This window comes from Triticum aestivum, chromosome 4B (assembly GCF_018294505.1).
Source record: "Triticum aestivum cultivar Chinese Spring chromosome 4B, IWGSC CS RefSeq v2.1, whole genome shotgun sequence".
NCBI classification, from domain to species: Eukaryota; Viridiplantae; Streptophyta; class Magnoliopsida; order Poales; family Poaceae; genus Triticum; species Triticum aestivum.
The window spans coordinates 479,766,378-479,838,466 of record NC_057804.1 but is presented as its reverse complement, the minus strand read 5'-3'; the positions used below and the strand labels follow the sequence as shown (position 1 = coordinate 479,838,466).

At 44.6% G+C, this 72,089-nt stretch overlaps 2 protein-coding genes across 3 annotated transcripts; one reads left to right on the top strand and one right to left on the bottom strand.

Moving 5' to 3' along the window:
* Window positions 1-26,834: 26,834 nt before the first annotated feature.
* LOC123092825 (RNA demethylase ALKBH10B) lies at window positions 26,835-32,811 on the top strand. 2 transcript variants are annotated; one of them, XM_044514672.1, is made up of 8 exons: window positions 26,835-27,570; window positions 29,451-29,546; window positions 30,339-30,439; window positions 30,586-30,703; window positions 31,053-31,163; window positions 31,244-31,359; window positions 31,434-31,585; window positions 31,783-32,811. In XM_044514672.1, the coding sequence occupies exons 1-8, from the start codon at window positions 27,087-27,089 to the stop codon at window positions 32,531-32,533; spliced, it is 1,929 nt and encodes a 642-aa protein (XP_044370607.1). In that variant the 5' UTR covers window positions 26,835-27,086; the 3' UTR covers window positions 32,534-32,811. The 2 variants fall into 2 exon arrangements, with proteins under 2 accessions (XP_044370607.1, XP_044370606.1); XM_044514671.1 differs by having other exon boundaries at window positions 26,836-27,570; window positions 30,336-30,439.
* A 73-nt stretch (window positions 32,812-32,884) lies between these two features.
* LOC123092826 (probable xyloglucan endotransglucosylase/hydrolase protein 27) lies at window positions 32,885-36,295 on the bottom strand. Its single transcript, XM_044514673.1, has 4 exons — window positions 35,841-36,295; window positions 35,613-35,713; window positions 35,303-35,511; window positions 32,885-33,846 (listed from the first exon to the last, which is right to left on the bottom strand). Exons 1-4 carry the CDS (start codon window positions 36,043-36,045, stop codon window positions 33,390-33,392), a joined length of 972 nt encoding a protein of 323 aa, XP_044370608.1. The 5' UTR covers window positions 36,046-36,295; the 3' UTR covers window positions 32,885-33,389.
* Window positions 36,296-72,089: the final 35,794 nt, after the last annotated feature.

The window sequence follows — 72,089 nt, the reverse complement described above, 5'->3', positions numbered from 1 at the left end:
TATTGAAATGCTTTTGCAAGGTGGATATCATTACATCAACATTACATAATAGATGGAGATACATACATAAGGCATACAATGCCACACGAATACAACATCATCTTACATCAGAGCACCATCCGACTACGGATGAAACACAAACAGAAACTCAAACGACATCCACCCTGCTAGCCCAAGCTGCCGACCTGGAACCTATCCCCTGATTGAAGAAGCAGAAGAAGAACTCCAAAACAAGCAAACTTCGCTCTCGCGTCATGATCATCGCAAAACCTGTACCTGCAACTGTTGTTGTAGTAATCTGTGAGCCACGAGGACTCAGCAATCCCATTACCATGGGTATCAAGACTAGCAAAGCTTAATGGGAAAGGAAGGGGTAAAGTGGTGAGGCTGCAGCAGCGACTAAGCATATATGGTGGCTAACATACGCAAATAAGAGCGAGAAGAGAGCAAGCGGAACGGTCGTGAAGCTAGCAATGATCAAGAAGTGATCCTGAACTCCTACTTACGTCAAACATAACTAATGTAGGGCAGAACCCTAGGTGGTCGATCTTTCACGTTTGGAGGGATCCTACGGGGAATCACGAAGAACACGCGGAAGAACTAGAGGGAAAACACGGGGAGAACAAGAGAAACACTCAACCGACAAGTAATCAATCACACGAGTGCTAGATCACTGACAACATAGAGTAACATATGATCCACAATCAACAAAGGTAAGGATACAAAGGAACCGTTCTTCTCCGTACGGAGGCCTTGATGGTCTTCCCTAGAAAGGGGTCTTGAATCCGCTTGGGGGATCTTCTCCGAAGAGGTCCTGAGCTCCGAGGAGAAGTATCCAAGTGGATGAGCAAGGCTCTCACACAAAATATGAGCTAAACCTATGCTAACCCTAATACGAAGCTAGGAGACGAGTATATATAGTGATAAGCCACGAAGAGGTAAGTGCACTGCGCACAGGCAGGCCGGTAGTACTGGTCAGGGGGCCGGTAGTACCGCTGAGAGCTCATGAGGGGCGGTAGTTCCGGTCGAGGAAGGCGGTACTACCGCTGGGAGGTCGGGCACTAGCTTCTGGAGGTGGGCAGCGAAGGAGCCAGCGGTTGTACCGGGGGTCGGGGCGGTTGTTCCGGTCTTCGGGCAGAAACCGGTAGAACCGGTGCTGTACCGGCCTTGCACCGCTTGCTCACAGAATAGCGGCCGATTGTTGGGCGGTGGCTGGCCGGTTGTTCCGCCCGGGCGGTGGTTGGGCGGTTATACCGGTCCTCCCAGGCTGGGTGGAATGCCTCCTTGATCTTGATGTCCATCTTGCACCACTCCTTCTCCTTGGATGCTTTCATGGTACCTGAGCACACAAAGTGTCTCCGTTTGAGGTAGTAGCCATGTCTCAAATGGGTTAAAGGGAAATTCCACAAGGAGAGAGTTAACCTCGGATTGGATGGCACGTGCTCGGGCTCTTGTCATGGGTCCTCTTGGAGCAAGTGTGGTCGAAGTAGAGTCCATGGGGATGATGGAAGGATGCTCCGCATCATCTCCCCTCCCTTGGGAAAGATCCGACCTCGGATCAAAATCTGCATCACCATGGAAAGACGAGAGGTCGTTGACGTTGAAGATGTCGCTCACGGTGTACTTGTCTCGTGGGAGTTCAATCTTGTAGGCGTTGTCGTTGTAGCGTGCTAGCACCTTGAAGGGTCTGTCGGCTCAAGGGAGAAGCTTAGACTTGCGTTCGTTGGGGAAGCGGTCCTTGCGAAGGTGTAGCCACACGAGATCACCAATGTTGAATACCATGGGTTGCTTGTTGATGTTGAGCTTGGTCGCTAGTCGTTGTACTTGGCGCTCGATGGTGTGTCTTGTATCCTCATGCATCTTCTTGATGTAGCTCGCCCGTGCACTCGCATCCATGTTGGTGCGCTCTTGTAGAAGAAGAGGTAGAATTTCCAATGGTGACAACGGGTTGAAGCCGTAGATGACCTCGAAAGGGGACTTGCCGGTAGTCGAATGTCTTGCACGGTTGTAGGCGTACTCGGCGATGGGTAGACACGCCTCCCACTCCTTGATGTTCTTCTTGATCAACACGCGAAGTAGAGTGGATAGTGTCCGGTTCGTCACCTCCGTTTGGCCGTCGGTTTGAGGATGGTATGCGGATGAGAACAAGAGCTTGATTCCGAGCTTGGCGCATAGCGTCTTCCAAAAGTAACTCAAGAACTTGACGTCACGGTCGGAGACGATCGTCTTTGGCAATCCATGAAGTCGCAAGATGTCCCTACAAAAGAGATTTGCCATATGTGAAGCATCGTCTATCTTGTTGCAAGGAATGAAATGTGCCATCTTAGAAAATCTGTCCACAACAACAAAGACGGAATCCTTACCATTTTGAGTTCTAGGCAAACCAAGTATAAAATCCATGCTAATGTCTTCCCAAGGTTGGTAAGGAATGGGAAGGGGCATGTAAAGACCATGGGATTGAGCTTTTGACTTAGCTTTGCGACATGTAGAGCAACGGTTGGTGAAGCGTGAGACATCACGAAACATCTTGGGCCAAAAGTAGTTCTTGGAGAGCGTGGCGAAAGTCTTGTCGCGTCCAAAGTGTCCCATAAGTCCGCCTCCATGAGCCTCTTGCAAAAGGAGCAAACGAAGGGAAGACTCGGGAATGCAAAGTTTGTTAGCTCTCATAAGATAATCATCCTTTATGTAGTATCGTTCCCAAGACGTGTGTGTCAAACACTTAGCGTAAGGAGTAGCAAAAGAAGGATCATGCTCATACAAGTCTTTTATATGCTCGAAACCAATAACATTCAACTCAAGTTGAGTGACAAGCATGCATATGCGTTAAAGTGCATCCACAACAACATTTTCTTTACCCTTAATGTACTTGATCACATAAGGAAAAGATTCAATGAATTCACTCCATTTGGCATGACGCTTGTTCAATTTAGTTTGACCTTTTAAGTACTTAAGTGTTTCATGATCGGTATGGATGACAAATTCATTAGGTCTAAGATAATGTTCCCAAACATGTAGCACACGCACTAAAGCATACAATTCTTTGTCATAGATGGGATAATTAAGTTGAGCACCGGAGAGTTTTTCACTAAAATAAGCAATGGCTCGTTTTTCTTGCATCAAAACTCCGCCAATTCCGGTACCACTTGCATCACAATGAACCTCAAAAGTTTTGTCAAAATTGGGCAAAGCAAGAATCGGAGCATGAGTAAGCAAAGACTTGAGTTCATCAAAAGCGGTGGATTGCAAAGATCCCCAAACAAAAGGAGCATTCTTCTTACTCAAAGCATGTAAAGGAGCGGCAATTGTGCTAAAGTTTTTCACAAAGCGACGATAAAATCCTGCGAGACCAAGAAAACTTCTCACTTATTGCAAATTGGTGGGTTGGGGCCAAGTTTTAATTGCTTCAATTTTAGTTTCATCAACATGGACACCCTTGGAAGAGACAACAAAACCCAGGAAAACCACTTTGTCAACGCCAAAAGTGCATTTTTTCAAGTTTGCATAAAGGCATTCCTTGCGAAGAGTTTGCAACACAGATTTAACATGATTAATATGCTCTTTCATGGTTTTGCTAAACACAAGAATATCATCGAAGTAAACCACAACAAAGACTCCAATGTAAGGTCGAAGTACATGATGCATGAGACGCACGAAAGTACCGGGAGCCTCCGATAAACCCATAGGCATGACTAACCACTCATATAAGCCAAATTTTGTTTTGAAAGCAGTTTTCCATTCATCACCTTCTTGAATGCGAATTTGATAATAGCCACTTTTAAGATCTATTTTTGAGAAAAAGTTGGCTCCACTAAGTTCATCAAGCATATCATCTAAGCGAGGAATGGGGTGCCTATAATGAACGGTGATGGCGTTTATGGGTCTACAATCGGAACACAAGCGAAAACTGCCATCGGGTTTAGGTACAAGGATAACGGGAACGGCACATGGGCTTAAGCTTTCACGTACCTGACCGTTGTCGATGAGTTGTTGTACTTGTCGTTGAATCTCCTTGGTTTCTTCGGGATTGACACGGTATGGGGCTTTGTTTGGAAGTGGCGCTCCGGGGATGAGGTCGATTCGATGTTCAATGCCTCGTAAGGGAGGTAGACCCGGAGGTAGCTCATCGGGGAAGACATCTTGAAATTCCTGCAAAAGAGATTGAAACACCAAGTAGCTCGTGAATGGTGTTAGTTTTTGGTTCTCCATCCTTGCACACAAGGACAAAGTGCATCACACTCGATGGGTTCTCACACACTTCTCTCATCTCACTTTTGGTGGCAAATAGGATGAGGTTTCTCTCTCTAGGCGAAGAGGCGCTCAAGTTTGGCTTGTGGCTCTCACTCACTTTTGGGTGGGGCGCTTTCTCACTCTTCTCTCCATGGTGGGTGGCTTGCTTGTCGGCTATCACTTGACTAGGAGACATAGGTTGTAGCACATACTCCTTCCCTTTCATCTTGAAGCTATAGTGATTGGTTCGCCCATTGTGGATGACACCACGGTCGAATTGCCATGGTCGACCAAGAAGGAGGTGGCAAATGGTCATTGGGACCACATCACATTCCAAAGTGTCTTCATAAGCACCTATTTTGAAAGAGACTTGGACCGTATGCTCGACTCATATAGTGCCGGAGTCACTTAGCCATTGAACCTTGTAGGGGTGCGGGTGCTTCTTCTTGACCAATTGAAGTTTTGAACATAGTTCTTCACTTGCCAAGTTGTGGCAACTACCTCCGTCGATGATGACCTTGACTAACCTTCCATTGATGCCGGCCTTAGTGTGGAAGATGTGGCATCGTTGGTCTTCTTCTTGTTGATGTTGAAGCGTCAAGACTTTGGAGACAATGAGAGCGGGGCTCGAATCCTCATCACAAAAGACTTGACCATCTTCATCCTCGTTCACGCGCCGGTGCATGGCCACTTGCTCAAGGGCTTCCATCTCCTCTTCACTCATTGAGTCATATGTGCCGTCGTCGTTGAGGATCATGGTGCGCTTGTTCGTGCATTCATAGGACTTGTGGCCTCGGCCGCCGCAAGTGAAACACTTGAAGGAGCTTGTTTTGACGGTCTCATCGGTCAGAGTAGATGATGAAGCACGCGGCTTGAAGTTGCTTGTAGTAGGAGGAAGACGACTTGAACTTGTCGGATTTTTCTTGTAACTTGACTTGTCGTTGTTGCGTGGAGAAGGTTTGGTTGACGTAGATGTTCGAGGAGTCGTTGAAACTTGGATGTTGGAGAAGCCGTAGGTCTTGGATGAGTACTTGGCGTACTTGAAGTCATCTTGCACTTGACGTTCCGCCTTGGTTGCTTGATGCACGAGCTCAATGAGGTTGGAATATGGTTGGAAGTCGGCAATCTTCTTGATGGGATGATTGAGTCCATTCAAGAAACGTGCCATTGTTTGCTCATCATCTTCCTTGACATTGGCTCGAATCATGGCTATCTCTATTTCCTTGTAGTATTCTTCAACACTCTTTGTTCCTTGCTTGAGGAGTTGTAGCTTCTTGAAGAGATCGTGGTTGTAGTAGGTTGGTACAAAGCGTGCCCGCATGACATCCTTCATTTGAGCCCAAGTGGTGATTGGAGGTTCACCTCTTGCTTCACGGCGTTCAAGGACTTGTTCCCACCATATGAGCACATAGTCTTGGAACTCAAGTGATGCCATAGCGATCTTCTTCTCTTCCTCATAGTCGTGCAAACGAAAGATTTTGTCGCCCTTCAATGCCCATGAGAGGTACTCTTCCGGATCATTGCTTCCTTTGAACTTGGGCATTGTGAACTTGAGCTTGCCATAGCGTTGCTCTTCATTGTGTTGTTGGCGATGGTGATGATGACGTCCTTGACGTGGTGGATAGTCATCCTCATGTTGCTCTTGGCACGGAGGAAGTCCATGATTAACTTGCTCTTGTTGAACTTGAGGTTGAAGTGGAGCTTGATGATGTTGTGGAGGAACTTGTGGCGCTTGACGTTGCACTTGTGGTAGGTAGTTTCTCTCTTGGATTTCTTCTCGAAGAGCTTCCTCTTGATTGCGCCGTTTGCGATTGCGGTTGGCGATGGCTCGACTTGATTCTTGAAGGGCACGTTGCGCCTCAAGCGCTTGCGCTTCTCGTCGTTGTTGTTGAAGACGTTGAGCCTCGGCGTCTTGTTCTTCTTGGTGTAGACGTGCTCGTTCTTCTTCTTGGCGCCGAAGTCGTTGCCGTTCTTGAGCTTGAGCAAAAGTCACTTGGTTTGATTGAGGATGAGGGACTTGCTCATCGTCTTGCTCTTGTGAATGCTTGTCATGTAGCGGGTTGCGAGGTGCATGACGGTCTTGATGCGCGGCTCGTCGAAGAATGGTCGAAGACGGTGTACTTGAGCCGGAGAAGGTGTCATCGGGGTGTCGACTCGAGCGGCTCCGTCTTGAGGAGGAAGAAGTGGAATGATGCCGGTTCCTCATCAAGGCGCGGATCTCGTCCATTCTTGCATCATTTTATTGCTTGTGAGAGTCGAACTTGTCGTCGAAGTAGTCTCTTGTATGTTGCTCGGAGAGTCGCGAGTTGGTGGCGAGGTTGTCGATGCGGTCGCTCATAGCTTGTTGCTCTTGGTGTAATGCCCTTTGAGCACCAAAGAGGTGGCTCTTTGTGACGAATGATGACATGTCATCGCCGTTCTCGATGAGAGGTGGATCTGTAGAAGAACTTGGCCTATCCATCATACCAAGCAAAATGTAAGTGGTAGAAGGAAAAGAACGTGTACCAAATGTACCTTGACCGATGTTGAAGATGAATCAAATTCACTCAAATGCGGACAATGAAATAGCACTGTTGGTACCAATTCTTGTCGGTTCTCACACCTACACAAGTAAAAGCTTATGGTGGAGCTTGGTTAGGATGGTGGCACAAAATTGATTGCAATCGTTAGTTTGACTCAAAGATGTTGAAAAAGATTCGCAAATTTGCAAATGTAACAAGTAGACCAAGTAAGTAATGGTACACGGAAACACACACGCAAAATAGATAAGTGGGATTGTGCAAACCAAAAGTGAGCCAAAATGTGGAAACCACGAAATGCTCTTGTTGCACAATACTAGAGAGACGCTAGCACGATTGCACAATAGGCGGATACGCAAACTTGTGCACAACCTACCAGACAAAAATGCTACGATCTCTATCCCAACTATGCTATATGTATGATATTTCGGTGCTATGATCCAAGATGATCGGATATGACAATCTTAATGTTGTATGATGCTATGGTTCTCGCTTATAAGCTCTTTGCTTATCTTTCTCTTTTGCTTAAAAGCTTGGGTGGCTCTTCTCTTTTGAGCTCTTTTCTCATGCAAAACTTTACGAACCAAGATAGCAATTGCGTATGCTATGACAACTTTGTGACACACAAGTTGATCTCAAGATATGCACCACTATGGTATGATATGTATGCTATGTTGTATGATCACTAATGTGCACAAGTCACGTTGCCGGCAATACTCAATGGCTAGTCTCGATGGGTAAGCAACGCAAAAGTAAGGCTATGTGGTTATCAATGCAATTGCGAGAGATGACAAAGATGTCGTCGAGGTTACCGTCCTTGACGATGATGAGTCCTTGGCGAAGATGAGCGGTGGTGATGTTGACGTCGAACCGTACCTATATAGCCGAAACACAATAGGACACGGGAACCACAACTCAAATTCTCAAAGACCAAAACAACAACGGTGGAAGCGAAAGGTCGAGGTGGATGGAAATGGTGAAACTCAGAGTGCTGAAATTTGCCTGGGCGGTAGTACCGCTCGGATGGCCAGTTGTACCGCTTGTGGTACTCAGTGGTGGTACCACTCGGAGGGGCGGTTGTACCGCTCGTGTCGGGATTCGACACAGCACGAAACTGGACGCGATTTTGTGGCGAAAATGGATGATTTCGGGGCCAAAATTGGATGGATTTCGTGGATGAGAAGAGGGGAAACTTGGGGGAATGCTAGATCCACTTGAAACCAAGCAAATGCATGGATCAAAATCAACAAAACATCATCAAACCAACAAATCACAAAAAAGTAACTCCCAAGGGTTTGATAATAAAACAGGTAATGGGTACTACCTCATCTATTTTCCAGAACCCACATTTTAATCAGATCCTAATCATACAATTGTTTGAGGATTGATCTAATGCAATAAAACTGGGTAGTAAAAGGGTATGATCAAAGTGTTACTTGCCTTGCTGATGATCCACGAAACCTAGAGATTCGAAGTAGCAAGCGGCGCACTCCGAGTACTCTATCGCAAACAAACAAGCATACAATAAGTACTCATCTAATGCACACGTAAACTCAAATAAGAGATCTAACCAGAAAGTTCAACTTAAGAACTCCGGTTTGCAAAAAGAATCAAATCAAACGAAGCAACGAAAATCAAACAGTGAAAGAAACAAGCCTTGTTTACTAATCTGGACCTAAGTCAAATTTTACAGTAGCAAAAACTTGTTTGAGTTGGTTAAATGGAAAGAGGGTTTCGAGACGAAACTCTAGGCGCTTGAGTCGCCTGATTCTGATAAACGAGCGAAAAGTTATACTAGAACTAAAATCGGATCAAAAATCGCGATCAGAAATAATCGCGGAAAATCTGATAAAAAGAAAAACGGACGAATAGACTAACGAACGAACGTTCGCTGTCTGCGAAAAAACGAAAATCATTCGTTAAAACAAACGAACGAACGGGTGTTCGCTAAACAACTAAACCGGAATAAAAAATAAAACCGATCTAATAAAAAAACGGTTTTATAAAAAAAATGGGCGGTTAACCAGCGGCGGCGGTGCTACCTCGGGCGACGGGGCGGTGGGGTCGGCGGCGGGGCTGGCGGCGGCGGCGGCGAGGGCGTACGGCGGCGGGGCGTCGGGCGGCGGCGGAATCCGGCGGCGGGGAGGCGAGGGCGGCGCGACAGCGGCGGGATCCGGGGGCGGGGCGTCGGGCGGCGCGGCGCGGGCGGCGGCGGCGGAACGCGGCGGCGGCAGCGGGAGGCGGGCGACGCTAGGGTTCGGGGGCGGGGGCGCTGGCGGCTCGGGCCTCCGGCTCTTAAAGGGCCGGCCGGGTCGGAGTCCCGGACGGACACGGCCCGGTTAGGTCGGTTCGTTTTTTTAAAAAAACATTATGCATGGAAAAACAATTAAAAGAAATACTAAACAGACTCCAAAAATCCCGAAATAAATTTTCCCCGGCTTCTAAAATCAAGCCGGTTTAGATGAACATTTATTTGGGGCCTAAATGCAATTTTGAAAAACGCGCATTTTTCCTAAATTCAAATAAAATAGCAATAAAATCCAAAATAAAATCTTATTTGATTTTATTATTAAATTCTCAATATTTCTTTATTTTGGGAAAGTCATTTTATTCCCTCTCTCATATTTTTATAATTGAAATAATTGAAGATAAAATAAATAAAATCAAATGATCCTATTTTTCAAAATTTGAGAAAACTCAAATATGAAAATAACGAAATCCCCAACTCTCTCCGTGGGTCCTTGAGTTGCGTAGAATTTCTAGGATCGAGCCAAAAATGCAGTAAATATGATATGCAATAATGATCTATTCGTATAACATTCCAAATTGAAAATTTGGGATGTTACAAACCTACCCCCCTTAAGATGAATCTCGCCCTCGAGATTCGGGTTGGCTAGAAAATAGGTGAGGGTGGTCCTTTAGTAGATCTTCCTCTCGCTCTCAGGTGGATTCATCCTCTGTGTGGTGGCTCCACTGAACTTTGCAAAACTTGATAACCTTGCTGCGGGTGACTCGGCTGGCATACTCAAGAATCTTAACGGGTTTCTCCTCATAGGTCAAATCACTGTCCAACTGAATCGCTTCCAGTGGCACTGTATCTCTTAGTGGTATATCAACCATCTCTGCGTGGCACTTCTTCAACTGGGAGACGTGGAACACGTCGTGAACTCCTGACAATCCCTCAGGCAATTCCAACTTGTAAGCAACTTCTCCCATACGCTTTGTATGGTCCCACAAAATGTGGTGCTAACTTTCCCTTAACTCCAAAGTGCTTAACTCCTCGAAGTGGAGATACACGAAGATAGACTCTATCTCCGACTTCGTAAACAGTCTCCTTGCGTCTCGAATCTGCATAGCTTTTCTGCCTGGACTGGGCTACCTTGAGCCTATCACGAATCAACTTCACTTTCTGTTCAGACTCCTTAATCAAATCCGGTCCAAACAACTGGCGGTCTCCAACTTCATCCCACGATAAACGGGGTCCTGCACCTCCTTCCGTATAAGGCTTCGAAAGGGGCCATCTTCAAACTGGATTGATAACTGTTGTTGTAAGAGAACTCTGCATATGGCAAATTGTCGTCCCAACTAGATCCGTAATCTAGCGCACAAGCTCTCAGCATATCCTCCAAAATCTGATTGACTCTCTTGGTCTGTACATCTGTCTGCGGATGAAAGGCCGTACTGAACTCTAGCCTGGTACCCAAAGTTTCATGCAACTGATTCCAGAACTTTGAGGTAAACTGGGTTCCTCTATCCGATACAATACTCCTCGGAACTCCATGCAGACATACAATCCTGGTCATGTATATCTTTGCCAACTTAGCACTGGTGTAAGTGGTCTTCACTAGGATGAAATGAGCTACCTTCGTCAAACGATCAACTACAACCCAAATCGAGTCGTAGACCGAACGAGTCCTGGGCAATCCCGTGATAAAATCCATGCCTAACTTATCCCACTTCCATTCGGGTATTGGAATGGCTGTAACAATCCTGCTGGCTTTTGATGCTCTGCCTTTACTCTCTGACAGACATCACATACTGCTACATACTCCGCAATATCCTTCTTCATTCCGGTCCACCAGAAAGTATCCTTCAAATCCAAATACATCTTGGTATTTCCTGGGTGAATCGAATATGGTGAATCATGGGCCTCCTGCGGAATCAACTTCCTGATCTCTGGGTCATTAGGCACATAAACCCGGTCTTCAAACCATAGGGTATCGTGTTCATCCTCACGAAATCCTTTAGCTTTTCCTTTGCTCATCTTCTCCTTTATAGATGAAATCTGCTTGTCAGTCTTCTGAGCTTCTCTGATTTTATCCATCAAAGTAGACTGAATCTCCAATGCTGCTACATAGCCTCTCAGAACTATTTTCAAACATAGCTCACGAAGGTCCTCGGCTAACTCTTTCGGTAAACATCGGTCATTAGTGTGTTTACTTGGCTCTTACGGCTCAACGCATCGACTACTACATTAGCCTTTCCGGGGTGATAATGCAATCTCATATCATAATCCTTGATGAGCTCCAACCATCTCCTTTGCCTGAGATTCAACTCCTTCTGCGTGAAGATGTACTTCAAACTCTTGTGATCCGTGTACACCTCACAATGGTTTCCGATGAAAAAATGTCTCCAAGTCTTCAACGCATGCACTACGACTGCTAACTCCAAATCATGGGTGGCATGATTCAACTCATGAGGTTTCAGTTGTCGTGAAGCATACGAAACAACTCTTCCCTACTGCATAAGCACTGCTCCAAGTCCTCGACGTGAAGCGTCACAAAACACCTCATAGTCCTTGCTCTGATCTGGCAGAATCAACACAGGCGAGGTAACCAGACGTTTCTTCAACTCCTGGAAACTGGACTCACATTCCTCAGTCCATTTGAACTTGGTATCCTTCTTCAACAACTCCGTCATGGGCTTCGCAATCTTCGAGAAATTCTCAATGAATCTCCGGTAGTATCCTGCCGGTCCAAGAAAACTCCGGATCTCTCCAACTGTAGTTGGTGCTACCCAATTGGTCACAGTGACAACTTTGGTGGGATCTACTGCTATTCCTTCTCTGGATATAACATGTCCGAGGAATCCAACTTCCTTCAACCAAAATTCACATTTGCTGAACTTGGCATATAACTGATGTTCTCTGAGCTTCTCAAGTACCAAACGCAAATGCTCCTTATGCTCCTCTTGGTTCTTCGAGTAGACCAAAATATCATCAATGAACACCACGACGAACTTATCCAGAAACTCCATAAACACCTTGTTCATCATGTTCATGAAATAGGCAGGTGCGTTAGTCAGACCAAATGACATAACGGTATACTCGTATAACCCATACCTGGTGGTAAAAGCCGTCTTTGGTATATCCTGCTCTCGAATCTTCAACTGATGGTATCCTGATCGCAAATCAATCTTGGAAAATACCTTTGCTCCTTGCAATCGGTCAAACAAATCATTGATCATCGGCAGTGGGTACTTGTTCTTGATTGTTACTGCATTCAATCATCGATAATCAACAACCATCCTCAATGATCCGTCCTTCTTCTCCACTAGAAGTACTGGCGATCCCCAAGGCGAAGAACTTGGGCGAATATAACCTTTATCCAGTAACTCCTTAATCTGCTTCTTAATCTCCTCCAAATCTTTTGTAGGCATCCTGTATGGTCTCTTAGATATCGGCCCTGTGCCTGGCAAAATCTCAATCAAAACCTCAATGTCTCTATCCGGTGGCATGCCTGGCAACTCTTCTGGAAATACTTCAGGAAAATCCATCACCACTGGTACTTCCTCTTGCGGTTTTCAATCTGTTGTTGCTTCCCTTCAATCATGAGAGCTCTATCTACCAACTCCTAGTAGTTCTTGAAAGTTGCTACCATCAACTGCATGCTCAGCTCATCATTCAGCCCTTCCAGAAACTTCTCCTGCTTAGTTGCATCCGTAGCAACGGCATCTGGGGCATAACGTGCTAGCTTACTAAAGTCATCCACATATTGGCCAACTGTACGTCCTCCCTGGCATAAGTTGCGAAACTCACGCTTCTTCATGGCCATTGCTCCTGCTGAAACATGGGCAGTACGGAAAGCCTGCTGAAACTGATCTCATGTGACAGTGTCGATGGGGTAAGTGGCTGTGAAATTCTCCCACCATGATGTTGCGGGTCCTTCAAGCTGATGTGCGGCAAAATGCACCCTTTTCGCATCTGTGCATCCTGCAGTTGTCAACTCCCTTGCTGTCTTGCGGAGCCAATCATCTGCAACAATCGGCTCGGTGCTACTGGAGAACACCAGCGGATTCAGCCTAAGAAAACGGGTTAAGTGATCGACAGGTGGTGGCGGTGGTGGGTTGTTGTTGTTGTTGTTCCCCTGATTCTGGTTCTGGACTAGTATATGCATCAATGCATTCTGCTGCTGGATCAACTGAGTGAGCTCCGGTGGGAAAGGAAATCCATTGTCACGTCTCGGAGGCATCTGAGGGTTTAGAAAAGATGAGAATATTGAATAGAATGAGGTCTAGAGAGAAAACACTACCTATATGCACATGAGACAAAAGCAAACAATATCACTTCAATCAATTCAAACAAGGGCATACAATGGTCTAACTGTCGTTACAAAAGTGCTCGGACTATACTAGATACATGGGCGAATACTACTACTGTCATGGTGGTCGACTAGAAAAACTGCTCTGATGAAGACTCCATGATATCTGCTCCAGCTTCATCAACATAGTCATCATCACTATCATCTGGGTCCGAGTCGGTGTCGTCGATGATGATGTAGTTCTCTGGACAAGTGCAATCATCTTCTCCTCTAGTTGCTGGAAATCCCATAAACACTTTTAGCTTCTTCTTCAGATCATCGTTCTTCTCCACTAATGTAGCTATTTCCTCCTCATATTCATCGCGTGTAGACTTGAGTTCTTCCTCCAGTTTCGTGATTTTGGTCATGGCCTTCTTCAGATCCATCATGCCTGCGCACATCTGGTTCTCCTGGCGTCGAATGTGCTGGTTTAACTCCTGGATGAAAGCTGCAATTGATCTATCCTTCTTGGTGCTGATCATCTCCCATTGCTCATCTCGGTGCCCACAAATCTGGTAGATAGTATCCTTGAGATCCTTGTGGTAAACTTCTCCAATGCATCCCATTGTGATGTGGGCTGCCATGCTCTTTCCTAGGCTCCAGGTTGGTGCATCAAAGGAAAACTCTATGGGCTTAGTGACGGGCATGAAAGTCCTTCCAGGTACTTGAACTTGAATCATCAAGCGCTCCTCTTCAGGTAAAGTGGCATTGTAGGTCCCGGTGAAACTTGGTACCCCGATATTCAGGTATCTAGTGACTTCCTTCAAATGACGTCCAAATGATGTCTCTTCATCCGGTTGCGTGAACTTGTTCCTTGCATCCGCCATCCTAAAAGAGTAGAAAAGATGAGGAGTCAGAAATGAGAAGAGAAAGTAGTGATCTAGGGCTTTAGCTTAGTGGTCGTGTCCTACAGTCAACGTGTGCTCTGATACCATCTTGTAGCGATCAGACCTCAAACAGTATGATCTCTGTGCATCAGTGTCATCCCTGAATTAGTAATGTTGGCACACACAGTACTTGAAGGATTTATAACAGAGTAGCAATCACACACTTATTACATCGAATGTCTCCAAAGAGAACTTATTACAATAAATATGGCTTAAGGCCATCTAATAACGATAACAACGGAAGGCTTGGAAGATAAAGTGAGTCCATCAACTCCAACGGCATCACTGAGTATAGAACCACGACCTAAGGCACCTTACTCGTCGTCTGAAAAGTCTGCAACATGAACGTTGCAGCCCGAAACGGATCAGCACATGGAATATGCTGGCAATGTAACACATAGAGAGTAATGAAAGAGTAAAGCTATATTACATGCATGTATGGCTTGGTGGAAAAAGTTCTATGGTTACAGTTTTGCGTAAAGCCAATTTTTCCCTACTTCAAAGGAATAAATTTTATTTAACTATCATGGTGGTTGTTAAACATTGAGAGCGTAGACACCCTCTCAATCCCAATTAAGCATCAACATTTAAAAACCCAACAATATTAATTAAAGTAACATGATGAGATTTCACATGATAATCCAAGTACTAGATACTCAAGATGTCCATAACCGGGGACACGGCTAACCATGATTAGTTTATACACTCTGCAGAGGTTTGCGCACTTTTCCCCACAAGACTCGATCTCCTCCGTTAGATTTCTCGCACTACATGGTGTTTGAGAAACGGATGACCGAGACATAGTCTTTCAGAAGTGCTAGCACCTTACGATCGGGTAGACAGTACCAACCTACATCCCCTACATCTGCTAGTCTGCCACTGTAAGAGTTCGCACAACTTAGTCAACTATGCTAGAGCCCATAGTAGCTTGTGGCTGCACACGGAAGTTTCTAGCATGAATAATCTCATGATCCCTTTGAGCCTGGGTGACGGTCCATATAGAAAAACAGCAGGCAATCGCTGGAATACCCAGGTGCCTCAATCCACCCAGATGTGTATTAAAGTTGCCACCTTAAATAAACCATTAAATTAACAATCTCACATCTGCCATGGATACACTCACTCAATCCACGTCTACTGGCATAGCATGGCAATAAGCAAACGTAGAAGTAACTCCCAAGGGTTTGATAATAAAACAGGTAATGGGTACTACCTCATCTACTTCCCAAAACCCACATATTAATCAGATCCTAATCATGCAATTGTTTGAGGATTGATCTAATGCAATAAAACTGGGTAGTAAAAGGGTATGATCAAAGTGTTACTTGCCTTGCTGATGATCCGTGAAACCTAGAGATTCGAAGTAGCAAGCGGCGCACTCCGGATACTCTACCACAAACAAACAAGCATACAATAAGTACTTATCTAATGCATAGGTAAAACTCAAATAAGAGATCTAACCAGAAAGTTCAACTTAAGAACTCCGGTTTACAAAAAGAATCAAATCAAACGAAGCAACGAAAATCAAACGGCGAAAGAAACAAGCCCCGTTTACTAATCTGGACCTAAGTCAAATTTTACAGTAGAAAAGACTTGTTTGAGTTGGTTAAACGGAAAGAGGGTTTTGAGACGAAACTCTAGGCACTTGAATCGCCCGATTCCGATAAACGAGCGAAAAGTTATACTAGAACGAAAATCGGATCAGAAATCGCGATCAGAAATAATCGCGAAAAATCCGATAAAAAGAAAAATGGACGAATAGACTAATGAACGAACGTTCGCTGTCTGCGAAAAAAAAGAAAATCGTTCGTTAAAACGAACGAACGAACGGGCGTTCGCTAAACAACTAAACCAGAATAAAAAATAAAACTTGTCTAATAAAAAAACCGCGGTTTTATAAAAAAAGCGGGCGGTTAACCGACAAAAACTGGCGGCGGCGGCTACCTCGGGCGACGGGGCGGCGGGGAGCTCCGGCGGCGGGGCTGGCGGCGGCGGCGAGGGCGGACGGCGGCGGAGCGTCGGGCGGCGGCAGATCCGGCGGCGGGGGCGGCGAGGGCGGCGCGGCGGCAGAACGCGGCAGCGGCGGCGGGAGGCGGGCGGCGCTAGGGTTCGGGGGCGGGGGCGCTGGCCGCTCGGGCCTCCAGCTGTTAAAGGGCCGGCCGGGTCGGAGTCCCGGATGGACACGACCCGGTTAGGTCTGTTCGTTTTAAAGAAAAACATTACACGCAGAAAAACAATTAAAAGAAATACTAAACGAACTCCAAAAATCCCGAAATAAATTTTTCCGGGCTTCTAAAATCAAGCCGGTTTAGATGAACATTTATTTGGGGCCTAAATGCAATTTTGAAAAATGCGCATTTTTCCTAAATTCAAATAAAATAGCAATAAAATCCAAAATAAAATCTTATTTGATTTTATTATTAAATCCTCAATATCTCTTTATTTTGGGAAAGTCATTTTATTCCCTCTCTCATATTTTTATAATTGAAATAATTGAAGATAAAATAAATAAAATCAAATGATCCTATTTTTTAAAATTTGAGAAAACTCAAATATGAAAATAACGAAATCCCTAACTCTCTCCGTGGGTCCTTGAGTTGCGTAGAATTTCTAGGATCGAGCCAAAAATGCAGTAAATATGATATGCAATAATGATCTATTTGTATAACATTCCAAATTGAAAATTTGGGATGTTGCATGAAATGAATAAAGCACTAGAATAAAAACTAATTGGACCAATGGAGGAGTCATGTACCAAGCAACAATCTTCCAAAGCAGTTTTGTAAATGGAGCTTTGAGCAAGGAGATCGAAAATGGCAGCAAAATGAGCTAGAACTCGTGCTTGAGCTGGATGGAGATTTTTTTGGGTAGAAGATGAAGTGTGTGGGTGCCGGCATAAGTGGAGGGGGGCCACCAGGGGCCCACGAGACAAGGGGCGCGCCCTCCACTCTGGTGGCCTGGTGCTTGCCCCTCCTGCAGTGTTTTCAGTGCCTAAAATCCTCAAATATTTCAGAAAAAATCATACTAAATTTGCAGGGCATTTGAAGCACTTTTATTTTTGCACTATTTTTTATTGCACGGATAATTCAGAAAACAGACAGATAATACTATTTTTTGCTTTATTTAATCTAAATAACATAAAGTAAAAAGTGGGTACACAAGGTTGTGCCTTCTAGTTTAATCCATCTCGTGATCATAAAAATGAATCCACTAACAAGGTTGATCAAGTCTTGTTAACAAACTCATTCTGAATAACACGAAACCGGAGAAATTTCGAATAACACTAAGTTACCACAACGGGGATATGAAAATCCCCAACGATAAGAATATCATACTTTTTCTTGACAGTAGGGAGAGGAAATTCAAAACCTCCAAAAATGATAGTTGGAATTTTTTCAATAGAATTGATGCTATGAACTTGAGATTGTTTCCTCGGAAAGTGTACCGTATGCTCATTATCATTAACATGAAAAGTGACATTGCCTTTGTTGCAATCAATAACAGCCCCTGCAGTATTAAGAAAAGGTCTACCAAGGATAATAGACATACTATCATCCTCGGGAATATCAAGAATAACAAAGTCCGTTAGGATAGTGACATTTGCAACCACAACAGGCACATCCTCACAAATACCGACAGGTATAGCAGTTGATTTATCAGCCATTTGCAAAGATATTTCGGTAGGTGTCAACTTATTCAATTAAATTCTACGATATAAAGAGAGAGGCATAACACTAACACCGGCTCCAAGATCACATAAAGCAGTTCTAACATAATTTCTTTTAATGGAGCATGGTATAGTTGGAACACCCGGATCTCCAAGTTTTTTCGGTATTCCACCCTTAAAAGTGTAATTAGCAAGCATGGTGGAAATTTCAGCTTCCGGTATCTTTCTTTTATTTGTAATGATATCCTTCATATACTTAGCATAAGGATTTACTTTTAGCATATCAGTTAAGCGCATACGTAAGAAAATAGGTCTAATCATTTCAGCAAAGTGCTCAAAATCCTCGTCATCCTTTGACTTGGATGGTTTAGGAGGAAAGGGCATGGGTTTCTGAACCCATGGTTCTCTCTTATCATAACGTTGATTCTTTGATTGTGGGTTATCAAGATCAACAGCAGGTTCAATCTCTACATCATTGTTTTTGCTAGGTTGAGCATCAACATGAACATTATCATTAACATTATCACTAGGTTCATGTTCATCACCTGATTGTGTTTCAGTATCAGAAATAGAAATATCATTGGGATTTTCAGGTGTGTCTACAGTAGGTTCACTAGAAGCATGCAAAGTTCTATCGTTTCTCTTTTTTTCTTTTTAGAAGAACTAGGTGCCTCTAAATTGTTTCTTTGAGAATCTTGCTCGATTCTCTTAGGGTAGCCATCAGGATACAAAGGTTCTTGAGTCATTCTACCAGTTCTAGTAGCCACTCTAACAACAAAGTCATTTTTATTATTTAATTCATCAAGCAAATCATTTTGAGCTTTAAGTACTTGCTCAGCTTGGGTAGCAACCATATAAGCATATTTGCTAACAAGTTTGAGTTCATCTTTAACTCTAGCTATATTATCGCCTACGCGTCCTATCTCGAAAGCATTATTCTTTAACTCTCTACCAACATAAGCATTAAAACTTTCTTGTCTAGCCATAAAGTCATCAAATTCATCTAAGCATGGGCTATGAAATTTAGTAGAGGGGACTTCAACTTTATCATATCTATAGAGAGAATTTGCCTTTACTACCTGTGTCGGGTTATCAAGACAATATGGTTCTTCAACAGGCGGTATATTAAGACCATGTATTTCTTCAATAGGAGGTAAATTCTTAACATCTTTTGCTTTAATACCTTTTTCTTTCATTGATTTCTTTGCCTCTTGCATATCTTCGGGACTAAGAAATAAAACACCTCTCTTCTTCGGAGTGGGTTTAGGAATAGGCTCAGGAGTTGGCTCAATTGGTTCAGGAATTACTTCAGGAATTGGCTCAGGAAGAGTCCAATTATTTTCATTAGTCAACATATTATTCAATAGCATTTCAGCTTCGTCGACTGTTCTTTCCCTGACACAACCAACACAACTATCCAAGTAGTCCTTGGATGCATCGGTTAGTCCATTATAAAAGATATCAAGTATTTCATTTTTCTTAAGAGGATGATCAGGCAAAGCATTAAGTAACCGGAGAAGCCTCCCCCAATCTTGTGGGAGTCTCTCTTCTTTGATTTGCACAAAATTATATATTTCCCCGCAAGGCAGCTTGTTTCTTATGAGCAGGGAAATATTTAGCAGAGAAGTAATAAATCATATTCTAGGGACTACGCACACAACCAGGAGCAAGAGAATTATACCAAGTCTTAGCATCACCCTTTAATGAGAACGGAAATATCTTAAGGATATAAAAATAGCGAGACTTCTCATCATGAGTAAACAGGGTAGCTATATCATTCAACTTGGTAAGATGTGCCACAACAATTTCAGATTCAAGGCCATAAAAAGGATCAGATTCAACTAAAGTAATAATCTCAGGATCAACAGAAAATTCATAATCCTTATCAGTAACACAGATAGGTGAAGTAGCAAAAGCAGGATCGGGTTTCATTCTAGCATTAAGAGACTGTTGCTTCCATTTAGCTAATAATTTCTTAAGATCATATCTATCATTGCAAGCAAAGATAGCTCTAGCAGCTTCTTCATTCATAACATAACCCTTAGGAACAACAGGTAATACATAATCATTGGGGGAACCTTCATGATCACTATCATCAATAATAGCATCTTCAATATTTTCATTCCCCCTAACTCTAGCAAGTTGTTCATCAAGAAATTCACCTAATGGCAAAGTAGTATCAAGCACAGAAGTAGTTTCATCATTCATAGCAGAAGTGGAATCATCAATAACATGCGACATATCAGAATTCATAGCAGTAACAGGTTTAGGTGTCGCAAGTCTACTAATAACAGAAGGAGAATCTAGTGCAAGGCTAGATGGCAGTTCCTTACCTCCCCTCGTAGTTGAGGGTAAAATAGTAGTTCGATCGTCTTTCAAGTTCTTCATAGTGATCAACAGATATAAATCTCAAGTGACTCAGAGAATAGAGCTATGCTCCCCGGCAACGGCGCCAGAAATTAGTCTTGATAACCCACAAGTGTAGGGGATTGCAACAGCTTTCGAGGGTAAAGTATTCAACCCAAATTTATTGATTCGACACAAGGGGAGCCAAAGAATATTCTTAAGTATTAGAAGTTGAGTTGTCAATTCAACCACACCTGGATAACTTAGTATCTGCAGCAAAGTATTTAGTAGCAAAAGTGGTATGATAATAAAGGTAACGGTAGCAAAAGTAAAGATAAATGTTTTTGGGTTTTTGTAGTAGTTGTAACAGTAGCAACAGAAAAGTAAATAAGCGAAGAAAAATATGTGAAAAGCTCGTAGGCAATGGATCAGTGATGGATAATTATGCCGGATGCGATTCCTCGTGTAATAGCTATAACATAGGGTGACACAGAACTAGCTCCAATTCATCAATGTAATGTAGGCATGTATTCCGTAAATAGTCATACGTGCTTATGGAAAAGAACTTGCATGACATCTTTTGTCCTACCCTCCCGTGGCAGCGGGGTCCTAGCGAAAACTAAGGGATATTAAGGCCTCCTTTTAATAGAGAACTGGAACAAAGCATTAACACATAGTGAATACATGAACTCCTCAAACTACGGTCATCACCGAGAAGTATCCCGATTATTGTCACTTTGGGGTTGTCGGATCATAACACATAATAGGTGACTATAGACTTGCAAGATAGGATCAAGAACACACATATATTCATGAAAACATAATAGGTTCAGATCCGAAATCATGGCACTCGGGCCCTAGTGACAAGCATTACGCATTGCAAAGTCATAGCAACATCAGTCTCAAAACATAGTGGATACTAGGGATCAAACCCTAACAAAACTAACTTGATTACATGGTAAATGTCATCCAACCCATCACCGTCCAGCAAGCCTACGATGGAATTACTCACGCACGGCGGTGAGCATCATGAAATTGGTGATGGAGGATGGTTGATGATGACGACAACGACGAATCCCCCTCTCCGGAGCCCCGAACGGACTCCAGATCAGCCCTCCCGAGAGAGATTAGGGCTTGGTGGCGGCTCCGTGTCGTAAAACGCGATGAAACTTTCTCTCTAATTTTTTTTCTCTCCGAACATGAATATATGGAGTTGGAGTTGAGGTCGGTGGAGGTCCAGGGGGCCCACGAGATAGGAGGGCGCGCCCTAGGGGGGCGCCCCCCTGTCTCGTGGACAACCTGTGGGCCCCCTGGTATTGATTATTTTGCCAAAAATTCTTATTAATTTGAAAAAGTGCCTCCGTGGATTTCCAGGACATTCCGAGAACTTTTCTTTTCTACACATAAAACAACATCATGGCAGTTCTGCTGAAAACAGCGTCAGTCTGGGTTAGTTTCATTCAAATCATGCAAGTTAGAGTCCAAAACAAGGGCAAAAGTGTTTGGAAAAGTAGATACATTGGAGACGTATCATGCCTAGGCCATATTTCCATCAGATACGTCTCCAACTTATCTATAATCTATGAAGTATTCATGCTATTATATTACCATTCTTGGATGTTTTAGAATCACTTTATAGGAACTTTATATCATTTTTTGGGCCTAACCTATTGACATAGTGCCCAGTGCGAGTTGATGTTTTTGCTTGTTTTTTACTTCGCTGGAAATCTGTTGGGAATCGTTGCATGGAAAACAAAAATTTTCCACGCATACGCAATGATCTATCCATGGAGATGCATAGCAACATGGGGAGAGTTTGTCTACGTACCACCATAGACCGTAAGCAGAAGAGTTTCACAACACGGTTGATGTAGTCGAACTTCTTCACGCTTCAACCGATCAAGTACCGAACGCACGACACCTCCGCATTCTGCACATGTTCGGCTCGGTGACGTCCCTCGCCTTCTTAATCCAGCAAGACGTCGAGGTAGTAGATAAGTTCCGTCAGCACGACAGCATGGTGACATTGATGGTGAAGTGATCTCCGCAGGGCTTCGCCTAAGCACTACGAAAATATGACCGGGGGTGTAAACGGTGGAGGGAGGCGCCGCACACGGCTAGGCAATTGTCTGGGGTGTGCTAGGGTGTCCCCCCACATATATATAGGTGGGAGGGAGAGGGGAGGCTGCCAGGAGGCTCCCCAAGTAGGCCGAATCCTACTTAGGGTCCTCCCCTTGACCGCGCCCCCTGCCATGTTTGTCGGAGGGGGGAGAGGGAAGGAAGGGGGAATCCTATTCCACTCTTTCCTTTCCCTTCCCCTCTTTCCTTCTCCTCCAAGGCCAACCCATATGGGGGGTGCACCAGCCCCTTGTGGCTGGTGCGTTTCTCCTCTTGACCCATAAGGCCCATATCTTTTGTCGGGGGTGCCCTGAACCCCTTCCGGTGACCCGATAAGTACCCGGTACCCCCCGAAACACTTCCTGTGTCAGAATACCATCGTCCTATATATCAATCTTTACCTCTCGACCATTTCGAGACTCCTCGTCATGTCCATGATCTCATCCGGTACTCCGAACAACATTCGGTCACCAAATCACATAACTCATATAATACTATATCATCATCGAACGTTAAGCGTGCGGACCCTACGGGTTCGAGAACTATGTAGACATGACCGAGACACCTCTCCGGTCAATAACCAATAGCGGAACCTAGATGCCCATATTGGCTCCTATATATTCTATGAAGATCTTTATCGGTTGAACCGTTATGACAACATACGTAATTCCCTTTGTCCATCGGTATGTTACTTGCCCGAGATTCGATCATCGGTATCTTCATACCTAGTTCAATCTTGTTACCGGCAAGTCTCTTTACTCGTTCCATAATACATCACCTCGTGAGTCACTCCTTAGTCGTTTTCTTGCAAGCTTATGATGTGTATTACCGAGAGGGCCCAGAGATACCTCTCTGATACTCGAAGTGACAAATCCTAATCTCGATCTATACCAACTCAACAAACACCTTCGAAGACACCTGTAGAGAATCTTTATAATCACCAGTTATGTTGTGAAGTTTGATAGCACACAAGGTATTCCTCCAGTATCCGGGAGTTGCATAATCTCATAGTCAAAGGAATAAGTATTTGACATGAAGAAAGCAATAGAAATAAACTGAACGATCATTATGCAAAGTTAACGGGTGGGTCTTGTCCATCACATCATTCTTCTAATGATGTGATCCCGTTATCAAATGACAACACATGTCCATGGGTAGGAAACCTTAACCATCTTTGATCAACGAGCTAGTCTAGTAGAGGCTTACTAGGGACACGGTATTTGTTTATGTATTCACACATGTATTTAAGTTTCCGATCAATACAATTCTAGCATGAATAATAAACCTTTATCATGAATAATGAAATATAAAATAACAACTTTATTATTGCCTCTAGGGCATATTTCCTTCAAAATCAATATCAAACGGAGTCCAAATGCAACGAAACTTTTTGGAGATTTTTTTGGACTAGAAGACATCCAGTGGGCTAAAGAAGTACCAGAGGGGGGGGGCTCCGAGGGGAGTACAACCAACTAGGGCGCGCCCGGGTGGGTTATGCCCACCTCGGTGGCCTCCCGCACCGCCTCTTCGCCCTATAAATTCCCAAATATTCCAAAAACCCTAGGGGAGTCGATAGATAAGAAGTTCTGCCGCCGCAAGCCTCTGTAGTCACGAAAAACCGATCTAGACCCCGTTCCGACACTCCGCCGGAGGGGGAGATCATCACCAGTGGCCATCTTAATCATCCTGACGGCCACCATGATGAGGAGGGAGTAGTCCACCCTCGGGGCTGAGGGTTTGTACCAGTAGCTATGTGTTTAATCTCTCTCTCTCTCTCTCGTGTTCTTGAGATGTCACAATCTTGATGTATCGCGGGCTTTGTTAATATAGTTGGATCGTATGGTGTTTTCCCCTCTCTATCTTGTTGTGATGAATTGAGTTTTTCCTTTGAGATTTTGTTTTATCGGATTGAATACTTTTATGGATTTGAGAACACTTGATGTATGTCTTGCATATGAATACCATGGTGACAATGGGGTATTATATTGATTCACTTGAGATATGTTTTGGCACTCAACTCGCGGATTCCCGAGGTGACATTGGGGTAATATATGCATAGGGGTTGATGCACGTTCTCGTCTTTTGTTTCTTCGGTAGAAATTTTGGGGCACTCTTTGAGATTCTTTGTGTTGGATTGAGTATTATGAATCTGAATTTGCTTTGGTGTTATTTTAATACAAACTCTTGGTAGATCGATCGGAAAGAATAACTTGGTGTTATTTTAGTACGAACTCTTGATAGATCGATCGGAAAGAATAACTTGGTGTTATCTTAGTACGAACTCTTAGATAGATCGATCGGAAAGGATAACTTGGTGTTATCTTAGTACGAACTCTTAGATAGATCGATCGGAAAGAATAGCTATAAACAATTTCTTCTTATGTTCTCCGCTAGATAAGAACTTTGGAGTGATTCTTCATCGCACGTTGAGGGATGCTTATATGATCCAATTAGATTAGCATTGTTGAGAGATTTCACTAGCGAACCCTAGGCCTCATTTTCAAGCATTGCGATACCGTTTGTGCTCCGTTTTATCAACTGCTACCTTGCTGTTTTTTATTGTTCCTATTACAAAAATCAATATCTACTATCATTACTACAATTTTATCACCATCTCTTCGCCGAACTAGTGCACCTATACAAATTACCACTGTATTTGGTGTGTTGGGGGTCAAAAGAGACTTTTTATTATTTGGTTGCAGGGTTGTTTGAGAGAGACCATCTTCATTCCACGCCTCCCACAGATTGATAAACCTTAGGTCATCCACTTGAGGGAAATTTGCTACTGTCCTACAAAACTCTACGCTTGGAGGCCTAACACAAGTCTACAAGAACAAGTTGTGTAGTATACATTAGTAACCAGCTACATGATTAATGATGGGCGGTAGACGGACGGACAAGTGGCGTCGGCTCGCCATTTCTTGGCAACCGCACGCATGTTTAATGTAGGCAGACGGACAATCATGCCGGCGTTGAATGCGGGGCAGCCGCATGCACCGTGAAACGGCAAGGGCGACGCTCTCGGCCGGCGTGCCGTCTTCAATGCCAGAGCATTGTGAGAGGTTGTGTCGAGCCGACATGAATGCTGCACTGGTGCTCTGGAGCGGCGTTGACCTTTTCGGGTGGGAACACATGCAGACGCGGGAGGAGTTTTTGGGTGGGCAGGTTAGTCAGATACGGGTGTGGCAGCAGGTCTCTAATTTATAGGAAAAAGTGTGGTCGGACCGCCGCCCGAATGAAGACGTGTGTTGAATGACAAAACACATGTGAACCATTCTGTCCGGACGGGTGTGGACGGTTTAAGGGTCGGCGTTGAAGATGCTCTTGTAACAAAGACCACTCACCACTGTGAACAAGCACCTGGTACGCTGCCCATTTTTCACACGGCAGCACGCACCTCACACTCACACACTTGACTTGCACCACCACTGAGCTCAGCTCCCGTTCGACACGGACTGAAGACCATTCCTTGCATCTTCCTCAACAAACAGGGTGCTAGTAAGATTGTCATACAAGGAACCTCACGCTCTCCGCAGCAAATAACGTAATCAAGTGGCGAACATGTCTCGGTGCGGCCACCTTCGCACCCTCGCCGCCGATCCCTCGTGCTCGTCTTCTCTCCACAACACACTCACGCGGACGAGAAAATCAAACCATTTTTACGAAAAGCACACGGCGCCATACCCTGCCGGCCTAGGATCGCCCGCTCACCAAACCCAACGGCCCGCGCCCCGGCGCGCAATCAGCGTTAACTAATCTCCTTCCCTCGCGCCGCGCCGTGCCGTGCCGTGCCGGTCACGGTCACGGTGGGGGTGGACAGGAGTACAAGTACAGTACAGTACGGCGTTGGCGTGGGAGCCAACGTAGGGGTAGTATACTACAATTACGAACTCCCCGCAAAAAATAAAAATACTACGATTACGAACACTCAGTCAACACGGGATTTTCTCCAGCTGAACCGAGCGACCGAACGAACTCACTCTTTGAACGAGCCGTGCCGGAGAAACGAAGCCAGCCAAAGGTGGCTGACGCAGGGCCCGACGTGAGCGAGCCGGGGGCGGTTTGTCCTCCATGACGGGTGGGCCGCCGACGCCGTGGTAGCGTAAAGCGTCTCCACGAGAGGTACGCCGTCCCGTCCCGTGCCAACGGCCCCATCCGTCAACAACCCGCATTAAAGCGTGGGCCCGCGAAGCTGACACCCACTTACCGGTGGGCCGTGAAGGAAAAAAAATTAGCACCGTTGTTACTACAATGGCCGGCCAAACGGTCTTCTTTCCCCGTAACCGCACGAGTGTTTCCGTTCCACATTTCACTGCCACGAGTCAATCCCGAATCTCAAAGCCCGCAAAACCCCGCACGGGCGCCCCCACGTCCAAGGCCCACACGCCGACGTGCGGGTCCCGGGCGGACGCGTCGGCCCATCGGGGCCGTACGATGGTTAGGTTTTGCGACCCGTCGAGCCGTCCAACGCTCCGCCTTGCCTTTCGGGAATCTCCGCTCCCCCAGATCCGCCTCCGCTTCACATATCGCGGCCTCCTCCTCCCCGCCTCCACACTAGCAGACACTGCCGCTAGCCTCCTCCTCCTCCCTCCGTCCCCCGTCTCTCCTCCTCGTCGCAGCGCTGCCACCAGGCCAGGCCACAGGGGGAGGGGCGAAAAATACCAGGGGGAAAAACTCGCCAAAACCCTAGATCTCCCGCGCGCATTGCCCTTCTATGACCCTCGGCCCCCACTGAGGCACGGCCATGGCCTCCGCGGCCGTCATCCCCTCCCCCGCCGGCGTGCACAGGGCCGCCGAGCCTGCCGGCTGGCTCATGGACGAGCGCGACGGCTTCATCTCCTGGCTGCGGGGCGAGTTCGCCGCCGCCAACGCCATCATCGACCTCCTCGTCGTCCACCTCCGCGCCGTCGGCGACCCGGGCGAGTACGACCACGTCTTCGCCGCCGTGCAGCAGCGCCGCCACCACTGGGCGCCCGTCATCCACATGCAGCAGTTCTTCCCCGTCGCCGACGTCGCCTACGCGCTGCAGCAGTCCGGCTGGCGCCGCCGCCAGCCGCCCCCGCACCAGCACGGCCCCGTCGTCTCGCCGGCCCCGCCGCCACCGCCGCCACGCCGCCCGTCCTTCGCGCCCTCCCACAACCACTCCCACCACCGCCACGCCGCCCACCATCGCTACGATCCGCCGCGTGGTGCCGGCAACGTCCCGCCTGCTGGATCCGATAAAGATGGTGAGACGCCTTCTCTTCGTTTCTCTCTTTGTTTGGTGCACCTGCTAGTGTCGTCTGTTGTTACAAAGGACGGCGCCTTTTCTCGCTTTTTGTTTTTTTGGGTCCTAAAATGGTTCGATCCATGAAATGGGTTTCTGGTGTCGAGACACCTGCTTGCTAATTGAATGAATAGAGGTGTGATCTCGGGTATGCATAGAGTTATCTTCCTCTTTCCTCCAGGTGAGGCTGTCTGCCGTCAAAATTCCTGTCCCGATTGGTAAAGTGCGGTTACTCCTCTTTTTTTTATATATATTTTTCTTGTTTAATAAAATAATAAGTATTCATCAGGTCCTAAAAGGGTAAGCCTCTTTTTTTAATATTATTTTTTCTTGTTTAATAAAATAATAAGTATTCATCAGGTCCTAAAAGGGTAAGCCTTTTGCGTTCTGTCTTGTGTAGCAGTATACAAAATTCTAATTGGGGAGGTCCTAACCTACTGGATAAAGTTGTCTAAATATAGCTTTTCTGTGCAAAGATATCTATGTGTAGGGTAGGTACGTGTAAGATCAATTTGAGTTGCTTCACGCCGAAACATTTTCCTTTTTAGCATTCCGCGTTTCTGTTTGTTCAATAGCTGAATGAATCAATGCGATGGCTATTACTTACGGCAGAAGATATGCCGCAAACTTTCGGCGGAATGTCCTAGGGCATGATTCCCGCACAAGCAGTCTGATTATGCCATGCAGTTACTCCTGTCTGTATTTCTTTTTTGCTTTCTTGTTTAATACTTATTAAATGACGAGAGGACCTGAATACTTATTTAGAGTACTAATAAGTATTCAGGTCCTAAAAGGGTAAGCTTTTGCGTTCTGTCTTGTGTAGCTCTATACAAATACTCCTAGTTGCACAGGTCCTAAGCTACTGATAAAGTTATCCTTCTGACCATACAACGGTTCTGTTTGTTCAGTAGCTGAATGGATCAATGAGATGGTTATTTCATACGGCAAAAGGTATGGCGCAAACTTTCGGTGCAACGTCCTAGGGCATGACTCCACCCAAATCATCCGATTATGCCATGCATCAGTTCTGCTTCAGCTCTGAGTTCTGGCTACCGTTGGAGGCGTTGCTGGTGTCGTGCTAACTCGTCATGCCGTAGTCTATCATTTGTTTTGGGCTATTTATTATACAATAAAAAGCTGGTTACCTGTGCTTTACCAATGATTCCTGCCCAAGCGTCGGTGCAACGTCCTAGAGCATGATTCCCGCCCAAGTCGTCCGATTATGCCACATAGCAGCGCGCTCTCGCTCCGTGTTGGGATTCTGGCTGACATGGGAGGCGTTGTCGGTGTCGTGCTAACTCGTCACGCCATACATCATTAGTTTTGAGATATTTATTATATAATAAAAGCCGATGACCTGTGCTTTACCAATGCCACGACAAATATAGCAGTATGCTATTATTAGATTTGCGGTCTAGAAACGCTACATTAATTATATTAATTATAAAAGAATAATGCCATATTTCTTTTTGTTATTAAGTGAGGTAAAAGGAGAAGAATCTACGTTCTGCACCACTTACTTTTTTGGGGCTAGAATCTGAGGGCATAGAGATATAATATGACAGATATTACACCTGTTTCGTTTGTATAACATACTAGAACTCAATTTTCAATTATATCATAACAAAACGACTACTTTTTGTACATAATATATACGGGCTTTGGTAATCATGCTATCCTTCTATGTCTTCTGCTCAACGATTTCTGTAGGTGCAATAAGTTCATATTTTCTGTTCTCGCTGATATTGTGATTATGGCATGATTAAAAACTGTACTTCAAGTTTGCAGCTATTATTAAAAATCATGTCCAATTAGTTTCTCATGTACTCTTGATGTTTCTAGGACGTGAATTTCATAACAAAGAAGGGAAGGGACTGAAGGAAGGGGAGAACGTCGCTGATGCTAAAGGTCCACAGTTGAATTCTCCTGTTACTGATGGTACCCCATGCCCCTCTCACACAAACATTGTGCAACTTCATTTCTTTATTGCTATTTGACACATAAGATAGTATTTGAACCAAAGAAGTTTGTGTTAGGGTTCTGTAAGTAGTGTGCTGCCATCATGCTCCATATTAAGCCTTGTTTCTTCACTTCAATTGTAACTCTGCTGAGCTACATTTTCTGTTTTTCAGTTGTCAATTAATATTCTGCTATTTTTTATTTAGTTGTCAATTTATAGAACTATAGTCAATCCTGAACTTTTGGATCCTCCATGTTTATTTGTAATTGGGTGTCCATAGGATGGACAACTGAACTTTCTGATACACAGTATGTTTACTTGCATATGCTATTAAATCTTGCTACAGCCATTGTTGTGCATCTGTTGCTAACTATGTACTCCCTCAGTTTTTATTTACTCGGCATATTAGAGTTGACTGAAGTCAAACTTCGTAAAGTTTGACCAAGTTTATAGAAAGCAATATAGACATTTATCATAATAAATCTATATGGTGTGAAAGTACATTTAATAATAAATCTAATGTTGTTGATTTCTTATTGTATATCTTAATATTTTTGTTTATAAACTTCGTCAAAGTTTGTAAAACTTGACTTTGACCAAAGCTAATATGCGAACTAAATAAAAACGCAGGGAGTAACTCTTTATTTTGTTTTTATGTTTATGAAATCTGATTGTTTTGTCAAACTGAAGGGATGCAATTTAATGTTTTTAGTAAGGATTGCGAATTACCCTCTCTTAGCCATGTCCTTGTTTTGTAAATTGTGTAGCAGGCGAGAAAAATTCTAGCCTGCAAATTACTGCTGAAGGAAGCAGCAAAGTGGTTCCAACTCCTGTAGAATATACAACCAGTGAAATCATTGATGGCAAGCCGGTATGTTAGCCCTGCAATTCAGAATTTCAAAATCTGCACTTCAGTTTTCTCTTTCATGCAGTTTCCTTGGAATCTCAAACTTCAGTCGAACTGCATTATCCTATTACAAAACACGCCAGGATGAAATGTGCTCTATGTTTCTTTAGGTTAATACTGTTGAAGGGCTCAAGGTTTATGAAGGTTTGGTAAATGTGACTGAGATAAACAAGATTGTTTCTTTAGTTAATGAAACAAAAGCTTCTTCTCGCCGAGGAGGGTTCGAAGGTAATTATGTAGCCTCTAAAGTTATTTGTTTCTGTGCCTATGTGCATCACCTGTGTGATCGTGTGTGTGTAGTGTGTTAGCGTAACTGTGTGCACTTTCGCCACATTGAATTCTGAATTTATATCTAAATTGCATAGTGTCAGAGTATTGCCTAGTTGAACATCTAGGGAAATGTCACAACTTAGCAAAGTCTGTTACCCTGGTCTAGTTGTGACCATTTTCCTCTAGTTTATGTTCTTCATTTGTGTATAAACAGATAATGTCCTAGTCTATCTTTATCTATTTTTTGGGGTACTGTGATTCAACTATTTTATTGGACTTCACCGTTAATTTTGCTTGGTGCAAAAAGTGGGCCAGACTGTTATTGTTGGTAAAAGACCACTGAAGGGTCATGGAAGCGTAATTATTCAGCTGGGAGTTCCTATCATTGAAGGCCCTCTTGAAGATGAAAATCAAAGAGGTATGCCAAGCTTTTACCACAGAATCTCATGTTATTATTCTCGTATTCTGATGACTTCCTTCTTTTATTTGTGAGTTCAGAGACAACAAGGGTGGAGCCTGTTCCTGGGTTGCTGCATGACCTGTTTGATCGCTTCTTTCGGCAGGGAATTGTACCTTTTAAGCCAGACTATTGTGTTGTCGACTTCTACTATGAGGTAACTTGTTCACGCCGTAAGACGTTCTTCTCTGAAAATGCATTGTAATAATGACCAAATGTTTTTTTTTCCAGGAGGAATATTCCCATCCTCAGCAACCTCCCTCTTGGTATGGTAGGCCACTTTGTACCCTCTGCCTGACAGAGTGTGATATGGTGTTTGGCCGAGTTATTTTTGGAGAACGAGGCGATAACAGAGGCCCTTTGAAGCTCTCTCTCTCTACAGGGTAAGCCTTTCCCCAGTAATTTTCATGTCACATTGATGGTACTTTTAAGAGGCTTGAACTGTTTGGCTTGGCTTACTTTCATGTTTCATTTGGCTCCATATATAATTCGTAAATGTTGGCCATGTAGTAAATTTAATAGGTAAACCCTGTTTGACTACACTTTCTAAACATCTTTCTCCTCTTTCTCTCAATTTCAGGTCTCTTGTAGTTTTGCAAGGGAGAAGTGCTGATGTAGCCAAGCGAGCTATTCCTGCTACACGTAAGCAGCGAATCCTTCTAACTTTTGGGAAGTCTGTGGCAAGAAAAGTTGCACCATCGGAAAGTGCTTCACGGCCTACCGCCCCGTTAACACCTCCTTCTATGCCCTGGGGTCCACCATCAAGGCCAGCTAATGTGAGGCCACATTCTCCAAGTCCGCAGCACTTCGGGTACACCCCGACCAGCAGCGTATTTCCAGCACCAACAACTGGAACTCATCACATCCCTCCGTCTGATGGAATGCAGCCACTCTTTGTAGCACCTGCTCCTGTTGCTGCTGCAGCCATACCTTTCCCAGCAGCTGTTCCCTTGCCAAATGCAACGGCAGCTTGGATGCCAGAAGCTGCCCCAAGGCCTGCCCCACCTAGATTCCCTGTTCCAGGCACAGGCGTCTTCCTTCCTCCTGGATCAGCTCACCAGCTGCCCCATCAGATGATACAAACTTCCCATGCTCATGCGGAACCTAACTCTCCAAGAGGTTCAGCAGCCTATGTGCATAACAAGGGTACTGGCATGGAGGTGGCGAATGGTAGTGCTTCTCCAAAGAGCTCAGGAACAACAAAAAGGGCCGATACAATCGAGGCAAAACCAGAGTGCAATGGGAGCTCTAGTTCTGTGGGTGAAGAGCAGCAGAATGGTGGTATGAAGAATGCTGGGCTCAGCAAGGTTGAGCCAAGTGCCGCTAAATAGAAGGGAGATATAGTACATAGAGGACAGAAACATGAGACGAGGAAACCTCAATTTTCCAGGTCATGGTTGCGGGCAACTCTCCTATCCTTGACAAGTGCAAGTACCTTGATGCCCTGGAGTTGTCTTGAAAATGAATGAAAGCCACCTTAAATTTTGTAGCCGATCGATCTGTAGCAAAACTGGATATATCATGCTGCTTTAACTTATCACCTGCTTGCTACAACTATGGGAGTATGGGCTAAGATGTTCAACATGTTATCCAGTGCTTGTTCTGTTCTTATCGTGCTGGTGTTACTTGTTCGTCGCATGTGCATATTTCGTTGATTATTATCGAGTTGCAAGCCTGTGACAAGCTGAAAATATCGTTTCGAAAAAAAAAAGACAAGCTGAAAATATAGCCCCGCTGATTGTTGTTCATTGGTCCCGACTAGACTAGTCTGTGAATCTCAACTTGTCTACTCATGCCGCCGTCTTGTTTGTCCGTCTGATGTTTGATGATATGCTCCCAGTTGCTGATCTCGTTCAATCGTTCTGGTCGCCTTCGTTTGGTCATATTCAGTGGCCGCCCGTGCCAACCAACTGGTTGACCAAGTGTTCAATTCTTCAGTCCGAGGATGCCAGCCAGGTCCCCTCTCCTAGATAACATCGCCTCCAAATTCTCGTCCTAGGTGTGGGCGTGGCGTTGTGTGGCGCCGGCACCGCGAAGGATGGATACGAAATGCTGAACTGGTCAACCCGACTGCTACTTGCTAGCTCAGTTACGCAACAATGAAGCTACAAATCACATTACACATGACACGGCATAACCCGATTACACGAGCACGCTGCCCACAGTCAGCAACGATCCTCAGACAGATCAGAGGGAGGAGTCCGCGGCGCCGGCACGACGGTGGCGCTTGCCGTGCCTGCGCCGGTCCGACGACCTGGCCTCGCCCGACGGGAGGTACATGGCCGCCTCCGCGCCCACCCTGCACTCCGGCAGCGGCGCCGGGTACCGCGCGCGGTCGTAGCAGTACCCGTACGTCATGTGCCGCGCCCGGACCCTCTCCATCGCCGCCCGCTGCCTGGACGGCATCGCGCTGCCGCCCTCCGGCTCGCACGCCGCCGGCTGGTCGCAGCCGCGGAGCTCGAGGTCGGTGAACTCGGCGACGTAGGGCGCGTACTTGTAGTCCACCTTGTAGCGGCCGCCGGAGGTGGCCCAGCTGGAGCCGTCCCAGATGGTGGCGTAGAGCGACATGGGCTTGGACGGGAACTGCGCCCCCATCGCCTCGCTCCTCACCACCTCCCTGATCGGCGTCCCGTCCACGTAGAACCTGCCCACACAAAAACGTCACATCAGCGCAACGCAACACACATTCCATCCACACCGTCAATCCAAGTATCCAACACAGCACATTCACGTGAACATATTTGCAGTGAAAATTAGACTTTGGGCATGTGAACGGTGAACCTGAACAGACCGGGTTAGCTCATGTGAAAACGCACGGTGAAAAGTGGAGGTGGTAGTGGTAGCTTTCTTCCCCATCAATTCAAAAGTTGGCGAGTTGCGAGTGATCACACAGGTCTTGCAGGGTGGCGGGGAAAGCAGGTACATGAGGAAAAGGCAGCGGCACGGGTATCCTGGTGGAAGGATCAGGCGCAGCCATGGCCCTAGCCATGCACATGCTGTGATGAATGAATGCCCAGGTTCAGTGGATGGATGGAAACTGTAAAAGCGGACGCCCCCATTTCTCATGCCAACTTTATTCATCCACACGATCATGCAGTGTGACTGCGAGTAGGAGTGTGTGACTCTGAGTATTTTGCACCCCCGAACCCCAAGTTATGAATGTTCGGGCCATGCTAATGGATCTGTGATCTGAACCAGATCAGGTGGAAGAAGGAATAAATGGTTGATATTGAGATCGATGTTTCTTCTTCCAAGCCAGCAGTGTTGAGGCATACTGGCGGGGCAGCGCTATCTGCATACCCGTTGTGGCAAGGCTATCTACTCGATTTCGGGCCCTCGGTACTTGAAATTATTAAAGCGGCAACGGCATGAGGAATCTGTAAGCTGTAAAGAACAAGAGCCAATTTCTCTCAATCATGTCATGAGGGTGAAAAAAGAAAGGGGGGAAGGAAAGGGAAAGAGGCAGCAACAAAAAATAGAGAACCTGAAGCTAGCTAATACCAGCAGCAGAGATTATCTATCTTTGCTACATTGTTGTAGCACATGCAGCATTGCTAAGCTGAACTACCATGACAAAGAGCAGTCAGGTACTGATACTTTTTTTTTATCAAAGGACACAAAGATCGTAGTACTGTGTTCTGTAAGCATTGAAAGTATTAATATGTACTTAAAGGATCATTAATTTGCTACGTACATGTGTACTTGGAACTTGTATTTGCAAAGTACACGACCACACTTGTGGTGCAGGCATCCGCAAGTCGTGCCCGCAGAATTCAGCCTACGGGTTATAACAATTCAGAAACATTCTGAAACGTCGTTTAAAACCCTGGAGCAAGCCGAGCTAATCCAAGTCAGGTGAAGTAACTGGCTAGGGCTGTTGCAGCTAAAACTATTCTACATTATGCCAGAAGCCCCACTTGAGGGGGCTCCCAGTCTGAAGTTCTGAACTCGTTTGCTGTTCAAGGTTCAGGCCGATCAAACCTTGCAGCGAATGCAGTGTTGGAAAACTGAGAATTGCAGCCGTGCACGCAATGCAGCGTCGATCGATCACGAGTAAGTAAGTAAGAGTGGTGGAGATGAGAGCGGGAGCAGGGGCTTACACGATGGTGCGATTGGTCCAGAGGATGGCGTAGCGGTGGAAGTCTTGCGTGGGGTCGAACCAGAGGCCGTACCGCTCCTCCCGGCCGACCGCCGTGCTGCCGTCGCCGTACACGTTGGTCTGCACCCTCCACTCCTTCCCCTTGACGTTCCCCAGGAACTCGAAGTCCAGCTCGTCGTGCGTCTTCTCGTACACGTCGCCGTTGGACATCTGCCGGAATCCAACGATCGCAATGCCAAAGTCTGTTAGTAATTCTCTCGCCGGTCTCTCTCTGCATTATATCGGTTCGTTTGCAAGAAGCGTGAACTCACGTAGAAGGCGACGACGACGCCGGCGGCGTAGTCGGACGGCAGTTTGATGCTGGCGCTGAAGAAGCCGTGGAGGTACGCGCCCTGCGACGCGAACCCGGAACCTGGAACCAACCAAACAAACAGAGGCAGGCGCGATGAGGAACGGAAGGCGGCGGCTTGGTGCACCGGACAAGAACGGGAGGATCGATCGACCGATCGATGATGCACAGCAGCCAGCAGGGTGCGTACCTGTCCTCTCGTCGAGGGAGATGTGGACTCGCTTGCCGTCGCCGTGGAGCCTGAGGTTGGAGTCCCCGAACAGCTGGGTGTAGCCCTCCCCGAAGGTGAGCGCCGCCGCCGGGCGGGGGACCATGACCTCGTCCGCGGCGCCGGCGGACGCAGCGACCCAAGAGGACGACGCCAGGAGGACGGCCAAGAGGAAGCGACCCGCCATTGGTGCCCTCCCCTGCTTCTCCTCTCCGTTCCTTCCTTGACCCCCCTCCGCTCTCCTCTATATCGTGCTGGCTGGCCGCAGCTCACTGCTGCTTCTCTCGCCTCGTCTCTAGCGCTACTAGGCCGATGGATTGCAAAGGAAGCTAGCTTTCCATACGGCGTTTTATCGGGAGTTGCACCTCACAGTTTTGAGCGAGTAGCCTGCGCCGCGCCGTGGTGGCGGATCATAATTAATTATCACGCCCACCCCAATTACTTAGACAGGATCCGTATTGTGATTGAGGCCTTGATTGCCGTAGATAACCAAATATATCCCACCCAACCATTCTATCGCCCCGTCATTAATTCGCAAATCAAAACCCTAGAGCACTAGTACCCACAACCTTTCCGGTGATTCGATTATTATTGTGTACCGTTGAATGCCCGCACGAGCTTCCCGTTCCCTCGCTCGCGGCTCGAACGGTCCATACTGATACTGCTGTCAGCACTCCACATACTACATACTACCAAGGGCCTGGGCCTGCAGGCTGCAGCATGAGGAGGAAGCGTACAAACGGCACGTCCAGGGACAGGCTGGTCGACAGACATTCGACGTATTGTAGCATTGGAGTGGCGAAGCCATCGTATTCGTCGGTGAGGGAAACTGGTCCATGATCGTGTGCCGGAGCCAGATGATCGGACGCATTCGGGGTCCAAACGAGGCGACGACCGGCAAGGTATCCTAGGAATGTCCGGCGGGAGGAGCAGGTGGCTGCGGCGCCGGTATCCTAGAAATGTATCGGCGGGGTTTACTCCTAGGAGCGCTGCCATCAATTGCGCGACGCAGTGTCGACCGCAGGCGCCGGAAATTTAGGGGGCGGACCGGATCCGACGGCCGACACAGGGGCCCCGGCGTACTCTACGCGCGGTAGGTTTTGTAGCTTTCCCGCTCTGACGCCGTCGTGTGGGAGTGAGTATGCAGCGGCCTGAAATGGAAGCGAGACAGACAGACAGGCAACCACCTTTGCTCCTGTGTGCTCGCGTTGCCTGTGTCTCTTTCTGACCCCTTTCACCGTGTAAGCACGCACATTACAGTACAGTAGTACTCCTACTCTAACTCTACTCACGTTGTGTGAGTGAGAGGCTGAGAGCTACCCTTGCACGGTGAACCACGGAGGCGGTACTGGTACTAGCAGTACGACACTCAACAGTGCAAAGGTTAATCACGATTGAATGTGAGCCTGTCAGTGGTAGATCGAGTGAATGCAGCGGCTACAAACAGCTGCGGGGGGAAAAGAGGGATACAGCGGGAGAGCAGCGAAAAGGAGGACGAGCTCGCGTGCTCCTGTTATTGTGGCCAATGGTACAAAGTCACGTGGGGGCGCCAGTTATGGCTGCATGAAAATACTGGTTGTATACGAGTGTGGGCCCTTTCTAGTCCTCGAGACGGAGTTAGGCATCGCCGTGACGTACCTGGGCCTCCGATGGTGTGCCATTGGTACATGATCGAATCGCTTACCTGTGCCGGTATGCGCTACAATACACGAAGGAGAGTTTGTTGACCCAAAATGACCTCGGATGCTAGACGCGGCTCAGTGAAAAGGAGGTACCCATGGCGGCCTTGGCCAATGATGGCGACGGCTTCGAGTTCCGCTCAGATCTTGTCGACAGGTCTGCTTCCTCCCTCCCAGATATGGTAAAATTCTCATTTTGTGTTGTCTCATAGATCTCCTCTGTGGCAAACTACTGGACAGGTTCCCCATGCCGGCAATGAAGGAGAACCTATGAACTAGCAATGGATATGCTGAAATTGGCAATGCAGAAACTGACCCCGGTAGCTGCAGTCCAAGATGGACTTGGACTGGAGGATTGCCTTCAAGCAAGCCAGGCAACATGAAAAGAAAAGAGCAATGGACAAGAACCGGCCGGAAGCTATCGAAGGATGACGAAAGCACTGCATTGGGTAACATGGCAGGACTAACAGCTCCGGAACAGAAAAGGAAAGCAGGTCGACCCACAAAATAGCAGAGACAAACCTCCGTTTGATGATCATGCAGCAAAATCAAGGCAGTTCAATGGTGCAGCAAGAGTGCCCGACTCGATGCTGAGTGGTACCAACAACAGCAAGCACACCAGATTTTGCAGTATCTGCCGTCGACCAGGGCACAAGAGCAGCACTTATCCGCAGCGAGGGGTGATCCCAGAAAAGCCGAGAAAGGAAGCTAAATGCTGGGCATCCGAAGAATACTTGCAGCATCTCGAGATGGCCAGTTAACTGAACCAAACTCATAGACTATCCTTGATCCGTGATTCTCCTGCAGTGGGCTCTAAAAGCCGTGTACCATGAAATTTTGATAGTATTTTTGTTTTTACATAATAATTGTCTAACTATTCTTAACGAACTACTTGTGTATGAACAATTTGCTGAACTACCAGTGTCCTTGACGTACTGTAAATCTTTCACAAATGTGTAGTCGTGTATGATTAACTATCCAATTTCCCAATGGTTTGAGGAAGCTAATTTGGTAAAGCAGCGTTTAGAGTACGCATCTGATCGATCCTTTTGGACCATTGATCGATCCCGGGGCAGGCCGGCAGGCAGGCAGGCAGGCTGTCGAGCCCAGCCCAGCGCGATGGACCGGATGGGCGGGCGCTCTGGCCGACGCCGATCGGGTCGCTTTCTCGCGGAGGCGCGCGCCCGCCTGCTTCTTTTCCGCTTGCATTTAATCAGTAGGGATGGCCCGATGGATGAGCGAGTCAGGACTGAGACTTTGCGTGGGCGACGATGAGTTGGAGCTTTGGCCCGGTGCGTATCTTTTCCGGTGGGGGTTTTGTTTGCTAGCTGTTAGCCGTTTATCCTCGATGGCGCTACTGTACTCTCCATGTCTCCCTCTAACTGGTGTCTTTGTGCGTGGAAGGCCAATGAGAGCATCTCCAACGGCAGAGGGAAAAAAACGAGGCGGAGGAAAAGATGACCCCGATATTGCCCGAACGTTCGATCTGAGAGACCCCCATCCCGAACGACTCGTTCGGTAGGTCGTGGGCAACGATCAACGCTTCGTTCGGTCCCATACTGACTGTTCCCTGCTCGCCCATCTGGCACATAAAGCTGTCAACCCAAATACAGAAAAAAAAAGTCAGGCACAGCCCATTAAGTCTGTTACGATCAAAAGAAACCCAAAAACAGAAACAAAAACAATGAGAAAAAAGAAGAAGAAAAAACAATATAACCTCGCAGTTTTTTTTGATTGCCATGATATATAATATGAAAATTGCCGGGCCACACCGGACCTCCCACCTCTATGTCGTTTGATCTAGGCAAACATATTGCAAAACCTATGCCATTTTGAAATAAAACACAAATGTCCATGGCAAAAGTAGATGATTTTGCACAAGAAGCAAACAAAAATTTGCCATGATCACACTACTTTGCCATGGCAACAAAATTCAAGAAAATATGCCATGGGAAAAAAGATTACTTACCATGGCATGGTGCTATCCTCGGTAAATGTCCATGGGCATTGGACTATAGCATTTCTTTACTTAACACAAAATGTACATGGTTTTTGCATATGAAAAAGCAAAAATTGCTATCATGCAAGTAGTTTGCCATGGCAAAGAAAGATTTCAGAAAAATTCCATGGCAAACACGTGATAATTAACATGGCATGATTTTTATTAGTTAGATTTTTTGCCATTATCAATTACTAAATTTACCATGGTTATAAACCTAAAAAATTCAGTGATAAAAAAACTAAATTTGCCATGGCCAGTTACTAAATTTGTCGTGATCAATAAACTAAATTTGTTGTGATCCGTTAACTAAGTTTGCCATGGTATATGTAATAAGTTTGCCATGGTGTAGTTAAAAACTAGTTTTGCCATTGCAAGACTTGTTGTTCTTTGTCATGCTATGAAACTACAATTGACATGGTAATAAAACTAAATTTGCCATCTATGTTAAAGTAAATTTGCCATGGGGATGAAGGTAAATTTGCCATGGAGAAATGAAAAATTTAAAAATTTCCATGGTAAGAAAATTTAAGATTTGCCACAGGGATAAAGGTAAATTTACCATGGGAAAATTAGAAAATAAAACTTTGCGAAGGAAAGAAAATTAAATTTTGCCATAGCAATGAAGACTTAATTTGCAAGCTAAAAAGTAAAAACTTGTCATGTGGTCAAAAGGTACAAATGTTATGATAATTGTTCATAAATTTGTCGTGTGACTATTCCCAAGAAAATGCGTTCAGATTTTTTCACCCAAATGATAAGTGCCGCACGTCAGGTGCATGACACTCCAACCTTGACGTTTTCCAATGGCAATTCCAGTCACGCAAGGATAGCAAAATTCCAGTGACACAGGGCAAGTTTCTGTCAAAAATGAACTAAATCACGAAAGTTGCCATGCTTGGCGGCTAAAGTTGCCATCCTCGCGCCACTAAACTTGTCATAAAAAACATTCAGAGTTACCATGTGCTCGTACCTGACATTTGGTACTTATCAGGGTCCTTTTTCTATGGTGTATAAGACACGCCTTTTTGAAAAAAATTGCCATATGACCATTCCACACATTTTTTGGCCTTATGTGTTGAATGAACTAGAACATGTACTGGCGAAAACTGAACAAAAAGTTGCCATGTTAGATGCATGTTAAAAAATTGACATTGCATTTTTTTGGGCCCATATGCAATAGGTCGAGGGCCCGAGGACCCCTTAGTATAGGACTCCCTCAATCACCTTCTCATTCAAAGCACCAATCCTGAGAGCACAATTTTCACTCTTAGTTTAACATGCATTGAGTCTAGTTAATGTTGGAAATGAGCATGACTGGATCTCTTCAACCCTGAACTACAATGTTTAGTTGCTGCTTGAACTTCAGAGGTGCTATGCATTTATGTTTTATGGTTTCAGAAAAGGCTAGCGAGATACTTTGTTATCATATTATATCATGATTGTTTTGAAAAATTGTTGGCATTGGAGATATGTTATTATTGCTTGCTAGTTGATTATGCCATTGATATGAGTAAATATGAGTTCTAAGTGTTATCATTCTCATGGTTAGTTCATGATCTTTGCTGAAAACTTGGTTACTATTTAAGCTTATATACGGATACAAGAACAAAAAAGTTTGTAAAAGTTTTTCTTTATCACTTTCAATTTTTCATCTGAATTGCTTGAGGACAAGCAATGAGTTAAGCTTGGGGGAATTGACACGTCTCCATTGTACCTAATTTTCCAAACACTTTTGCTCTTATTTTGAAATCTAATTTGCATTTGCATCATTTGAATGAAACTAACTGGGACTGACGCTGTTTTCAGCAGAACTACCATGGTGTTTTTTTTGTAGAAATAAAAGTTCTCAGAATCGGACAAAACTTTTTGAGATTCTTTATTGAAAATGAAAATACTGGAACAAAGATCCACTGGAGGGGCCACCATTTTCTCATAAGGCAAATAGAGCAAAACTCCCCCACCCCCTGGCGCGACCTGATGCCTTGTGGGTCCCATAGGCGGCCCGTCTGACCTAATTCCAAGCCTATAAATTTTGTTTCCCCCAAGAAAAAAATAAGAGAAGAAATTTCATCATGTTTTACGACAAGGAGTCGCCGCCACCTCCTATTCTTCATCGGGAGGGTTGTTCTGGAGTCCGTTCGGGGCTCCGCAGAGGAGGTCTTCTTCATCAACAACTTTATGATGCTCACCACCGGATGTGAGTAATTCCTTTGTAGGCTTACTGGACGGTGACGGAGTTGGATGAGATTTATCATGTAATTGAGTCAATTTGTTAGGGCTCGATCCCTAGTATCCAATATGTTCTGAAATTGATGTTGCTATGACTTTGCTATGCTTAATGCTTGTCACTAGAGCCTGAGTGCCATGATTTCAGATCTGAGCCTATTATGTTTTCATGAATATAAGTGTGTCTTGGATTCTATCTTGCAAGTTGTATGCACCTATTATGTGTTATGATCCGCAGACCCCAAGGTGACAAAAATTAGGATTCACTCCAGTGATGACTGTAGTATGAGGAGTTCGTGTATTCACTAACTGCTAATGCTTTGTTCCGGTTCTCTATTAAAAGGAGGCCTTAATATCCCTTAGATTTTCTTATGGACCCCGCTGCCACGGGAGGGTAGGACAAAAGATATCATGTAAGTTCTTATTATAAGCATGTATGACTATATACGAAATACATGCCTACATTACATTGATGAATTGGAGCTATTGTGTGCCTCCCTAGGTTGTGACTGTTATATGATGAATGTCATCCAACACCAATATCCATCGCTGACCCTATGCCTATGCTTTTCTCATATTGATCTTTGCTAAGTTACTACTATTGTTGTTGATGTTATAATTACTACAAAACTGCTACTATTACTGTTCCAATTGCTACTATTACCACTACTATCAAACTATCATACTACTATGCTACTAAACACTTTGTTGCAGATATTTAGTTCTCCAGGTGTGGTTGAATTGACAACTCAACTGCTCAGCTCGTAAATATTCTTTGGCTCCCCTTGCGTCGAGTCAATAAATTTGGGTGAAATACTACCCTCCAAGACCGCCGTGATCCCCTATACTTGTGGGTTATTAGGGTGAGGGTGCTTCTTCTTTACCAATTGTAGCTTGGAGCATAGTTCTTCGCTTGTCAAATTGTGGCAACTCCCGCCGTAGATGATGACCTTGACAAAACATCGTTGGATGCCCACTTTGGTATGAAAGATATGGTAATGTTGGTCTTCATCCTATTGGTGTTGACGTGTCAAGATCTTGGATAGAACTAGAGCGGGGCTCAAATTAGTGTCACAAAAGACTTGAGTGTCTTCATCTTCATTCACGTGATGGTGCATGGCCAAGTGCTCAAGTGCTTCAATTTCTTATTCACTCATGGAGTTGTAGGCACCGTCATCATTGGCGATCATGGTGCGCCATGTGGGGCATTGGTATGTCTTGTGGCCACAGCCTTGGCAAGTGAAACATTGGATGGAACTTGTCTTGGTGGTAGCATCCTTGGAGTAGTTGATGGTGAAGCTCTCGACTTGTAGTTGTCGGTAGTAGGAAGGCTTGAAGATGTCATAGGTTGTTTGGAACTTGACTTGTCACCGATGTCCGTGTCCAAACCGGCAGATCTCGGGTAGGGGGCCCGAGTTGTTAGATCGGATCGATGGGTTGCTACTTGTGAGCTGCGTTGGGATTTCCACGAAGAGGAGAGGATGATGTAGTAAAGTAGTGATAAGTATTTCCCTCAGTTAAGAACCAAGGTTATCAATCCAGTAGGAGAATCACAGAAGACCTTGTGAACAACACCTACACATAGAAGAACAAATACTTGCACCCAATGCAAACAAGGGGTTGTCAACCTTGGCGGTTAATTGCAAGGATCAAGTCTGATAATGGTAGATATATAAACAAAAACAAAAAATAAAAATAAAAGTAAATAAACTGCAGAAAGGTATTTTTGGATTTTAATATATGATAAAGATAGACCCGGGGCCCATAGTTTTCACTAGAGGCCTCTCTCTTGAACATAGCGTACGGTGGGTAAACAAATTACCGTTGGGCAATTGATAGAAAAGCGCATAGTTATGATGATATTCAAGGCAATGATCGTGTATATAGGCATCACATCCGAGACAAGTAGACATACTCCTGCCTGCATATACTACTACTACTCCACACATCGACTGCTATCTAGCATGCATCTAGAGTATTAAGTTCATAAAGAATGGACTAACGCCTTAAGCAAGATGACATGATGTAGATAAAGTAAACTCAATCAATATGAATAACCCCATCATTTTATCCTCAATGGCAATGATACACATATGTGTCATGTCCCCTTCTGTCACTAGGATTGAGCACTTCAAGACCGAACCCATCACAAAGCACCACTCCCATTGCAAGATAAATCAATCTAGTTGGCCAAACCAAATCAATAGATTGGAGAGAAATACAAAGCTATAGCAATCATGCAGACATATAAGAATTCAGGAAAGACTCAAATAGTATTCATGAATAATCTGATCATAAACCCACAATTCGTCGGATCCCAACAAACACACCACAAAAGAAGATTACATCGAATAGAACTCCAGGAACATCGAGGAGAACATTGTATTGAAGAACAAAGAGAGAGAAGAAGCCATGTATCTACTAGCTATGGACCCATAGGTATGTGGTAAACTACTCACTACAAAACAAAGACACATCCATGACATTTTGGGCCGAATGAATTTTTTTGTCATACTTATGACACTTCTATGACGATAATTGTGACAAAATCCGTTATCATCATAGATGTGGTGGGATCCTACTTCTATGACAAAAAATCATGACAAAAAATGGGCTTTTCGTCCTGGGTGGGCTGGAGACGCATCTGCATGACATTCTTTGGGCCGTCCATGACGGAAAAAACCATGGTAGAAGCGAGGGCGAGGAAAATTTCAGGGAGTTCCCAGTTACGGTGGGTGGTCGGGGGCCGAGCGATGCGCGTTTCTCTCGTAAAAGCATGCGCGTGGGTGCCAGGCGTTGGGCTCTAATTAAACCCGAGCGAGGCGTCGCCTAACTGAACCTGAGCGATTGCACTGCAGGCTACGCGTTACTGAACCCAAGCGATCGAGTGATTCCTTCGCTACTGCTGCTAACTGAAGCCGATCGATGCTGCCTCTGGATGAACAGTGAGCGTTGCTGGGGGGGGGTTGGATGAACAGTTCCTAGTGGGGGTTGGATGAATAGGACCCCGTGGTGTTGCCGCTGGATGAACATGACCCCGATCGATCGAGCCGGTTGGGCGTGGATGAACAAGACCCCATGGAGGCTGGATGAACAGGACCCCGTGGAGGGAAGGTTGAACAGTAACCGGTGGAGGGATGGTTGAACAGTAGCCGGTGGAGGGCTGGATGAACAGTAGCCCATGGAGGGGTGGTTGAACAGGACCTCGTGGAGAGGGCTGGTTGAATGGTAGCCGGTGGAGGAGCACGCAGTGGAGGCTGGATGAACAGGAGCTCGTGGATGAACAGTCGCAGGCGGAGGTTGGAGGAGGTCGACGGTGGATGAACAGTAGCCTGTGGAGGCTGGAGGAGGTCGACGGTGGAGATGAACAATATCCCATGGAGTCCCGTTTTGCGGTACGCCACACCCCTCTTGATGAACAGGACCCCCATTTCGACCGTAGCGCCTTAACACAAGTCTGTTTCCTCTATTTTGCGATACGCCACACCCCTTCCGATCAACAGGACCCCGTTTCGACCGTAGAAGGTCCAACAGAAGTCCGTTTCCTCCGTTTTGCGGTACGCTAGACCCCTCCCGATGAACAGGATCCCGTTTTGACCATGGTCGGTCAAAAACAAGGTCATTTCCTTCATTCCGCGGTACGCCATGCCTCGTTTCCATCGGCTGTTCCATCCAAGCCCTCCCGATGAACACGACGACGCATTCCGTTCCAACCCAGCCGGTTGCCTCCCCATGAACACGATGACGACACAGTTTCTTTGTTCCGACCAAGCCATGTACACGAGCCTTGGCCGTACGTATGCATGAGTAGGCGTTCGAGACCCTGCCCGTATGTATGTACATGGCCATATTTACTTTCTTGCACCTTGGCCGCTATACATACGTGTACATGCTATGTGCGCGCCTCTACTACGACACGTGCGTGCCTCTACATCGACCAGTATGTACGTACATGTTCGCGACCAGAATGACAACGCTACGTACGCTTCGACTAGGTGGGTCCCGACTGTATGGCACTTCCTTGCGTGCGAAGATGTAGCTGGTGGGTCCCAACAGTCAGGGGGTGAATCCTTTTTTTGCCTGTAATATGGACGCACTTCCTTGCGTGCGAAGATGTAGCTGGTAGGTCCTAGCAGTCAGGGGGAAAACTTTTTTTTCATGAAATATGGTGGCCCGTCCGGTGGGTCCCTGATGTCAGGTGGAGGAATCATTATTTTCCGCGTAATAAGGAGGTACTTCCTTGCTGCGGCCGTGGACCCAACTGTCAGCCTCTCCACGTACAATACTCTTCCGATGGAAGTCGGTCGTTGACCACATTGACCAGGCCACGCCGAGAGCACCAAGGCGGTGGACGACGGCGAGGCCTAGTAAGGGGATGACGCCAAGCCGGGGAAGACGTGGCAGTGGATGCCCACACGGAGAGGAGTACGAGGGTTCACTGGTTCGGTTGCGGTGTTAGGCTACCGTCGCCGCAGAATAACAAGGGGTATGGGTGAGTGGAGGGATGGCCTAGCCAGCGGTGGGAGTAGTAGGAGGGAGTGAGGCCTCCGCGGCAGCACAACCGGCCACGGGAGGCAGGAGCAGGCGACACGACCAGCGCTGCTTTGGGCGGCTGGAGCAAGAAGACCAGAGGTTGAAGAAGCACTACGGCCATTGGATGGACATCGTACGGTCACTGGAGCTAGAATCATTCATATTGACTAAGTTGACAAAGCCCTCTGTCCCCGTCAACTTAGTAGGCCCACAAGTCAGCCTCCCACTATGCTGGGTCCTAGCTAGCAGGGGGAGTATTCATTGTTTTGTGCGTAATAAGGAGGCACTTCCTTGCGTGCGAAGATATAGCTGATGGGTCTGAGCTGTCAGCGGCATGAACGTTTTTTCGCGAAATACAGAGGCCCTTTCGGTGGGTCCCAGATGTCAGGTGGAGGAATCATTATTTTGCGCGTAATAAGGAGGCATTTCCTTGCATGCGGCAGTGGACATAGCTGTCAGCCTCTCCACGTACAGTCCACTTCAGATTCATGCCGGTCGTTGACCATGTTGACCACGCCGCGCCGAGAGCACCAGGGAGGTGGACGACGGCGAGGCCTAGGAAGGAAACGACACGGAGCCAGGGAAGAATTGGCAGTTATTTCCCACGCGGAGGGGAGTACGATTGTATGAGGGTTTACTGGTTCGTCTGTCGTCGCCGAAGAATAACAGCAGGTGTGGGTGAGTAGAGGGATGGCTAGGCCAGCGATGGGAGTACAATGGGGCGGTGAGGCCTGCGCGGCAGCACAGCCGGGCGCGGGAGGGGGGGAGCAGGAAGTCCCGCCGGCGCTTGTTTGAGTGGCTGGAGCAAGAAGAGCAGAGATTGAAGAAGCACGACGGTCGTTGGATGGACATCCAACAGTCACTGCTTGTGCGTCAACCTCTTTTTTAGGAAAGCCTCAAATCTGTGGAAAAGAGCATACAACCCATCTGCCATTATTTCTAATAATTTATAGCCCATTTGCTAATCCTGAAGGTTTTTTTGAGCCCATATTCTTCTTGTTAGCATTACAGCCCATACTGTGGCCATGGTTAAAAAATTATACAAAATTTTGCATATTTCGGTGCGGTCCGAACTGTTTTTAATCCCCAAAACTTGAGTCACATTCAAACTGATTTAAAAAATAAATGTAAATCAATATAAAATCCAACAAATTGTCCTTGCATAAAAATCAATGCAATTTAAAATCTCGAAATGAAATTTTTTTTTGAAACTAATTGCCGGTTTGATGTGTTTTAAAAATGTACAACCCATTTCTCATTAATGATAGGCCATTTTATCGGCCAACCGAATGAAGCTCTCATCGTCTTGAAAGATTTGCAGCCCAACAGGCCTGACAAAGCGACTTACTTGATAAATCACAAAAAACTGGGATAGCCATTTTCAGAAAGAAAAAAAAAACTACTGGGCTGGTCTGTGGTAAACATAAAAGAAAAGGCTGTCTAGACAGGCCAGAGTGCCTCGCACTGCCCAGTTGACACCCTGCTTCCGTCTCAAAAACAAATTAGATAAATGCCACTCTAATTATGGCGATTCATAAAAATGCCACTGCAATTTCCAAACTTTGAAAATGACACTGCAATTTTTACAAACTTTGAAAAATGCCACTGCAATTTGCAAACCTTGAAAAACGCCACTCCAGACTTTGAAAAATGCCACTGGAAACGGCATGAAATGGCATTTTTCAAAGTTTGGAAATTGCAGTGTCATTTCTCGGAATCACCAGATTTGGAGTGGCATTTATCAAATTAACCCAAAATAAAAATTACTGGGCGAGCTGCTGGGTCACTGGTGTCAGCCACTCGTTGTGCAATTCTCTCGTTTATTGATTACGTTGACAATGGCATTGGGACCCAGATGTCAGAAATCCATTAGGAGGAGCCATTTTTTTATTGGCTTGAAATAAGGAGGCACTTGGTTGCGTACTGCCATGACCTGGATGGGTCCCTGCTGTCATCCTCTCCACGTACAATCATCTTCTGATTGTGTACGTGTCAACCTGGTAGGCCCACAAGTCAGCCTCTAAACCCGTGGCGGACAAATACAACCCATTTAGAAAAATAACATCCCATTTCATACATTCAAACGGAAAGTTCAGCATTCAGAGCAAAGTAACAGGTCTGATCCAGATATAGAGTACTGAACTTCCACGTTGACAACCATCATAGCCAAGTTAACTATCTACTCCCACTAATACTCTAGTAGTGTACAAGTACTAACTTACTCTTAGCTAACTAGACGATGCCGGCCGCCATCTGCGGTACACGCTAAACGCCGGCACCGGCGTCCTCCGCCTCGCCTCAGACTTGCCATAGGTGCGATAGGGCACGTTGCTCACGCGCATTGGCCCTTTCCATGCCGGCGTGGTCCACAGAAGCTTCGGCTTCGAACCGGGAAACCCACTTGATGAGTTGGTAGTAAAATTCAGCGTCGCAAACGCGTGCGTGCCTAACAGCCTCCAGGGCTATTTGCCGGGCGCCGGCCTCCACGTAGTCGGCCCAATTGCGGGCGCTGTGCTCGTGACTCAGAGTGTCGGTGCGCTACTGCTCCATGTCCTGCTAGCGGCACAAATTGGCGATACACTACTCCTCCGCCAGGGGGTCGCGCTCCAAGAACTCCTCATACTGCACATTGCCATCTAAAGACCGATAGAATGCCTCCTCCCTCCGTCTGCCTTCCGGTGAAAAACCGAACACTAGTTCCGGCGGTGACCGCCTCCGGCGTCGCCTATCACGGACGGGCGGGGGCATGGCGGACGTGGCGAGAGCGAGGATAACTGGCGAGCGACGTCGGGCCAGTGGGGGCTTATGAGGATGGGGCAAGTTGGGTGATGGTGCCACCGGAGAAGGCCGAGAAAATAGTAACTATAGGTGGAAGGGGACGAGGATCCCCTTTCATGGCCTAGCCTACCTTTGAGTCACTGACACATGGGTCCCACAGAGCATGGGGCCTACCTATCAGTGTCAATGGCAGGGTACGGCAGGGATTACAAAGTTAGAGGATCCATGTCCGACGGAAGGTAGGAGAACCAGCGTGTCGCGGGAAACGCGACGGTCATCACGGTCAACGGAATTCAATGCATAAGCAGGTTGGTGAGATTTTTGAATTAAGCCCTGCAAACCGGAAAGGAGGTACTCCCTCCGTCTAGGTGTATAAGTCATCTTAGGTTGCGCACCACGACCAAGGCGGAGGGCCAAACGAGAGAACTTAATGTCCTTTTCCTAATTAATAGCATTGCATGCAATGAACTAACCACAACATGTCATGTTTGGTAGTCTCAAGTCAATGAAAGCATGCACGACCACATCTCTTATTCGTTGATATGTCATGAAACAAGAAACGAGGAGGGAGTTAATGTATTGTGCCTAAGTGTTTTGAGATTATTTGGTTTTCGTAAGGTGACTTACACACCTAGACGGAGGGAGTAGTACCTGCTTGATCCGCTATTTATTTGTGTAGGATCGAGTAGGTCATTTTTTGAATTGAGCCCTGCAAACCGGAAAGGAGGTAGTACGTGCGTGATCCTCTATTTATCCATGTAGGATCGAGTAGGTTGGATGGTGTACGTGTACGATCGCATTAGCTGATGAATGTTCGCTGGGAGATAAGGCATTTGTGAACATTTTTGCTGGCAGTTTCTTCAGATTCACATGTCATTTTCTTTACAGCAGCTTGTCAGTTTCTTTAGAGGTAGGCATTTTTATTCAAAAAACTGCCACTTCGGATATTGCATCGCAACTAAAACTGCCAGGAGCGCATTAGTAGGCTAGCTAGTGATCGATCAGTAACTTGTAAACACTGAGCGAACAGAAATAAGGAACTATTAGTAACTTGTAAACACTGAGAACATAGAATAAGGATCATGCTGTGCACAGTAGTAAGAGCCGATCCGTTCAAAATGTTCACACGAGACTCACAGGCCTGGCATTGTAATATGTTCACATTAGTAGCCCAAATTCAAAACCAACTAGTACAATTCCCATACATAAGATCAACATGTTAATGCATCTCAATGATTCACAGATCATATACAAATATGTAGCTCAAAAAGCAAAGATCTAGAAAAAACATCTGTTCTTCCTACTAACATGGATGCTTCTCTTGGCCAACATTCAGTACAGAGTGAAAGACAAATTTGTTTGTGAAGTCTACAATTCCTCTTGCAAATGTAAGTGGTTTCACCAACAGTTGGAACCATGAGAATGAACCACCCATGATGGAGGAACATTCACCGCAATATGATTCGGTCTTCTCTCGATCACACGACAAGACTATTTTCGGAATACAAACTTTAACTTAGGAAAAATGATGCCCATTGTATAATCAGACCAAAGCAATGAAGCACCTAGTGCTGGCCAATAAATAGTATAGTACTACTTTTCTGTAGTCCATGAAGTGACTATCCAATCTTTCTGTGTCTATTTTCAAATGGCACTGCATGCAGTGACTATACTATTCTCTTGTGCAGTTCAACCAAAATTGCGGTCACTTTGTTTGTTTGCCAAATAGCAACGGGCAGACATCTTTGTGTGCACAAATATCAAGCAGCTAGTAAACATATACGCCACCTTGTATTTTTGGTTTAAACACGTCTCTTTCGCTTAGCATCTGTCATGTTTTGCACTGGACAATTTGATACAGTCATGTTTTTCCCTGGACAATTTCATATTGAATTGATTTACTGGTTCAGAGCAGAAATATAGCGCCTATTCTTCATCAGACCAAGGATATCCATGTTCATAGTGATGGAAGAGGTGAAATCAATACAATCGAAATTGAGCATCCAATCATTGAATCCTATCCTGCACCTCCAATGTAGGTCCACCCTGCCAATAAATTCACATGCAAACCACTAGTATTACTATCTAATGACAGTACAAAAAGAGTAGCAAGATAGTAGCAAACCATGTACCTTCGTAATGAACAGCTCATAGTGCCACCAATTGGATATAAAGGTTTGGAAGAAAACATGCTCCTAATGTTGAACCATTAGGACTTTTTGTGCAGTTCCACTAAAATCAAGCATCCCTATAAAAGTGGCACTAGTTGAAGCATAGACTCACAAATATAAGCATTCCAATTTCTTAATGGGAAAAGGTAGCAAGACTGTTTCTAACCACCTATTTGAAGGAATAAATAAGGCAACAACCGCTGATGTCAGGAAGGCATGCATAGTTTTTTCTGAAAAATTGAGCCATTCTTGACCTTTCCTCTTCTTTTAAGCATATTTTGTGCAGTTCAACTAAAATAAAATGCCATCACTGCCTTGACAATTCAGTGACACTGTACAAAAGGAAATGACTTAACATTACATCATGATGCCAGGTATGTAGTCGACAGGCATTAGAGACAAACATACATACCTCCTCCGATAACATAATGAACATTAATTTTAACAAAGGTGTGACCAGCTTTACCGGGATAATTTGAGTGAACTCTACACCCTTTGTTCCTTAATATAATACGTTTTCACAGTTCAATTTAAAGTACCCAAACATCTAGTATTTAGAAAAACAGGTAGTAGTTTTCTTGAGCACATATCTGGGAAAGCTTGCCACACTTTATATATGTCCATACGCTAATGCAACATCATTTGAATAGTACAAATATACAATAATCCAGTGTCTAGTACAACAATAGAGTAGTTATTTTTATTACAGGGTACAGTACAATGCTTTTACTGAACAAATTTCCATAAGCTCTAGCACTGGAAGATTTCTATAAGAATTAACAATACAAAATGTAAAGGTAACAAGTTTCATCATTGGTATACTAGCTGTGCAAGAGCATTAAACCAAATACAAAAGTCTGAAGGTAACTAGCATTATTAACTAATGACAGTATAAAAAATTACAAACCATGTACCTTCAAGGTAAATATCATTTTGAACTCGAGGGGATCTAAAAATTGCTATCCCAATCTTGATAATTGGTCAAACATAAAAACTTGATCGAACGAATCAAGAGAACAGCCGGAGGAGGAGGTTCCCACTCTTGACCTTTCCTCTTGACACTGTACAAAAAAAATTGACTTATCTCATGAAAATGAGGCATGTAATCTGTAAGCATTAACAGTGCAAAAATCTGAAGGTAGTAACAAGATTCATCGTTGGTATACTAGCTGTGCAACAACATTAGAATGCCTTAGCTGAAACATCTTTAATACATCCACAATCAACAGCTAACCCTGAAATAATCTAGTGACATTAAATGGCATTGCTTAAATTTATCGGTGGCATTAGACTGAGTGAGGCATCACTTTAGCAATAGCATTGCTTGACTTGACCGTTGGCGTTATACTAACAGCAAAAAAGTGGCAATAAGAGCATGGGAGGCCCATTCGGACGGTGGGCACACCAGTACGATGTACCTCCACGGACGAATAGAGTGGTGAGGGAGGTTTGGTTGCCCAGAGCAACAAATATCCAGGCAACATATGTGGATTACGTCCCATTTTTGTTCTCTTTAGCCACCTTTTCCCTATGTGAGGACAACAAACCGATCGACCTGGTTATTCTCTATTGCCTTGTCATGCCTTTCTACCCTTCTTCAACCAAGAGACACGAGACTTGTTCCTTAGCTACTGATTTTCCCCTTTTCAACCTAGATGCGGGTTTGATGCCTACTCTCTTGGACAGTACAGTCTCCCTTCCTTTCCTTATTCAACCCAGACATGGATTAGTTTGCATGAAGTAGGGTTTCCTTTAATAGTGCAAATTAAGGTTTTCGTCTGCGTGACCAGCAGAGCAAAGGATAGCAAATTGGGAAGATGGTGGAGTGGAAAAAGATCCACATGCAGCGACATGGCAGATGGGGCAATAGAACAAGGGTATGGTTCGAAAAGAGGTAGCATACCCGAGGGTCGGCGGGAAGTGGCTTCGCTCATGGTCGTCGTCCTCCGCACACACTATGGCAGTGAGCTTGGGGACGGAGGCCATCCCGCGTGGCCGCTAGGTTTGAGAGGATGGCCTTGTCATTAGTGCGCGACTTCGCTCGCCGATGACGAATGCGTCAATGCTGCACGTCCTTTTCTTCCCCGGCGGATCTATGACCACCGGCGAGGAGGGAGAGAGAGGCCGTATTTTTTAGATCTAGAGAGAGGGTGACAATGTGAGAAGCAAGTGGGCAGCCCTTAGCAAGAAAGCGCTGAAGCTCCAGCCTATATATCTTTTTTATACTACTAGTACTAGAGGTGGAGTAGTGGTAGAGTAATTTATATTTTCTCTACATACAGTACGAGTTAGTCGTGCTTCAAAACTAAACGACACGCCATTAAAAAATAAGCCGAGAAATAATGCGGCACTTCGGGCCAACGCGGCCGGATCGCATTTTGCACAAGAAATGACACACCATGTTTCGTTGACATGTGGTCCCACTCCAACATGTCAGTGAGACGACGGTGAGTCCTTTTGTACAATTTCTGAACGGATGTCTATGTAGGCCGAGGCGCCTCTTCGTGTACCTTGGCAACCGTCCACCACCTCTTCGCCTGCCCCTCTTGATTTGGAACTGCTGTTGCACACTCTTCCTCCCTCCTCCATTTGCCTTCACCCTTCCTTCTGCCATTGTTCGATCGTCTTCTCCATGGAGGGAACAAGCCAGAAACGACCTCGTTATTCTTGCCCCGATCTGAAAGATGACATGGTGGAGGAACTCATTGATTGGTGCGATGTCATCACCTCAGCTAGCATGGCAGGTTCGTTCAAGACCATTCTCGACTCAACTAATAACATCATTACAAGGAACCCCAAGGGTCCAGGAGCGGTTTGATCTCCCTTATATTCTTCGCTATAAGTATGTTCGCATGGGCGCGGACGACGGAGGCCTCGCCTTGTGCAAGTTGATGCCGCTTGATAATGATACTGCGATGTCAAGATGCCATCGCTTAAGGGTAAGGCCTGGGTTAGCGCAAATGGAGATTGGGTTGTTTATATTGGGTACAGTTGCGAGTGGGAACTTGTGAATGTGTACACTCGTCAACGGATTCCACTTCCAAAAATCTCAGAGTGCCCTGAGGTTGAGAACATAGATGATCTATGTACGTTCAAATATGATCATGGTGGCTTTTGTCTATGGAATATAGCAATTTGTCGAGTTCCCAACCGCTCTTGGAATTACGAGAACTATGAAGTTGTTGCTATCTTCGACAAGCTTGTTGCCTTTGTTACTGATTCCACGGCTCGTCCATTGGTATTGCTCAAAAATTAGTTTCTATACACGGATTTGTACTGTGATGCAATTCAATACGAGGGTCTTGTGTTTGCTGCCACCACTAGTGGCACTGTTTTTGCATGGGATCCTCGTGCTTTTGGTACATTTGAATTCCACCGTAATTATAATTGTTTCATCCACATGCATGCGGGTTAGCAAATTTCCCTTTACTAATTAGCCTTCTTGTGTTTCCAAGGTCCTATGAACATTCCACCACCTATACTTGCAAATCTTTATAACCAAGGGGGAGATGATGATGGTGATGATCACGAGCATGAGGACGAGCAGGGCCTATATACTTAGTGGTGCCTGGCAACTTATTCTGATGGATCACCCCTTCTTGTCTGTATACAGCGCACTGCTGATGTTACTACTAAGGAAGCAGGTGTTGTCTCCCATGGTCGCACTCTCCGGACCTATTCCAACACCCGTTGTAGGGTATTTGGGATGGATACCAGTGTGCTAGCACCAACACCTTCTCCCTGGTACAGTATTGATAGTCTTGGAGAAAACTCGCTCTTCCTTGGACAAAACTATCCAATGATGGTGAAAGGCGATCTAGTTACTGTTGACACAATGTTACTACCATTTATGAGAAGCAACTGTATCTATACCTTGGACATTTCAGTGGTTCCCTACCCTGGTCGTGATATACTAGGCTGCTTCAGCCTAGATGATCAGTCCTGCGTTGGTCTTGATATTGACAATAGCTGGCCCTTCCGAGAGGCTTACCTATGGTTCAAAGCAAGCGTTTCCAACACCGAGGATTGGTTGAGTTGAAGTTCATTTCATTGCTTGTTATTTGTTGTGTGATGAAAACTTCAGTATTTACTAGAATGTTTTGTTGGAAATAATCTATAATCCAACATGTATCCTCGTTGTCGTTGTGTGTTGATGACTTGTTGTATGTAATGAATGGTACATTTGCAAATGCATGTCATAAACTCAATTTATGAATGGTTTTCGAGTCACTTCTTGGAGTGTGAGTACCGTAGTAGTATAGCCAGCATCCGGTTAGTATATGAAGTTGCCACATCACATAGAGCCAACCTTATTGGAGTATGCTAGCCCTCCACCGGCGCCCCGCTTCAAATGACGGACGAAGTGAGAGGTCGCGTCACCTTGTGTCCAAATCTGAGATGCCACGTGTACCAGATGAATGACTCCAAGTTCGACCACCGTGATGCTAGGTGCGAGCCGAGGAACACTGTTGGAGAGACCCCCCCTCATAATTTTCCTACATTGTCATTTGATCCATAGGATAGAATGCTAGCTATAGGATTTTTTCCCTATGTAATCATGTTTTAATTGGCAATCTAGCATCCACTCCAACTTTTGTTTCACTTCCTTTGTTCCTACGAAGAGAGTACTTGCTTAAATGATGTGCCACTCAAGAGCCACCTATATTGATTAACCATGCTCTAAAAAGGTGGACTAGCTTTGGCTATAGTAGTATTGTACTAGGTTAGTAGGTGACCTTGCGCTTGGCTCTTCTCCTCTTCCGGAAGTCGAACAATAATGATGGTACTACAATAGTACTTATGGCAATCTGACACCAAATGAACTGCTGCACGTCCACCGCTTGTAAGCAAAAGTTTCTCCTTGTGCCGCGAGCCACCGCGCACGTGTTGGCGAGGGAGAAGGTGTAGTAAGCAAGCTTCTCGTCAAGTTGATGAGGCACATCAAAGTTATTTAGCACTCTCTTCAAAAAGGGCTGACCATGTCCATGGCTACCATACCGTGCTCTGTTATTGAGTACGTGCACTATTCACGTGCCATCAAGGAGAAAAAATATTGCGTAGTACTAGGTGCCATCAAAGTGCACGACTCACTTATGCACTACATATCTCCATTTTCTTGCATGACACGTCCACCTTGATGCTAGATGTCCCGCGTGTCGGCAAAAGGATGAACAAAGCTCATGTCTTAAACGAAAGAGTGGAAGAACATAGATTCCCGACAACCGAGAAGGAGCAGCAAACCTCGCGGTGGAGCGTTTGCGCTCATAATATTTCAGTTAGCACAACTAGTCTAATCCGAGAGCACAACCAAAGATTTGGTCGAGTCCTTACTCCTTTTTCTGACACGTGGGACATCCAGCATCCAGGTCGTGTCATGCAAGAAAATGGACTGGTAGTTGAAGCCACGTGATGTGCATCTTGGGTTAAACTGTAAATAGAAACTTACTACTCTTGATTAACTCCAAAAGCGGCCACCAAAGATCTTTATTGGATTTGTTTTTCATCACCAGCACGTTGAGGTGAAAGATGTGCAGGTTCAGTGAGTCCTCTTGCGTTTTCATTGACATGTGGGACCGCATATGAGCAAACAGAAGATGGACTCCACGTGTCTGCTGGCTGGCTGAGAAGAGAGATAGAGGAGTGCTGAGCACGGACTCCAGGAAATTTGTTCTACGTAACCAACACCTCGATATAGGATCGATATAGTGGGGGTGGCATGGGCCATAACTAGCATTCACGTCTAGCAGTACGACACACGCCACCCACACGCCATAACTAGTGGGGGTTTGCCGATAGTCGACTTGCTCAACTGCGGTCCCACTTGTAAGTGAAAATGCAACACAACATGCATTCCCCCTTGAGCGGCATGCCAGACCAACTGTGTGGGGGTGCGACACGAACACGACATGCTTTTCCTTTTGAACTTGTAACTTGTAAAATTTGGTTCTGCTCCATGGCGCGACCGATAGATAGAAATAACGATTTTCCCTAGAGTAATGAGAAGTTTGGTTCTGGCGCGGTTCATGCATGGAGTACGTACGAAAATTATGAAGTTGATGCAAAATGTAAGATAATTACTAGTAGTACCATATACTACTACATGGATTTGACGGAAAGATAAAGATACATACGGATCCATCAACGACATCCTCATGCCCTAGTGCGTCGGGTCACCAACCGACGTGTGAGGAGCAGCAGCGTTGGCGGTGATCTCAACGTGCTTCTGAACAATGCCATCCAAGAAGGCCAGCGTCCTATCATCCTCCTCTTTAATGTAGTAGTCCTTGTGGACGATTTGCGCGTAGACCTGGGTGATTATGTCGATGGTGTCTTGCTATGCCAGGCGCTGCATGGTGAGCGCGACCTCGAGGTGGACATTCTACGGCGCAACGACGGGCAGTCACAGGGCCACGAGTGCATTGAAGAGGTTGTCACCATTGATGCCGTTGAGGGTGGCGGGCATCGCATAGCCTGGGCGCATGGGCTGGAGGCGTATGTCAAGGTCGTCCGCGAGCTTCTTGACGATGGTGAACTTGTCAAGGAAGCCGACGAGGACCTCATCGAACAAGGAGACGAAGCTGTCGTCCAAGCGGCCCCTTGCCCTGGAGGCCTCAAGCACTACCTGGAGACGTTCCTCGGTGCCGGGCCGCAGGCCGCCGTCATGGACCATCTGGCACAGCCGGCTGATGGTTGCGCTCATCGCCTCCATGGGTCCAGCTTCTAGTCAACTGATCTTGCGATTGGAGTGATCACTCTTGCCCTTGGTTAGTGTGCGTAGGTGCATAGGATTTCATACTAGATTGGACTGGCGGGGAGACTGTAGACTGCGTTGAACCACCTGTTGGGCCCACATGTCATACACCCAAAGGAGGTGGAGTAAGTCAATGAAGCTGCGCCCCCCTCCGTGCCTGTGCAGTATAGTCATCTCACCAGACCTCTAGTTGGGGCCAAACGAGAGAACTTTGATGTTTACTGGTTTATTGGTCCCCTTTGCATTTTGCGCCAAGTTTTGACCTTTGATTTAACTAATAAAATGTTAATGCGTGTAACCAAAAATGTTGTGTAAGTCACCTTACGAAAACCAAATAATCTCAAAACACTTAGGCACGGTACATTAACTCCCTCCTCGTTTCTTATTTCGTGACATATCAACCAATGAGAGATGTGGGCTGTGCATGCTTTCAATGACTTGAGACTACCAAACATGACATGCAGTGGTTAGTTCATTGCGTGTAATCCTATTAATTAGCAAAAAGACATTAAGTTCTCTCGCCCATAGGAATAAAACAATACACCATGTATTTATTTACAGAGGGAGTAGTACATTTTTTGTGACATGCAGATATTGCTAGTCAAATACTAAAATCCAGATGGACATGGTAGTACTACTAAATCTAGACAGTGGTGCTAGTACTAGTAGTAGTACTACCAATGTAGTAGCACTGTACTACCCATTGGTCAAATTATTACGTGCTGCTCCTCATAGTGAAGTGACAAGACCCTATGCCAGAGATGACACCTGAGTATAGGCGCCGTGTTCGGCATACCATAGTCAGCCTCACCGTCTGCAGTCACTATCATCATGGCTGTAGAGCTAGCCTGCTTACAACTAGCCATGTTCGACATAATTTCCCGTGCATACATGCCCTGCATTGCACGGAACACCAAGATTGGGGCTGGACGGCGCCAGTAGTGGCCATCGCGCCAGATTTTTCCATGGCCTTCTAGATGTGGTGGGGAGGAGATAAGGCTGATTGTGAGAGACAAGGAGTTATTTGTAAATAGGGAACAAGTGCGGGCATCCTTTTGCAAAACTGGAGAAGTTTGGTTTGTATGCGTCAGATCTAGATCCGATGGCTATTGGTGAAAGATGGCAGGCACAACATCATCACCAATTTAGGACCTCTTTGATTCACAGGATTTTGGAAACGCAAGAATAGGACACGACAATATTACAAGTTTCAAACTGATATTACAAATGTTAGGAGTAATGCTGCACCTACGAAGAAGGAATTACTAGGAAGTTTACGTAAGAACTTTCGTTACTTTAGGTGGATCTAGCATTATCGTACAAACTAAAACCCACCGCCCTAACAAGTCACTAATGGGCAAATATGTTTTCGAGTCTTTGGCCACTTGATGTTTCAAAAACAAATTCAGCTTCTGCGGAGACTTTGTCATTTAGGCTTAGACGCTTGCGATGATCAGCACGCCATTCATTGTTGCTAGAGAACGCCAAAACTCATTACCTTGAGCACACTTGCCTCCAGAACAAAGAACCTGGCAAATTTAATCTTAGATGTGCTGCCTCGGTAGTCGATCAAATCAATTTATGTAAGATGGAGATCAAGGCATTCGATGAGATTGTTATAGTGCAACACATTTTTCACTTTTGGGTTTTTTATCTGCAAAAGAAGAGAACATATTAGAGCAACTGGCTGTAAAAGATTGTTGTGTCATCAAGAGGTACCAATATCATTCGCTCATATGATAGGGTTGGCCGGCTAGTGATATTTTTTTCACTCACTCTCTCTCTCTCTCTCTCTCTCTCTCTCTCTTTCCTCTCATTTACCTAGGAGCACGTCAAGAGCTTGGGCATTTGTTGACTTCCACTATGTGGCCGATGCCATATTTCTCAAAAGTATGCCACATAATATGCATCGATGTCAAATCAAAAGATTTTGGCACCGCTCTCGTGATGTGAGAGAGTTGGCACCGCTGTGCACACAAACCCACATGTATAAACGAATAAATCAAAGCAACTACACCAGCCTCTCAGTCTCCCAAACAAGTGTTTTTTTATTGCCTCAGTCCACTCTCTCTTCCATGCAATTGTTTTTTCATCGCATGAGTTAATTTGGCACCAGAGCAAAGTAGGTGATTGCTATGTCTTGAGCTTGCGTTGGTTTTCCCTGAAGAGGAGAGGGTGATGCAGCAAGTGTAGTGCAAGTATTTCCCTCAGTTTTTGAGAACCAAGGTATCAATCCAGTAGGAGGCTCCTCAAAAGTCCCACGCACCTACACAAACAAACTGAGAACTTGCAACCAACGCAATAAAGGGTTTGTCAATCCCTTCACGGCCACTTGCGAAAGTGAGATCTGATAGAGATAGTATGATAAGATAAATATATTTTTGGTATTTTATAATATAGATGCAAAAAGTAAAGATGCAAATAAAAGTAGATTGGAAGCAAATATGATAAGAGATAGACCCGGGGGCCATAGGTTTCACTAGAGGCTTCTCTCGAGATAGCATAAGTATTACGGTGGGTGAACAAATTACTGTCGAGCAATTGATAGAAAAGCGAATAATTATGAGATTATCTAGGCATGATCATGTATATAGGCATCACATCCATAACAAGTAGACCGACTCCTGCCTGCATCTACTACTATTAATCCACACATCGATCGACTCCTGCCTGCATCTAGAGTATTAAGTTCTCAACGAACAGAGTAACACATTAATCAAGATGACATGATGTAGAGGGATAAACTCATGCAATATGATATAAACCCCATCTTGTTATCCTCGATGGCAACAATAAAATACGTGTCTTGCAACCCTTTCTGTCACTGGGTAAGAACACCGCAAGATTGAACTCAAAGCTAAGCACTTCTCCCATGGCAAGAAAGATCAATCTAGTAGGCCAAACCAAACCGATAATTCGAAGAGACTTGCAAAGATAACTCAATCATACATAAAAGAATTCAGAGAAGATTCAAATATTATTCATAGATAAACTTGATCATAAACCCACAATTCATCGGATCTCGACAAACACACCGCAAAAAGAGATTACATCAAATAGATCTCCACAAGAGAGGGGGAGAACATTGTATTGAGATCCAAAAAGAGATAAGAAGCCATCTAGCTAATAATTATGGACCCGTAGGTCTGTAATAAACTACTCACAACTCATCGGAGGGGCAAGGATGTTCATGTAGAGGCCCTCCATGGTTGATTCCCCCTCCGGCAGTGTGCCGGCGAAAGCTCCAAGATGGGATCTCGCGGATACATAAGGTTACGGCGGTGGAAATTGTGTTTCGTGGTGCTCCTGGATGTTTTCGGGGTACGTAGGTATATATAGGAGGAAGAAGTACGTCGGTGGCCGCCCGAGGGGCCCACGAGACAGGGGGCATGCCCTACACGGGGGGGGGGGGGGCTCCTATCTAGTGGCCGCCTCGGCTGCTTCTTGGCTTGCACTCCAAGTCCTCCGGATCACGTTCGTTCCAAAAAGCACGCTCCCGGAGGTTTCATTCCGTTTGGACTCCGTTTGATATTCCTTTTCTTCGAAATACTAAAATAGGCAAAAAAACAGCAATACGGGCTGGGCCTCCGGTTAGTAGGTTAATCCCAAAAATGATATAAATGTCTAAAATAAAGCCCATAAACATCCAAAAGGGGTAATATAATAGCATGGAACTATCAAAAATTATAGATACGTTGGAGACGTATCAAGCATCCCCAAGCTTAATTCCTGCTCGTCCTCGAGTAGGTAAATGATAAAAAGAGAATTTTTGATGTGGAATGCTACCTGATGTCTACTACACAACCTTCTTCTTGTAGACGTTGTTGGGCCTGCAAGTGCACAGGTTTGTAGGACAGTAGCAAATTTCCCTCAAGTGGATGACCTAAGGTTTATCAATCCGTAGGAGGCGTAGGATGAAGATGGTCTCTCTCAAACAACCCTGCAACCAAATAACAAAAAGTCTCTTGTGTCCCAACACACCCAATAAAATGGTAAATTGTATAGGTGCACTAGTTCGGCGAAGAGATGAAGATACAAGTGCAAAATAGATAGTAGATATAGGTTTTTGTAATCTGAATTAATAAAAACAGCAAGGTAGCGAGCGATAAAAGTGAGTGTAAATGGTATTGCAATGATAGGAAACAAGGCCTAGGGTTCATACTTTCACTAGTGCAAGTTCTCTCAACAATAATAACATAGATAGAACATATGACAAGCCCTCAACATGCAACAAAGAGTCACTCGAAAGCCACTAATAGCGGAGAACAAACGTAGAGATTATGGTCGGGTACGAAACCACCACAAAGCTATTCTTTTGGATCAATCTATAAAAGAGTTCGTACTAGAATAACACCTTAAGACACAAATCAACCAAAACCCTAATGTCACCTAGATACTCCATTGTCACCTCAAGTATCCGTGGGCATGATTATACGATATGCATCACACAATCTCAGATTCATCCAACCAACATAAAAGTACTTCAAAGAGTGCCCCAAAGCTACTACCGGAGAGTCAAGAACGTGTGCCAACCCCTATGCATAGGTTCCCAATGTCACGAAACCCGCAAGTTGATCACCAAAACATACATCAAGTGGATCAATAGAATAACCCATTGTCACCACGATTATCCCACGCAAGACATACATCAAGTGTTCTCATAAAGACTCAATCCGATAAGATAACTTCAAAGGGGAAACTCAATTCATCACAAGAGAGTAGAGGGGGAGAAACATCATAAGATCCAACTACAATAGCAAAGCTCGGGATACATCAAGATCGTGCCATAGAAGAAAACGAGAGAGAACACGAGAGAGAGAGAGATCAAACACATAGCTACTGGTACATACCCTCAGCCCCGAGGGTGAACTACTCCCTCCTCGTCATGGATAGCGCCGGGATGATGAAGATGGCCTCCGGTGATGGGATCCCCCTCCGGCAGGGTGCCGGAACAGGGTCGCGATTGGTTTTTGGTGGCTACAGAGGCTTGCGGCGGCGGAACTCCCGATCTATCTTCTGTTCTGGAAGTTTTAGGATACGTAGGTATATATGGGTGCAGGGGGTACGTCGGTGGACCTCCGGGTGCTCACGAGGTAGGGGGCGCGCCCAGGGGGGGGCGCCCTCCACCCTCGTGGGCAGCCCGGGACTCCCCTGGCGTGCACTCCAAGCCCATCAGGTTGGTTTCCTTCCAAAATTAACTTCTCCAGTTGATTTCGTTCCGTTTTGACTCCGTCTGATATTCCTTTTCCTCGAAACACTGAAATAGGCATAAAACAGCAAATCTGGGCTGGGCCTCCGGTTAATAGGTTAGTCCCAAAAATAATATAAAAGTGGATAATAAAGCCCAATATTGCCTAAAACAGTAGATAAAGTAGCATGGAGCAATCAAAAATTATAGATACGTTGGAGACGTATCAAGCATCCCCAAGCTTAATTCCTGCTCGTCCTCGAGTAGGTAAATGATAAAAAAGAATTTTTGATGCGGAGTGATACTTTGGCATAATTTCAATGTAAATCTTCTTAATTGTGATATGAATATTCAGATCCGAAAGATTCAAGACAAAAGTTCATATTGACACAAAAATAATAATACTTCAAGCATACTAATCAAAGCAATCATGTCTTCTCAAAATAACATGGCAAAAGAAAGTTCATCCCTACAAAATCATATAGTTAGGCTATGCTTCATTTTCGTCACACAAAGATGTTCCCAACTTCTATACCCCGATGACAAGCCAAGCAATTGTTTCATACTTAAATAATCTCAAACTTTTTCAACCTTCACGCAATACATGAGCGTGAGCCATGGATATAGCACTATGGGTGGAATAGAATATGATGATGGGGATTGTGTGGAGAAGACAAAAAAAGGAGAAAGTCTCGCATTGACGAGGATAATCAACGGGCTATGGAGATGACCATCAATTGATGTCAACATGAGGAGTAGGGATTGCCATGCAACGGATGCACTAGAGCTATGAATGCTCAACAAAAGAAAAATAGTGGGTGTGCATCCAACTTGCTTGCTCACAAAGACCTAGGGCATTTGAGGAAGCCCATCGTAGGAATATACAAGCCAAGTTGTATAATGAAAAATTCCCACTAGTATATGAAAGTGATAACACATGAGACTCTCTACATGAAAAGCAAGGTGCTACTTTGAAGCACAATATATGAGACTCACTATATGAAGAACAAGGTGCTACTTTGAAGCACAATATATGAGACTACATGAAGAACAAGGTGCTACTTTGAAGCACAAGTGTGGAAAAAGAGATAGTAGCATTGCCCTTTTTTTTCTTTTTTTTGGGCCTTTCTTTTTTTCTTTTGGCCTTTCTCTTTCTTTTGGGCAATGCTCTAATAATGATGATCATCACACTTCTATTGATTACAACATAAGGATTACAACTCGAAACTTAGAACAAGATATGACTCTATATGAATGCCTCCGGCGGTGTACCGGGATGGTGCAATGAATTAAGAGTGACATGTATGAAAAATAATGCATGGTGGCTTTGCCACAAATACGATGTCAACTACATGATCATGCAATGGCAATATGACAAAAGTAATGTAAGTCATGATGATGATGATGGAAGTTGCATGGCAATATATCTCGGAATGGCTATGGAAATGCCATAATAGGTAGGTATGGTGGCTGTTTTGAGGAAGATATAAGGAGGTTTATGGGTGATAGAGCGTATCGTATCACGGGGTTTGGATGCACCGGCGAAGTTTGCACCAACTCTCAAGGTGAGAAAGGGCAATGCACGGTACCGAAGAGGCTAGCAATGGCGGAAAGGTGAGAGTGCGTATAATCCATGGACTCAACATTAGTCAAAAGAACTTATATACATATTGCAAAAATTTAGAAGTCATCAAAAATCAAGTACTTCACGCATGCTCCTAGGGGGATAGATTGATAGGAAAAGACCATCGCTCATCCCCGACCGCCACTCATAAGGATGCACAAGCCAGGTACACTTCATGTTTCAAATTTGTTACATAACTTTAACCATACATGCATGCTACGGGACTTGCAAACTTCAACACAAGTATTTCTCAAATTCATAATCACCCAACTAGCACGACTTTGATATTATCACCTCCATATCTCAAAACAATTATCAAGCATCAAACTTATCTTAGTATTCAATGCACTAAAAAGAAAGTTTCACATATCTTGAATACCAAGTATATTAACATTAATCAAATTACCATGATATTTAAGACTCTCAAAATAATATAAGTGAAGCATGAGAGTTCATATATTTCTTCAAAACAAATCTACCACCGTGCTCTACAAGATCTAAGTGAAGCACTAGAGCAAAAATTATCACGCTCAAAAGATATAAGTGAAGCACATAGAGTATTATAGAAAATTCCAATTTGTGTAAGGCTCTCTCTCATTAAAGAATTTCAGATCTTGGTATTTTATTCAAGCAGCAAGCAAAGCTAAAGAAAACTATATTGCAAGGATAGCACAACTCATGTGAAGAAGCAAAAACTTAAGCTCAACCGATACTAACCGATAGTTGTTGAAGAAGAAAGGTGGGATGCCTACCGGGGCATCCCCAAGCTTAGATGCTTGAGACTTCTTGAAATATTATCTTGGGGTGCCTTGGGTATCCCCAAGCTTGAACTTTTGTGTCTCCTTAATTCCTCTCATATCATGGTTTCTCTTTTTATCAAAAGCTTCATTCACAACAAACTCAACAAGAACTCGTGAGATAGGTTAGTATAAACCAATGCAAAATCTTATCATTCTCTACTGTAACAAATCACTAAAATTATTATTCAACATTGCATACTAAATACCTCTGCATATTTAATACTCCTATCATCAAATAGAATCATTAAACAAGCAAACAAATGCAAACAATGCAACCATAACAGCAATCTGTCAAAACAGTACAGTCTGTAAAGAATGCAAGAGTATAAATACTTCCCTGACTCCAAAAATTATGAACTAAAATTCCCACTGTAATAAATTTATCAGAGCTCAATATGCAAAAATATTCAACGTTAGACCATGCTCTGAATTTCCTAGGGAATTTTTGCAACAGCGGTAAACTTTCTGTTTTCAAACAGCAACATGCAAACTAGCAAAATAAGCATGGCAAAGGCTATCCTTGACTTTTTTATTGAACCTAAAGATGAAAAACATTATTCTAACTAACAGCAAGCAAAAACTAGCAAAAGAAAATGACGCTCCAAGCAAAACACATATCATGTGGTGAATAAAAATATAGCTCCAAGTAAAGTTACCGATGAACAAAGACGAAAGAGGGGATGCCTTCCGGGGCATCCCCAAGCTTAGGCTCTTGGTTGTCCTTGAATATTACCTTGGGGTGCCTTGGGCATCCCCAAGCTTAGGCTCTTGGTTGTCCTTGAATATTACCTTGGGGTGCCTTGGGCATCCCCAAGCTTAGGATCTTGCCACTCCTTATTCCATAGTCCACCGAATCCTTACCCAAAACTTGAAAACTTCAACCACACAAAACTCACAACAAAACTCGTAAGCTCCGTTAGTATAAGAAAATAAAACCACCACTTAGGTACTGTAATGAACTCATTCTAAATTCATATTGGTGTAATATCTACTGTACTCCAACTTATCTATGGTTCATACCAATTAATACTAGCCATAGATGCATCAAAATAAGCAAACAACACAATGAAAACAGAATCTGTCAAAAACAGAACAGTCTGTAGTAATCTGTATAAAACGTATACTTCTGGAACCCCCAAAATTATGAAATAAATTGCTGGACCTGATAAATTTTTCTATTAATCATCTGCAAAAATAATAAACCTAAAATCACTCTCCAGTAAAAAATGGCAGCTAATCTCGTGAGCGCTGAAGTTTCTGTTTTTCACAGCAAGATCATATAAACTTCACCCAAGTCTTCCCAAAGGTTCTACTTGGCACTTTATTGAAACAAAAGCTATAAAACAATAATATTACAGTAGCATAATCATGTGAAAACACAAAAACAGTAAGGATAAATATTGGGTTGTCTCCCAACAAGCGGGTTTCTTTAATGCCTTTTAGCTAGGCATGATGATGACAATGATGCTCACATAAAAGATAAGAATTGAAACATAACGGGAGCATCATGAAGCATATGACTAGCACATTTAAGTCTAACCCACTTCCTATGCATAGGGATTTTGTGAGAAAACAACTTATGGGAACGATAATCAACTAGCATAGGATGGCACAACAAGCATAGCTTCAAAATTTTAAGCACATAGAGAGGAAACTTGACATTATTGCAATTCCTACAAGCATATGTTCCTCCTCATAATAATTTTCAGTAGCATCATGAATGAATTCAACAATATAACCAGCACCTAAAGCATTCTTCTCATGATCTACAAGAATAGAAAATTTACTACTCTCAACATAAGCAAATTTCTTCTCATGAATAGTAGTGGGAGCAAACTCAACAAAATAACTATCATGTGATTGAAAATTAAGATTAAGATGACACGTTTCATGGTTATAATTATTCTTTAAAGCATACGTGGCATCACAATAATCATCATAGATAGGAGGCATGCTTTCATCATAGTAAATTTGCTCATCAAAGCTTGGGGGACAAAAAATATCATCTCCATCAAACATAGCTTCCCCAAGCTTGTGGCTTTGCATATCATTAGCATCATGGATATTCAAGGAATTCATACTAACAACATTGCAATCATGCTCATCATTCAAAGATTTAGTGCCAAACATTTTAAAGATTTCTTCTTCTAGCACTTGAGCACAATTATCCTTTCCATCATACTCACGAAAGATATTAAAAAGGTGAAGCGTATGAGACAAACTCAACTCCATTTTTTTGTAGTTTTCTTTTATAAACTAAACTAGTGCTAAAACAAGAAACAAAAAGATACGATTGCAAGAACTAAAGATATACCTTCACTTACCTAGCCTTCCCGGCAACGGCGCCAGAAAAGAGCTTGATGTCTACTACACAACCTTCTTCTTGTAGACGTTGTTGGGCCTGCAAGTGCACAGGTTTGTAGGACAGTAGCAAATTTCTCTCAAGTGGATGACCTAAGGTTTATCAATCCGTAGGAGGCGTAGGATGAAGATGGTCTCTCTCAAACAACCCTACAACCAAATAACAAAGAGTCTCTTGTGTCCCCAACACACCCAATACAATGGTAAATTGTATAGGTGCACTAGTTCGGCGAAGAGATGAAGATACAAGTGCAAAATAGATAGTAGATATAGGTTTTTGTAATCTGAAATAATAAAAACAGCAAGGTAGCAAGCGATAAAAGTGAGCGTAAACGGTATTGCAATGATAGGAAACAAGGACTAGGGTTCATACTTTCACTAGTGCAAGTTCTCTCAACAATAATAACATAGATAGAACATATGACAAGCCCTCAACATGCAACAAAGAGTCACTCCAAAGCCACTAATAGCGGAGAACAAACGTAGAGATTATGGTCGGGTACGAAACCACCACAAAGCTATTCTTTTGGATCGATCTATAAAAGAGTTCGTACTAGAATAACACCTTAAGACACAAATCAACCAAAACCCTAATGTCACCTAGATACTCCATTGTCACCTCAAGTATCCGTGGGCATGATTATACGATATGCATCACACAATCTCAGATTCATCCAACCAACATAAAAGTACTTCAAAGAGTGCCCCAAAGCTACTACCGGAGAGTCAAGAACGTGTGCCAACCCCTATGCATAGGTTCCCAATGTCACGAAACCCGCAAGTTGATCACCAAAACATACATCAAGTGGATCAATAGAATAACCCATTGTCACCACGGTTATCCCACGCAAGACATACATCAAGTGTTCTCATAAAGACTCAATCCGATAAGATAACTTCAAAGGGGAAACTCAATTCATCACAAGAGAGTAGAGGGGGAGAAACATCATAAGATCCAACTACAATAGCAAAGCTCGGGATACATCAAGATCGTGCCATAGATGGAACACGAGAGAGAGCACGAGAGAGAGAGAGAGATCAAACACATAGCTACTGGTACATACCCTCAGCGCCGAGGGTGAACTACTCCCTCCTCGTCATGGATAGCGCCGGGATGATGAAGATGGCCTCCGGTGATGGGATCCCCCTCCGGCAGGGTGCCGGAACAGGGTCCCGATTGGTTTTTGGTGGCTACAGAGGCTTGCGGCGGCGGAACTCCCGATCTACCTTCTTTTCTGGAAGTTTTAGGGTACACAGGTATATATGGGTGCAGGGGGTACGTCGGTGGACCTCCGGGTTGCTCATGAGGTAGGGGGCGCGCCCAGGGGAGGGGGCGCCCTCCACCCTCGTGGGCAGCCTGGGACTCCCCTGGCGTGCACTCCAAGCCCATCAGGTTGGTTTCCTTCCAAAATTAACTTCTCCAGTTGATTTCGTTCCATTTTGACTCTGTATGATATTCCTTTTCCTCGAAACACTGAAATAGGCATAAAACAGCTAATCTGGGTTGGGCCTCCGGTTAATAGGTTAGTCCCAAAAATAATATAAAAGTGGATAATAAAGCCCAATATTGCCTAAAACAGTAGATAAAGTAGCATGGAGCAATCAAAAATTATAGATACGTTGGAGACGTATCACTACCTAGCATAACTTATACTGTAATTTTCTTTATTGTAGCATGAATGTTCAGATGCAAATGATTCAAAATAAAAGTTCATATTGACATAATAAATAGTAACACTTCAAGCATACTAATCAAAGTAATCATGTCTTCTCAAAATAACATGGCAAAAGAAAGTTCATCCCTACAAAATCATAAAGTTAGGCTATGCTTCATTTTCGTCACACAAAGATGTTCCCAACTTCTATACCCCCGATGACAAGCCAAGTAATTGTTTCATACTTAAATAATCTCAAACTTTTTCAACCTTCACGCAGTACATGAGCGTGAGCCATGGATATAGCACTATGGGTGGAATAGAATATGATGATGGGGATTGTGTGGAGAAGACAAAAAAAGAGAAAGTCTCACATTGACGAGGATAATCAACGGGCTATGGAGATGCCCATCAATTGATGTCAACATGAGGAGTAGGGATTGCCATGCAACGGATGCACTAGAGCTATAAATAAATGCTCAACAAAAGAAAACTAGTGGGCGTGCATCCAACTTGCTTGTTCACGAAGACCTAGGGAATTTGAGGAAGCCCATTGTAGGAATATACGAGCCAAGTTCTATAATGAAAAATTCCCACTAGTAAAAAGATAACTTATGAGACTCACTATATGAAAAACGTGGTGCTACTTTGAAGCACAAAATATGAGACTCACTACATGAAGAACAAGGTGCTACTTTGAAGCACAAGTGTGGAAAAAGGGATAGTAAAATTTCCCTTTTTATTTATTTTATTTTTTCCTTTTCTTCCTTTTCTTTTTTTTTCTTTTTGGGCAATGCTCTAATAATGATGATCATCACACTTTCATTGATTACAACATATGAATTACAGCTCGAAACTAGAACAAGATATGACTCTATATGAATGCCTCCGACGGTGTAGCGGGATGGTGCAATGAATCAAGGGTGACATGTATGAAAAATAATGCTTGGTGGCTTTGCCACAAATACGATGTCAACTACATGATCATGCAATGGCAATATGACAAAAGTAACATATGTCATGATGATGATAAACGGAACGGTGGAAAGTTGCATGGCAATATATCTCGGAATGGCTATGGAAATGCCATAGTAGGTAGGTATGGTGGCTGTTTTGAGGAAGATATAAGCAGGTTTATGTGTGATAGAGCGTATCGTATCATGGGGTTTGGATGCACCGGCGAAGTTTGCACCAACTCTCAATGTGAGAAAGGGCAATGCACGGTACCGAAGAGGCTAGCAATGGCGGAAAGGTAAAAGTGCGTATAATCCATGGACTCAACATTAGTCAAAAGAACTCATATACTTATTGCAAAAATTTAGAAGTCATCAAAAATCAAGTACTACGCGCATGCTCCTAGGGGGATAGATTGGTAGGAAAAGACCATCACTCGTCCCCGACCACCACTCATAAGGATGCACAAGCCAGGTACACTTCATGTTTCAAATTTGTTACACAACTTTAACCATACGTGCATGCTACGAGACTTGCTAACTTCAACACAAGCATTCTTTAAATTCATAATCACCCAACTAGCATGACTTTAATATCACTATCAAAACAATTATCAAGTATCGAATTGATCATAGCATCCAATTCACTTCCTATGATAGTTTTTATTATACCCAACTTGGATGCTCATCATTCTAGGACCAATTTTGTAACCATAGCAAATACCATGCTGTTCTAAAAGACTCTAAAAATAATATAAGTGAAGAATGAGAGACTAGCAATTTCTTCAAAATTAAGACACCACCGTGCTCTAAAAGATATAAGTGAAGCACTAGAGCAAAAACTATCAAGCTCAAAAGATATAAGTGAAGCACATAGAGTATTCTAACAAAATTCTAATCAAATAGGCTTCTCCCAAAAGGTGTGTACAGCAAGGATGATTGTGGTAGACTAAAAATCAAAGACTAATATAATACACGACGCTCCAAGCAAAACACATATCATGTGGCGAATAAAAATATAGCTCCAAGTAAAGTTACCAATGAACGAAGACGAAAGAGGGGATGCCTTCCCGGGGCATCCCCAAGCTTAGGCTTTTGGCTATCCTTGAATATCTTGGAGTGCCTTGTGCGTCCCCAAGCTTAGGCTCTTGCCACCCTTTATTCCATAGTCCATAAAAGCTTTACCCAAAACTTGAAAACTTCACAACACAAAACTCAACAGGAAATCTTATAAGCTCCGTTAGTGAAACAAAACAAAACCACCACATAAGTTACTGTAATGAACTCATTCTTTATTTATTGTGGTGTTAAACCTACTGTATTCCAACTTCTCTATGGTTCATAAACTATTTTACTAGCCATAGATGCATCAAAATAAGCAAACAACACACGAAAAACAGAATCTGTCAAAAACAGAACAGTCTGTAGCAATCTGTAACTAACGCAAACTTATGGAACTCTAAAAATCCTACCAAAATAGTACGTACTGGACAATTTGTTTATTGATCAG

Bases quoted from the DNA above. Each gene is read 5' to 3' on its own strand.
- LOC123092825 (XM_044514671.1), top strand. From the start codon at position 27,087: ATGGCCTCCGCGGCCGTCATCCCCTCCCCCGCCGGCGTGCACAGGGCC. The intron at 27,571-29,450 runs GTGAGACGCCTT...TGATGTTTCTAG, and splicing joins TGCTGGATCCGATAAAGATG to GACGTGAATTTCATAACAAA. The intron at 31,164-31,243 runs GTATGCCAAGCT...TTGTGAGTTCAG, and splicing joins TGAAGATGAAAATCAAAGAG to AGACAACAAGGGTGGAGCCT.
- LOC123092826 (XM_044514673.1), bottom strand. From the start codon at position 36,045: ATGGCGGGTCGCTTCCTCTTGGCCGTCCTCCTGGCGTCGTCCTCTTGG. The intron at 35,714-35,840 runs GTACGCACCCTG...GGTTGGTTCCAG, and splicing joins CTCCCTCGACGAGAGGACAG to GTTCCGGGTTCGCGTCGCAG. The intron at 35,512-35,612 runs GTGAGTTCACGC...GGATTCCGGCAG, and splicing joins GCGTCGTCGTCGCCTTCTAC to ATGTCCAACGGCGACGTGTA.